Below are 72,089 nucleotides of genomic sequence, written 5' to 3' on the forward strand. Positions count from 1 at the left end.
GTGTGGTCCACCTGAGATTTATATACCTCTCATTTTTGTAATAAATCCCTAAAATGATCTTTAAAAATGGATGAACGTAGTGGATGAAATACATACATCACGGTGAGGCCCACTCGAACTTTGGATCAGCCTCTTATTCCGGCTGAACGTAATGGATCAAATAAACAGTACAGTGGGCCTTAGGCGTTCAATCCCCACTATATCCTGTGGTGAAGTCCACTCAAACTTTGGATCAACCTCTTATTCTGGCTCATGGTCTAAAATTATGCGGTAAAATAGATGGATGGAGTGGATAAACCCGAAGCATACATGGTGGACCCCACAAAGTCTACTTGGTGCGCTATGCGTATTTAGAGGCGGAAGCGGAAGTGGATTGCATAGTAACTCACTACGCTTAGGGTACTGAGTAAACTCTGTGAGATCCACCATGACTTATGTATTTAATCCACTCCGCCCATCCACTTTAACAGATAATTTTAGCTCTTGAGATCAAAATTGAAGCATATACAATGTTCAAATGGATCACACCACAGGAAAAAGTTGAACTGAATGTCTACTGTTGAAAACTTCTTGGCGGCCACAAAAGTTTTGGATCAAGCTTATATTTGTTTTTTTCCCTTCATCCATGTCTGTAAGATCTTATGAAAAGTTTGGATGACAAATAAGCATCACTGTGGGGCCTAGAAAAGTTTCAATGGTGGAAATCATTAGCACCACTGTTTCCCGTGGTATGATCCACTTGATTTTTGGATATGCTTCAATTTTTGGATCAACCCATTAAATTAGCTAGAAAAATGAATGGACGGTGTGGCTAGACTACATACATTCCAAGTGGGCCCAACTGAGTTTACTCAGTACGATAAGAGCGTACTGAGTTACTCAGTACGCAATCCGATTTCTACGCAAGTGCTCAGCTGCGCACGGTTCGCACCGAACTCTTGTGAACTTTTTGATGACGCATCATCATGCGTGATGTGAGTCCAAAATCTAAACGGTCCACATGATGCAGCATCCCATTAAATCCCCAAGGCCCAACTTTTACTTTGATCCAAAACTTTTGTGGGCCATGGAAAAAGAAAACCGTTTCCTCCCTTGATTTGCATCTCTCTTTCCTATGGTTCACTAGAGTATTAGATCAGGGTGAAAATTGGTCCATGTAAGTTTCATGGGATGCCACATCACATGGACCGTTCGAATTAGACACACATGACACGTGTACAAAGGTTCACACGTGCGCGGGTGAGCATTCCTAAAGATGAAATGCCCTGACTTCTCTCCCCTCCTCCGTCTCTCTCTCTCGTACCAACTCCAGTCTCTCCATATCCCCCTCTCTCTCTCTCTCTCTCTGGATCTCTCCCTCCTCTCTCTCTTCCTACTCTCTCTCTCTCTCTCTCTCTCTCTCTCTCTCTCTCTCTCTCGATCTCTCTTCCCGCTTTCCCTCTCTTTCTCTCTTTCCACCCACGCTCTTGTTGCTGAAGCCCTACCCACGCACGCCCTCTCTCTCTCTCTCTCTCTCTGAAGCTCGGTTGAGTTATTTCTCACTCTCTCTCTCTCTCTCTCAATCTCAATACCGATTTAGGGATTTGGGGATTTTGGGGTGGATTGTCCAAAATAGGAATTTGGGGATTTTAGGGTGGATTTGTCAATGCATATGGCTAGGAAGTGCTTATGAGCAACACTCAACACAATGCCCTGATGACTAGGATTGCTCGTGCAGTCGATTTTTTAAACAAGCTAACCATCTATGGAGACGACCAACTAGATGGACACTCCACTGGATTGAGTTATTGCAAATCAATTCATTTGCGCATCCAAATGCACCTGCAAACGTAAATTTAGATACCAAATCATGAATTAATTTTGATTTATTTCCTCTCTAGCCTTTCTTAATTTACTGATGAAGGCATTGCCTTTTTTTTGTGATTGGTTCATATTTAAAGATCCTTCTGGTGTTATTGTTGTTGCAACCTAGGCTGAAAATGTAAAGATTCTTCTTTTGTGGGTCACAGATATCTGATGTGGCTAATGAGGAAGTCTACATGCTGGATAAAAAGTGTAGGAAAGGGAGTCATGTTTGAGTTCGTGTTCTTGGCTTTAGGCATCTAGAAGGATTGGCAACGGATGTTTTCTGTATGTTTTATTTTTTATAATAATTAATTTTTCTATCACTTTCCATGTAGTATATGACATTTTGGTCTGATTTTCCATTAAGACGATCTACAGTAGGCTTAGATCCTTTAAATTCTTGATGGCACTGATGTTGGATTATTTATTTATTTATTATTATTATCAAGAATATAATTAAGACCTGTTTGGTTGACATGAAAATGATTTGATCTCATTTTATGTGATATCTAATATATATTTATGATTAACGAAAATATGATGAATTCATTTTCAACCATCCACCAAACATGCTCTTAAACATTATGGGCAAGTATTAAAAATTTATATCAACCTAATCTTTGTAGCATTGTTCAATTTCATTTTCCATTTGAAATATGTTATAAGTTTTACTTTTAATTTTGTTGCTTGTAGCTGAGCATCATTGTTCTACTAACAAGAACTCCAGAAATCCATTTAATTTCAGCCCAGTCTTTTTTCTCATTAGTCCTTGCAAATTTCCAAACCATTCACTACTTAAGTTCTAAGGCTCCTTATGCAGGAGAACTACAATTGATACATTCAATTTTTGTTTCTTTGTAATTTGGATTTCACATATTCACTGGGGGAAAGAAAAGATGAATAGCAAAGTTTAGCATCGCTTGTTCTTGTTTGTTGACCTGGAATCATATTCCTGACATATAAATTCCTCGCTGTATCCATTAAAACTGGTCTCTCATGTACCTTCCCCCTCTTAATTAATAGGGATTTTTTTTTCATGACATTAAAATGATCTTAAAATATTTTCTTCATTATGTTTTTTCTTTCAATTTTTTATTTGCTACATGTTCCAATCATGCTTCTTCAAACTATTTGCAGGATGAAATGCCATTTTGCAAGGAATTTTCCCACAAGTTTTTGGACTCTTCATAGTGAAGCTTGCAGGTGTGTCAACTTCCCATATTAGTTGTTTGTTTCTTTTATTATCTTTTATTGTTTTGAATATTGGAATCTCATTGGTTTGTTTACTATGTTAAAGTTAAAAAGAAAGTATTGAGTGCTTTGGGAAAGAAGACTTGTGATGCATGAAATGGAGCCTTTTGCAAACTCTCTCTCCCCTGCTTCCTTTCTCTTTTTAGCCTTATTAACATGCAAGGTTCCCAATTCCTGTTTTTTGCATGTATCGGCATTGGGAGATATCAGCGAGTGGAAAAATTATGCTGCAAGTTTTTTGGAGCATAGGTATGTGAAATGTTTGTTCCCTATCACCTAGATGTGTAGATTTTGAATTGAATGGGAGACATTGATGAAGCTTGGTCAAAGGACTACAGTCAGACAAAGACCTCATTTGAGACTGAGCAGATACACATCCATAGAATGCACAACATTGGTGGCGGTCTTAGCATAACAGCATGAATCTCTCTCTTGTGTTATATATGCTTCCCACCCTTTACTGTGAAATGAAAGTTCACATTGCAGGATGCAAAACTATTAGCGTAGAAATTGTCTTTTTTGTTCTTTCAGCTGGTATGTGGCTTTGTGATTAAGACAGTCAATAGTTACCTATCTAGCTTTGTAATTAGGACCCATGGATCAGATCTGATTTAACATGTCTAGTCTATCTTTTGGACCTATTAAGAAATTGGGCCGGGTTTGGGTCTCAAATTTTGGACGGGTCTAGCTGGGTTCAAGTTGGGTCCATGTGATGGACCTGGTTTCAAGTCGGGTCGAGTCCATGTGATGGACCCAGTTATGGTCGGGTTGTGTCTTGGATCAGGTCCATGTGCTGGGCACAGTTTAAATCAAGTTAGCACAGTTCAAATCAGGTGGCTTCTTTGTGTAGATCCTCTGCTTAAAAAATCAGGCTGTTTCACTTGTCAAGTAGCTCATAAAATGAAAGGTGTTATTGATATACAAGAAAAGCACTGGCTGTTGGTGTGGGAGAAAATGTTCAGTAGTATTTTTCTCTCACTATTGGGTTTTTGGTATGTGTGCATGCTTGAATCTGTACTATCACAAACATGTACCATTAATCGTCTTCAATTTGAAAACTATTACGACTTTGACTAAGGCAGTTTTCTCAGTAGACAATTAAAAGATACACCTTATTGGTAGAACCCAGAAACATATCAATGATTTTAGGCTCGAAGATGGATTTTGTATCCATTCAAAGTTCAAATAAGTTACAAAAATTTGTTCATGATCTTACCAAACTGATGAATATACCCATTATTTTATTAATGGTGAAAAATATAATATTCTATTGTCCCTAATTTTCTTATTCCTCTTCATTCTCCCACTTGTTATGTGGTACAAGTTGAATCTCATTGACCGCATGGCACAGCTACGAGTCCCAACTTTTTATCTATTGTGTGACCATATTCCTGATGCATCAAAATTGGGTTGACATGGGCGAATCGTTTGAATCTGTGGTTAGACTCTGCTGCCACTGTTGGATGTGCCTCCAAATCAGGTTTGGTTTGGCACTTTCCTGAATTCCTGAGGCTGGTCGCATTTGGCTTGTTGGAAATTGGAAGATGCTAGTTATGGTTCAATCTTTCAAAGAAGCCAGGTAGTGAGTCTAGTCTTATGTTCTTTGAAATGTCTATGATCTGCAAGAAGGAAGATTTGTCCCACATTGATTACATATGGTTTTTTTGGTCCTTTTTCTCTCTGCATGTTGTTTCTGCTTCTTTACCATTAAACTATACAGAGATGTAGCTATTTCTTTTTCTTCTTATTTTCAAGTTTATGTAGATCAATGCTTATAGAATAGAAGTGGTGATGGTTTGGTGATGTTTCATGCAGAAACTTGGTCAGCATTGCTATGGTGTTTCCAAATAGAGCATGAAATTATAGTTAATTGTATGTTTTTATTTGAATATTAGAGACTTTGCTGCATCATCCATCAGAAGGTCCGGTTACATCTCCAGCACAGGAGGTAGGAGTTTCTTTTGACACTATTGTGTTAACTAGCCCCTTTGGCTGATGGTAATTCTTTTACTGTATTATTCTCCAATGCTTCTATCTATATGAGTCTGCATACATCAGCAATCTCATTCTAGTGCATACATTCACCTCCCCCTTTGCATTATTTGATTTGCATCTGTTGGTATTTTGTATGGTTTTCTGCATTATTCCCAGAAGTTTTATCTGACATTGGAAGATCTATTATGGGTTTGTTACTTATGGCAGGCAACAAATGAAAATCTTCCACCAAATGTGGTCAAACAACTTGCCGAGGAATTGAAAATTCTTGATGAAATCCCACCAAAGGGCATTACGTATGTATAAATGATGATGATTTCTCCACTATATTTGCCGATATTGAGGGTCAGGTAGGTGACTTGTCATCAGAAATGCCTTTCAATCCAGTATTCTTCTTTACAAACTTGACTAGAGGGCATGTTTAACATCTCGTGCAGCTGGAACTCCATACGAAAATGGCATTTTCCGCATGAAGCTATTATTATCACATGACTTCCACACTCGCCACCCAAAGGTGCGATAATATACATTTTTCACATTTTCAATGATATTCTAGTGGCGAAGTACGTCATGCTCATTTTACTTCCATGTACCTCTCCTGTCTCTGTAGGTTACTTTCTGACAAATCTTTCATCCAAATATTGCAACTAATGGAGAGATCTATGTCAATACACTGAAGAAGGATTGGAATCCAAGCCTTGGACTGCGACATGTTCTGCTTGTAAGTCTGTAACATGTTTTACATGTCCGAATTTTCTTATGACTTAAAAGTTTTCATTCTTTCATTGAAGTAGCACATCATACATGTATAGTCTAGAAGGGATATATGCTAACCAAAAGGCACATGCCTAATATCAATTGGCTTGGCTTCCAAACATACAAACACCGTGCATTCAAATTTAGCAATAGATGTTCTTGCTACAAAGGCCATTCGAAAACATTAATCCATGGTTGAATATTTGTTATGTAGATCCCATTTGTTATTACTTGAGAGGTCATATGCAATTCACAAAGATTATTCTACTCTTCTATCAGGCGAAAGCTCTTGATTTGGAGAAAATTGTGCTTCAAACAGTAGCAGAAGTTGCATAGGACTGGAGGGTAAATGATATAAGCGAGCTCTTGGGTCGTCGTAATTTTAAAGCCAACATGCTTAGGTATATGAAATGTCTTCTACTATGCTATTTTTGGTTTTGCCTGTTTAGCTATATTAGGCTATGTGGCTGCATGGAAAGTTGTATTGCTATAAACATTTGTAGCATGGAAAATGGACATTAATGTGCATTTGTAGTCTGAAAACATTAAATAGACCGTTAATTATTTTATTGGTATTGTGTTGATTATTGTCTTGATGAATGTTAAATGGGTGATTCAGGCACGCACATGTTAAATCATTGATTGATTATGATATTATAAAACAATCATGTAAATTATTTTTTGAATGACTATCAGGTGTTGAGATTCAAAAAAAAATATACACAAATATGACATTTTTTAAAATTTCACAGATATTTTAGCGACAGACCAAATCGGTCGCTAATATCTAAACAACACTAGACGGCGGATTTGAGGTCCGTCGCTCTCCTCATATTAGCGACGGACCTTATCTGTCGCCAATATTTTAAATGACGGATAATTCCGGTGGTTTTTCCTAATTTCAGCGACGGATTTTTAATTTTTTATGATGGATCTTATCTGTCGGTAATTTGTGACGGACCTTATCCGTCACCGATTAAACGACGGATTTTATCCGTCGGAAAACAAAAGGACCCAGTAAACAGCAACGGACGAAATTCGTCTTTTTTGGGTTTTACGACGGATTTGGTCCGTCGCAAATCCGCGATTTTAGTGTAGTGACAGTTCCATGAACAAGCATGGGATGAGAATGATTGTGTTTAAAATGTGGCAGCACAATACCTGAATTAATAAATAGAGAAAACCCTTGTGTGCCTATAAGAGGGGTAGACTTGCACCTCACTTGGGCTTTACAAAACCACTAATCAAAAAGATATGTTATGAAAAATCTTAGTACTAACCAGCCATTTCACTCCTATGAAAAAACATTCAGCTACCCAAAAGACCAACCTTGAAACCTATAAGAAGCTCCCTTTATCCCCACTCAGTCAATCTCAACTAATCCTCTTCAAGATGGAGTTCCAATAGGGAAATCAATAATTACTCTCTTTTTTCAGAAAGGTGGTAGCACACCACCTGTAACTTGGTTGATAGAAAATAAAAGGATGCACAAATAGGATCATTCAAGTGGGTTCCACAAAAATTGACTTTTTTATATATATATATATATATATATATATATATATATATATATATATATATATATATATATATATATATATATATATAGATTGGGACCTATGAGAAATGTTACAAACGGTTCCATGAAGAAGCATCTGAAGAGAATGATTGCGTTTAACCAAACTTCTACTCGAGCATAAAGAACTTTCTTGTTTTCTAATGTGGTAGATAAAGAAAAACCTTGTGTGCCTATGAGAGGGTTAGACTTGCACCTTACTTGGGCTTTAGAAAACCACTGATCAAAAAGATATGTTATGGAAAATATTAGTACTAACCAGCCATTTCACTCTGACAAAAAAAACATCCAACTATCCAAAAGACCAACCTTGAAACCTGTAGGACGCTTCATTTATCCCCACTCAGTCAATCTCAACCAATCCTCTTCAAGATGGAGTTCCAATGAGGAAATCAATAATTACTCTCTGTTTTCAGAAAGATGGGAGCACACCAACTATAACTTGGCTGATATAAAATAAATGGACGTACAAAGAGGATCATTCGAGTGGGTTCCACAAAAACAAAGGGCCTCGCCTATTGTACAACTCTGAATTAGCATTCAAAAAAAAAAAAAAAATTTAATTTAAAATTTAAAAAAATAAAATAAAAATAAAACAGCCTCCAAGCATGGAAAACGGAACCACCCCTCATATTACTCATTAGTTAACAAATTAAGGAATTTCTTTTAATAACATTCTCATGACCTTGAAAATGTCAAATTTCTTAACAAAGTGGGGCCCACCATACAATAACCTAAGATGATCATTTGGTGTTCCATCTGTCGGTAAAGTTTTCAATTTGCAAAATGAGAGGGGGAAAAAAAAAGAAAAGAATACCAACAGTGGCATAATCTTTGGTATTTTGAAAATAATAGTCATATTCTTCCAGTGTTTTATTAAAAAAAATTCAATAGTAGCACAATATTCGACAATTTGCTACAGCTTTTCTTTGACATTTTCCCGAGAGATGAACATACACTTTTGAAGTACCTTCAAATTTTCATTTCCAAAGTTCTCTGAGAAGCAAGTCTACAGATTCACATCAAAGGTGGGCCCCACATAATGGATGGCCCACATCAAAGTGTGGCCCTACATGACGGAACATCCACATCAGGTTGGCCCTATTTGATGAGTGATCGACATCAAAGGTAGGACCCACATGATGGATGATGGTTATTGAAGGCAGGCCCACATGATGGTTGGTTGACATCAAAGGTGGGCCCACATGATGAACGACTCATATTGAAGTTGGGGCCCCACATAATGAATGGTCCGTATTAAGGTGGGCCCACATAAAGAACAAAGTGGGCTTCACATGATGGATAGCCCACATAAAAGTGTGGCCCTCATAATGGACAATCCATATCAAGTGGGCCCTACCTAATAGACAGCCCACATCCATGGTCTCGCATGATGGATGACTCATATCCAAAGTGGGCCACATCATGGATGATCCACATAGAAGGTCCACCCTATATGATAAATGATGGATATCAAAAGTGGGCCCCACATGATGGACAATCCACTTCGAAGGTAGGGTTAGGCCCCACACGATAAACACATCAAATGTGGACTTCACGTGATGGGTGATAAGTGGTGGACATTGAGGGGCCCCACATAAAGGATAATTAGCATTGATAGTAGGCCCCAGATGATGGATGGCTTGCATCAAGGTGAGCCCCTAAAGATGAATGGTCCACATCCAAAATAGGCCTTGTATATTAAACAACCTACTTTGAAAGGTTTGGCTCACAGAATGGATAGTCCACAACAAAGATGAGCTCCTTATGATGCACGATCCACATCTAATATCCAACATAATGAATGGCCCAAATGTACTAACATAAAGATTGTAGGTAGCCATCCAATCTTTTACCATTCGGGGGACAGTTCATTTATAGTGAGGTCCACCAAAACAACCATATGGATTGCTCTTATAATGAAGCTTTCCTAACTTTAAAAAAGACAAACTACTCTTAAGAAAATCTCTTATTTAAAAATGTTTTGCCTAACATGTTTGTTTTAAATTATAATTTTTTCAATTTTAAAAAAGTAATTTTACTAAATCTATTATTTAAAAATGTTTTGCCAAACATGTTTGTTTTAAATTATAATTTTTTCAATTTTAAAAAAGTAATTTTACCAAACAAGATTATTTAAAATGAGCTAGAATAAAAAGAGTTTATTAGAATAACTCTTATGGGAAAAGCTCTTATTAAATTTGAGTGGAGATGCAAAAGGAGCCCCTATCCATAGAGATGCCAAAACGCCCCCAGACTGACGTTGAAATTGCAAAAATAAATATGTTAGAACGGAAGGGCTTAAACATGTTCTCGACGGGAACAGATTGGCTACTCCCGGTGCTCTGTGAGCCCCACCATGATGTATGCGTTTCATCCATGCCATCCATATATTTTTAATAGATCATTTTATGATATGAGACCAAAAATTAGACATATGACAATCTCAAGTGGACCACATTACAGGAAACAGTGTTGATTGAAGGTTGACCATTAAAAACTTTTTGGGTGCCATAAAAGTTTGGGATCAAGTTGATCTTTGTTTTTTCTCATAATCTAGGTCTGTATGACCTAATCAACAGATTGGATGTCAAATAAAAAGTACAGTGGGCCTTAGGAGGATTTTAATGGTGGATATCCAATCACCATTGTTTTCCTCTGGTGTGGTCCAGCCGAGATCTATATCCTTCTCATTTTCGCAATCAAGCCTAAAATGATCTGTAAAAATGGATGAAACACATACATCATGGTGAGGCCTACAGAGCACCGACCACCAGCCACCATTGGCAGGGGAGTAGCCAATCCGTTTTTGTTCAAGGCAGGTTCATTAAATTTGGTGCAACCAAGCACACCCAAGTCATAAATTAATGAATTAGCCATTTCACTAGTTCTATACTCACACAGGGCCCTCAGTATAGTCCAAGTGGGGTCCATGGTACAGTGAACCTAACTGTTGATGTAATATGGCCCACTATAGATGGACCACACTAATATCAAAGGATGGGAAAATGGCTAACAAAAAGAAGGTTCAAGACAGAAAACATGGGTCCACATTCGTTGAAAAAATATCAAAGATTGGAGAGCTAGGATCCAATGGTTATAAAATGAGTAAATTCCTGTGTGGGGTCCAAGCGAACCAGACCTTGATGGCAACAACTGGATAGGAGGAATCTGCTTTGGATTGCACATGGACCAAAAATAACCATGATGTAAAAGGAAAAGCTTGGAAAGTGTCCCATTCCGTAGCATTCAAGGCAGAAACTAATAAATGAACGGTCGAGATCAACATCTAGCGTGGTAGAGGCACCCATATCAGTTCTAGGTGCATATATGGCGGTGGTACAACAGTACAATGTACTCCAGATATATTTCGCCGCATGCGGAGCAAAGGAAGTTCCTATAGCCGGAAGTTGAATGGTGCCCACAGAGAAGCCCGTAACAAATCCACTCCGTCCATCAGTTTTGAAAGACCTCAATAGGATTGTAATATAAAAATAAGATACATCAAACCCTCAAGTTTGCCACACTAGACAAACAGTTGGAACGGAAACATCCACCATTAAAACCTTCCTGCAGCCGACCATGATGTTTATATGCTATACAAACCGTTAATAGCGTTATTACTACTCATATAAACTGTAGGCACAAATGTCATCCTGATAGGGCCTCCCACAAAGTTTCCAATGGTAGGCATTCAATCCCCCTTTTTTTTTGTGGTGTGGCCCATATAATTTTTGGATCTTCCTTATTTTTAGAATCCTTAACAATTGTTGTCCTGCAAAACAGATGGACGGAGTGGATTTGTCATGGGAATCTCTGTGGACCCCACATAGCTTTCGACTACAGGAAATTCATGTGCCCCGGCATGCACAGGCAATCCGCGTCCCATTTGGCCAACAAACCTTATCCCCTAATCGGTGCTCTCCCAATCACAGCCATCCGATCAACGTGCTAGCTTTCACATGATTGGCTGATAGCATTCCCATGGCCCCGCACGTAACAGTGCACGTGCTACAACAGTTATGCACGTGCCAGAAAACACATGCAATCAATTTCCGCTGGCCCACTCAAAAGGTCAGCATTCCAGAAAAGGAAAAGATGATAAGATATGGACTTTCTTTTAATTTGTCCCGGAGAAAAACTTTGATACTCGGGAAGAGCGTGATGGTTGATACACACGCACTTAGAAGTTGATTACAACGCATATAAGTAATTCAAATTGAACCACCCAAATTATGGGTATCAGGTTAGATGTATCATCGACCAAAATTAAGAACTATTCGATTATCTGAATGTTGGATTAGTGTATATTTATTGGACGGTTGAAAGTGTAAAATAGCCAATGGTCTTATTTCAGTGGACACGTGTCGACTAAGAAAGGATAGGATTGTTCGACTAATATAATTTCGGGAATGTGAATTATAACATTGATTTTAACAAATTAGTTGGCTTAGTTTGAGTTTATGCATGACAGGTGACTGCGTATCAAGTATCATACTCTGCCAGAGTAACAAATAAATTCCCTTCGTCCTATTAATTGTTTTGTCCCCCAATTATTGGCATTTTACTTCTATATCATATCTTTCCATGCGTTGCTGTCACTTCCTTTAGGATTGCCATTTGCAGTCGCACAAGTGCATTTTGAAAGTGCACTCCACACGCGTGAACATGCTGCACACATGTAGAATATCGGATCCATTCATCAGCCAATAAAAGCAATGTAAATACCATACATGCGAAATCAGGCGATGAGAACATCAGATAGGCCCACACCTGTAAAAAAAAAAAATTAGCGGTTAGAAAATTTAGTGAACGGTTCAAATTATTTGTACATATGTGGCCCACCTCATTGTGATGCATAGAATCTATACAGCAAGGATTGCCGGCTGATCTGATCAGATTCAATCTTACACATGCGTGACTCCTTTCTACGTGTGAGGATATGTACTTGAAAGTGCAATTAGTATTTCTCCTTTTTGTTTATGTCAAAATCATGGGCCAGGCCAGATGATACTGTAGAGCCAGACGAGCCAGAAGAGAGTAGAGACAACTCTCAACCGTACACGTGGAATGGGAAGATATCAATAAGGACAATCCATCTGGCGAGGCTTCATGTGCAAGGACCACAAATACCGGTGAATCACACGGCCCTTATCCGCTTTGCACTTTTCTCAGCTGAATGTCTGCCGTTGATGGTTGTTGCTTCCTGCCATCGTTTGAAAGCCACCGTCCAGATGGCTTCGATCATCCGAATGGTGTAGATCTTGATCCAGTTGCTTTCCGGCGTCGGAGCAATTAGATGGACGGTCCTGATTCATGCATCTTAGTTCCACGCGTATGATGGATAAATGGCTTTATAAGAGCTGGTGATGGGACCTGACCTCTTCTTACACGGGTCTGGACCGCACTGAATACCCGCTTCTTAGATGGATTTGGGCTACACGTATCATATAATACGGGTCAGAAAATGAGGGGCGCGGATTGGGTACTACCCCCTCCAGGACGTGGCTAGAGACGGACGGTCCTGGCAGGGGCTCTGTGGGCCCACCTTGATGTATTCGCCCATCTATTTTAAAATATCATTTTAGGGCATGAGCTCAAAAAGGATGCAGATTGAAGGCGCAAGTGAACCAGACAATAAAAGTTTTGGATCAAGCTAATATATATATATATATATATATATATATATATATATATATATAGAGAGAGAGAGAGAGAGAGAGAGAGAGAGAGAGAGAGAGAGAGAGAGAGAGACCAATTTCCTGAAGAGCCTAAGAGATGCAGTGTTTGATTCTCCAATTTCGCACCAGTTTTGGATCAAGCTAATATATATATATATGTGTGTGTGTGTGTGTGTGTGTGTGTGTGTGTTTTCCTTTCATTCGTGTATGTGTGACCTTATAAACAGGTTTGATGGGAAATAAAAATCACGGTGGCCCTGCAAAGGTTTCAATGGCGGGTGTCGTTGTCAACACTGCTCCATGTGGTGTGATCGACTCAAGCCTTCAATTCTGCCTCCTTTTCCGGATCATACCCTAAAATGATCTGTCAAAATGGATAAACAGCACACTGCTCCATGTGGTGTGATCCGCTCAAGCTTTCAATTCTGCCTCCTTTTTCAGATCATACCCTAAAATGATCCGTCAAAATGGATAAACAGCTTAAATAAAAGACATACATCACGGAGAGCCTTATAGAGCTCCTACTACGACCATCCATGTCTAGCCGGTCCTCGTGGGGTTAGTACTAATCCGTGTCCGAAAATGAGACCACCAGCTCAAACACAGGTTAACCCTAATCCGAACTGATGGGACCCACTTATGAAAAGTTCATAAATAACAATCTCTTAATCCCCAAACTTATTAAAATGTTATTCTTTTAAACTGAAAATGAGGCCTGCTACATAAACAGATAAGAGTTGAGTGAACCCGGGCCTAATAGTATGTTTTTAATTTGGACCATGGGGCTCGTAGACGTGTTTCACGAATGAGTTGGGCTGTTGTGGTTAGCATGGTTAAAAGATCTGACCGAGTCCTAGTCTACTTGGATTTTATTCTTGACCCGTTTTGAAAAATTAATGGGATGGCCCCTCTTGAAACATCAAATGGGATGGCTGATTCACACCTGATGTAGATGCCTCCCACTATCAGTTTGTCAGTCTTAGGGCTTGTTTGGTAACCACCTCATCTCATTTTAATTAATTGTAACTATGTATGCATAGTTAATTAGAATTACGTATAATAAGGGGTGAGGCACATACAACGCCCATGAAGACAAGAAGGAAAAGAGAAATCAGAAAAGGCTGTGTGACCATGTGATGCACGTGGATATGAACAATCTTCTTTATCAGAGAGAGTTGCAAGGCCTCCATCGGATGAAATATGAGTCATTCATTGGCTTTTTGCAATGAAATCTGAGTCTATGATGAATATCTGCTACATTTTAAACTTACTAAAATACCCTTAACTTTAACTACAATGTCTTACAATGTCTTTACAATATTCAAGGTTCTAAGAGACTGACTACCAAGGAAAATTTGATCAAGACCGACTCACAAAATATATATATATATATATATATATATATATATATATATATATATATATATATATATATATATATATATATATATATCTCGACCTGTGAAGAAGTGAAGAGTCAAGAAAGATGTCCGGAATCTGATCACCTGGGCAGTGACTAACCCAGGCATTTTAACGTTGACTCCTGCTTAAACGAGCAAGCAAAAAGCCCTATGCTAAAGACTCGACAATCAGCACTTCTCGCTTCAACAGTTCCCGTCGGAGTCCCTGGAGTGATGACCCTTCTTTTCTTGGTCTACATTGGGACGGTTACATGGAGATCATCGCAAACGGTTACATGAGATCATCCCTCACTTGTGAATATGATCAGGGAGAGGCTCTTCCATGGGGTCGGGTCTAATGGCGAACCAGCAGCGTCGGTACTAGATCGACAGAGTTGGAGGGAAGGCAGAAAGTGATCTATTTGCATTGATCATCATCCGAGGACCATTCATTGCACTGTTATGTGTGTGCACACATGCGCAAAGCAACTGTTATACGGGTATCCCGGAGGTGAACAGAGCTGGTAACCCGCCCTCCCCCAGCGCAAAGCAACTGTTATACGGGTATCCCGGAGGTGAACAGAGCTAGTAACCCGCCCTCCCCCAGAGGGGGTACTTTGTCCTTTGTTTGACATGTCGATGTTATATATATATACTATACAAATTTAATACTGTGGGTGTGTGCATAAAAGTAAGAAATCATCATATGCTTCTCAACCATATCCCTTGAATCCATAAAGAAAATCTATAAAAACAAGAAACAAAATATAATAATATTGGATGAAGTGTTGCTTATAATGTACCTGATGACTTAAGTAAAAGAAACCATAAGCTCTAATTGGAGTCAAAATAGGAATCTTTTGAAATAGTAAAATTTTTTAAAATAATAAAAAGACTTCTAATGCTACCAAAACTTGTAAACAACTCTTAAATGACTAAAATAAATAGTTTACAACTAGACTTTTAAAATCTTAAAAATAATAAAAACCAAACTTACTAAAAATAGTAAATTTTAACTTGTGATTCTAATCCGACCCTTAAAATGATAGAATTTTCTAAAGTCATTTTGGAGCTAATGAACCTTAGGTGATTAGTTAGGGCAAGGAACTCGACGATAACTTTCCAACAATATATTATAAGTGTGAAATAGATAACAAATCACAAAGTTATAGGAATCAAAAGCTATATTGTGTGTTTAGGCCATTTTTCCCAACCAAAGCCCTTTCTATGTAAATTTGTGTGATTCTAGCCATTTATTGATTCGTCATCTACCCTTCCTACATTAGTCCCCTCCACTTGAAGAGAAATCTTCCTTAAATTAATCGGTAGTTTGTTATGGTTTTTTGGTGCACGAAATTCAAAGAAGTTTGGCATAAGGAACATACACAATATCTCAAGAAGATTAACGATATAAGCATATATAGTTTGATCTTCATATCCTTTCACTTGTCATATGCTTCTTTTGGCAACCGTTCGTTTCTTAGGTACACCACTACTAGATTGCCTTCCCGTAACATGTTGAAATATTTGAAATGCCTGCTCTTATTAAGTGATAATTAAAATGTTAGATCTTCTTAAATTATAATCTCCTTAAGTTCTCTATTTGATCACGTAATTTTTTCATACCGACTCTAAGCCTTACGCCAACTACTGGTAGGAAAGACTACCCCTCTACTTAGGAAGTGTGGGGTCAGTTTTCTCCACTCATAGGAGCAAGGGTAATCCTATTCCCATCTTTAAAGAATATATAGATGTTATCCATGCTTCTATGGGTAGAATCGACATCACGCTAACATGATTGTCCAAGTATCTTATAACAATGTTTCCATCACACAACTTCACATTTATAATGTTCACCAATCAAAACTGGAACTAAGGATTTGTCAATCATCTTTGTTTCACTTATCTTCTTGATTTAGATAATTGTGTATAAAGAAATGCAATTTTCATCTTCAACTGTAAATGTCTATCACTACCTTAGACATTGTGTTCTTAAAGTTGCTCTTTCTATGACCACTTTTTAGATATTTCGGGGAATCATGTATGTGGTCTTGAAGATATCATTTTGATGTATGTCTTCATCCCACTTTGGAGTGTATATTATTGAGAGAACGGTGGAATTATATAAAGATGAATTTAGGATAACAATCAGATAGCACCAAGCAAACACAAAGGAGAACACAACGATTTAACATGGAAAACCCTTTTGGAAAAAAAAAAACCTATGGCACAAAGTGACATAAATTCACTATGAAAGCAAAAATTACAAAGAGAGAAGGCTTATCCGATTCGAACAACCCCGAATCTCACCCTTGCTCTACCCCTTTGAAACCCTATAACTATTTAAAAACCCTTGGAATACATCTCAATCCCGTTTACACGCATATTTATAGCCTATGGGAGAATCCCAAACAAAATTGAAAACAAATTTCACAGATCTAGCAAATCCACAAAATTTTGCTCAAAACATTCGATGGCATCGAACTAACACCTAAACTGTCCAAAGACAAAACCCAATTTTTCATAAAATCTCAATTGCATATATCCAGTTTCGATGTCATCAAAGGTTTAATCGAACATCCATCGATGGCATTGAAAAAAGTGCCTAGATAAGTCAGCGACCAACTAGAGAAAATCTGAAAAATCTCGATAGTATCGAGCACTGTTCAATGCTATCGAAGGTGACATCGAACGGATTGTCGATAGCATCGACAGACCATGTATCTTACTAGATTTAAGACAAAGATTTAGCTTGTCTATCCTATAGCTTAGCCATCTACCTTTGAGAAAAATGGTGTGATTGTTGCCTAGGTTTACCACACCCATAACATTTAGTCAGTTAATATGGAGCATAGGGGTTTTTGAGATGCATTTCTAATATTAGTTGCTCCTCCCTTTTGCTTAGATTGTCCACTCCCCAAATCTTTGTCGGTGGCAATGAGAGGCTAGGAACGTCCCCTAGCAGGACTTTTTCCTTGAGCATGTATTGTAACACATAATGGTTTAATAGTGACAATTTCCCTCATTGCTTGTCTTTGATCATGGCTCTCTACTTGTCTCCTTTTCAGTCTCCAATTTGACAACCTCAGTAAGGGTCCAAATAGGCTGCATCATCACCCTAACTTGTATTGTCCCACGTAGTCTACCTATAAACCCTTACTACTTGTGATTTGTTTTTACTTGAGGATAAGCATAAGCAGTAGAATTCTTCCATATAATCCCTCATTATATATATGACGCTCTTGGTGATAAGTTTAGTCATTTTGAAACAATAACTTATTATAGTATGCTAGCAGGAATTACACTCACATTGGCTTCTTTATCCGAGGTGATATTCATATTGGTACCTTCAAGTACCACATCCATGATAGTTGGAGTTGCTCCCACCATGTTGTAGCTCTATTCTTGAACTTATATACTACTAACTTTACTTTATTCTCATCAACAATTTCCATACAATTGAAGAAACCATCTACCTCTGTGAATTAGTTGAAGAAGTCTTCAATATGAGGCTTGACATTAAAAGGAGGGATATCTACCCTTAAGTAGGTAGCCTTATTCTTGTTCAATGGCTCCTTGCCTTCTTTATTAGAGGATGATCTCATCCACTTCCTCACCGATACACTTGTCACCATTGTGCTGGGCTCTAAGATATGGAGCATGTGTTGTATCAACTGAACCAAGAACTAGTCAATAACAAGCCTTAGGAATGTCTGTTGCCTAGGCTTGAAAGTGCTCCAAAAACTCGGGCAACTAAACAATCATTGCATGCATATCTTACATAAACTGTTGGTTTCCCCATTAAAATGCTTCAAATTTTACATCAAATAATAATTAATTCCTCAAAACTTTAGTAGTAAGATTGTCATCATGTGTTCCACTATGGAACGTCATGAGCCAAGGAAAGGCCTCTCTCTAATACAAAATAACTTAGCAGATACCTGAATCAAGAAAAGAGATCACCATCTGTTTTTTAAGTGTACGCTCCGAAACCTCAAGGAAAAAAAAAAAAAAAAAAAAACTCTAAAAATGATAAATAAAATTTGATATATATATATATATATATATATATATATATAAATATAAATTGTTGCTTACGATGTATCTAATATCCTTATATAAGGAAAAGGATCCTTTGACCTTAATTTCACTAAAAAAAAGAATACTTTTCTAAAATATTAAAATTTATCAAAATTAGTAATAAGACGTGTAATCCCACTAAAACTGATAAATAATCCTTAGATAATTAAAATAAAAATTCTTCACTACAACCGGACTTTTAAGATCTTAAAAATAGCAAACACAAAACTTACAAAAAATAATAAATTTTAATTTAAAATTTTATTTTAGCCTAAAAAATGGTTGAATTTTGTTAACGTTAATGAATTTTGAGTGATTAGCCAATATTTAAAGTAGGTTGATAGCTTTTCAACAATACATTGGGCTCAATCGATAGTCATCCACTGAGTTGGCCATTATCTGTCTTCTAGGAATGTATCACTACAATTGAGTAAGAGAAGAACGAATTTTAAGGGTTACCAAACAGGCCCTCGAGTTTTTCTAGAATGCAGTGGCATCACAGCCACCATGTGGGACTGGAACAGTTTGATGGCAGCCATGTCAGAGATGTGTTCCATTCACGAGCAAGCGTACCATTTACACATACCTAGGATAACTCGTACGAGATAATTGGACGGTCATAAAGGAAAAACTCGAACGGACCAAATTCAAATGCACTTTACCTAATGAATGGTCCAGATCTGTCACGAGGATCTCATCTGGCGGTGCAAACATGACCCTGCACGGTAGCCTTGACGTGGGCTCGCTTTCTATCAAATTCCCCGACGGCTCTGCCTCGTTGCTCCCAATTCCAAACAGGTGAAAGTGGTTTGTGGACGTCGCATGCATGAAGGGCCATTTGGAATTTCCAATGCATTCAAAAATGTCGATCTAGACCGTCTAGTGGATCTTGCCCTTGGAAGGCCCATAGCTGTATATCACACTGAACTGACTATCCTAGCCGTAGGAAATGGGGCCTTCAATGGACTGCGAAAAAAAAAAGGTGAAAATCCGAGAAGATCATCATTTAATAGGAAGAATTGACGGCCAGGACCATCCATTCAGTGTATTTTGGACAATTAACTGTACGGGTGATAAGATGGACGGTCCTAAATGATAGATCACCCTGCCAAGTGTGCTTTGGAGAGATGGGTTTGCCATTTTCCTGTTCTACCCAAAACCACCGTATGGTCTCCCTCCATAAGACGGCAGACCATTGGGGCCATCAAAGCGGTTAGAAAGGCTCCTGAAGGGGGCGCGGTTTGCCTACTGTCGGGCCCCACTATGATGTATGCGTTTTATCCACACCGTACATTCATTTTTCCGGATCATTTTAGTTTATGAGTCAAAAAATGAGGTAGGTCAATATATCAGTTGGACCACACTATATGAAACAGTGGTGATTGAACGGCCACCATTAAAAACTTCCTTAGGGCCACAAAAGTTTTGGATCAAGCTGATATTTGTTTTTACCCTTCATCTAGGTCTTTGTCACCTTATCAACAGGTTAGGATGGAAAATAAATATTACAGTGGACCCTACAAAGTTTTCAATGGTGAGCGTTCAATCACCACTATTTTCCTATGGTGTGGTCCACATTAGAACTAAATATACCTCATTTTTTGGCACCTGACATAAAAATAATGACCCAAAATGGATGAACGGCGTGGATAAAACATATACATCATTGTGGGGCCCACATAGAACCGTCTAGTAGTACCGGTTGCCCTACTAAAACTGTGATCATTCTCATATTCGTGTAAGAGTTGTGCACCATGACCTAACTTTCAAGCCACTGCCTGAGCTCATTGGCCCAGCCTGAGCCCATCCCTACCCACGGTTCATCATCCAGGCAATTGGTCCGGTGGACCCCACCATGGACGGACCTCAGTGGTACATTCCTAACATTTCTGTTTACATGCAAGTGGATGGCAAAAGGAAGGGGAGGTCAGTGGCTAGGATCCTCAGATATGTAATATCTTCAAATTTGTATTAAAAATAAAAAATAAAAAAAAATAAAAAAAGAGGTCCATATAGACCAATGGTCTGGATCAATGAACCATTGGCCTAAAAATCCTAGAATATTGTGCACATCATTGGATCCACGATCCCATACCCCCCACCTTTCTTTGAGGGAACTATGATATCCCAATGTATCAAAACAAGTATAGTTTACTGATGCGGCATTATATACATATGGGGTCCATGTTCCGGCCATCTAGACCATTGATCTTATTTTCCGTGATTTGAATGCGGTCTACTGAAATTTTTCTGGTACTAGAGTTCCTCTCAATCTGATCGGTTGCCCATGAATTGAAATTCAATAAAATGCAAAGCAAGGGTTCAGATGTGGAAGATTTTTGGGTCTTGTATCTCACATGGGTCCCACAGAAACCAACTGTCTGGATGAACTAACTATGCGTTCTGATGCATTCAGGACTGTATTTCCACTTCTCTTGCACAAGATTTTGTAGGACGCGGATTGTATAGGACGTCTGGCAGGGGATCCGAGAGGCAACCGTCATGCATGTGTTTTATCCACACCGTTCATCCATCTTGAAAAATCATTTTATTACGTTAGACCGAAAAGGAGGCAGATCTAAGGCTTAAGTGGACCAAACCTTAGAAAGCAGTGGTGACAATGATGCCAACATTGAAACCTTCCTAGGGCCCACCATGATGTTTATTTTACATCCAACCTGTTCATGAGGAACATCGATATTAGATTGATACAGAACTTCTGTGGCCCCACAACGGTAGGAGTTCAATCCCCCCTTTTTCCTATGGTGTGGTCTATTTAAGCCTTTGATCAGCCTCCTTTTTAGTCTCATGCCCTAAAATGACTTGTCAAAATGGATAAACGGCATGGATAAAACATATATATCACAGTGGGGCTCCCGGATCCCCTGCCAGGACCGTTGGTCTCTAGAAAGGGTCTGATGTCCTGGTGGGACGTGGTTTCCCTGCCAACGGCTCTCGGAGTAAGTTCCTGAGCTGGGAAGCTATGTGGACTCTCCCTTACGTTAGAAATCCACCCAGTTTATTTATTTTTCTAGCTTATTTTAGGACACGAGACCAAAAATAAAGTGGATCCAAAACTCAAATGGGCCACCCGGGAGGAAAAAGTTGGGAAAGAAATGCCTATGGTTGAGACCTTCCTGATCCACTTTAATGTTTTTATGCCATCCAAACCATTTTAAAGATCATTCCCACTTGTATGAACTGAAAACACACACTAATATATATATATATATATATATATATATATATATATATATATATATATATATATATGATCCAAAACTTATATGGCCCCAAAATTGTTTCAACAGTAGACATTCAACTGTTTCCCATTGTGTGGCCTACTTGAGTTTTGGGTTTACCTTATTTTTGGGCTCATGCCCTATCATGATGTAGCAAAAAGTATAGACGGTGTGGATTTCTCAACGAATATCACGGTAGACCCCACCAAGCTTCCCCTCGCAGGAAGTTCTTGCGAAATCCTTCCGCAGGCAATCCGCGTCTAATACGGACACGTACCACTAACAAAAATAGAAATTGAAGATTTTTATAAAGAAAAGATGAACACCCACCACCCATTCTCCCAATAGAGATTTCTCTTCTTTTTCCCAACTTTCCTTGTGGAGATATCCCTCGTTTGTTTCTTCCTTTCTCCTACCTTTGGGTCTTCTTAAATCCCCATGCATTCTTCAAATTCACGTAGAGAATAGTCTTCCTGTGTAAGTCTGTATACAACAAGCCCCTCTCACCATGGCAAGCGTCCTACACTCCAACCTAGGTGTGTGGGAGAGAAAAATCCCACTCCGGCAATCAAAAACAGATTTCTCCGGCAAAGCAAACTACCCCTCGATCGCCCTCTTGCAATTAGACAAGCTAGCCAATGGAGGTAGCCACTTAAAGGGTCCCTCTCGAATGGTCCGGGCTCAAGCTGTGACTTCTGAGGTTCCAAAACGGTCGTCCACCGAAATTAAGGTATGTTTTCGTTTTAACAATGGAATTTCAGAAATTAGATTTTCAAAGACATTTTACAATTACAATCATTTAATTAAGTGTGATATTCTACACATGAGTCAACCAGATTTCACTGACTCAGTCAACACAGTAAGTTTTTTTTTATTTTTTATGAAAAAGACTCGAGAGGTTTTATTTAAGTTGAGTCAACTGAGTTATAGAGTCCAGTTGAGTTTTCTTGTTTTTAAAATAGGATTCTTTCAAGTGACAATGACACTGATGAACGGCCACAAGTGATGGAACCAGATTTCAGGTGTGCCCACCTTACATCTAAAAATCACTTGATTGAGACACGTGCTCAAAGTGAGTGTGGTCCCATTCATTCTGGACCGTTCGTTTTTTTTTTTTTTTTTTTTTTTTTGTTTGGTTATTTCATGGCGTGTGTTTATGGAGACGTAGAACCATTCAGAAGCGTACCTGTCGTTTTCAATTTTTGTCCACATTTTCTTCAGTCATGAGCCAAGGGAAGCCACACTTTTTCAGTTGGAACCCATTTTTTCGGATGCTGATTGGGTGGTGGCCTCAACACCACGTGGGTTTCGGGGTGTCGGGATTTTGTGGGGGCCATCTTGATGTTTTTGTTTTATCTACACCGTCCATCCGTTTTTTTCAGCTCATTTTAGGGTATTAGACCAAAATTGAAGCATATCCAAAGATCGAGTGAATCACACCATAGGAAGGATAATGACATCCACGGTTGAAAACTTCATGGGGCCCACAGACCTGGGTGAAGGGAGATATCAGCTTGATCCAAAACTTCAGTGCCCCCCAAGAAGTTTTCAACTGGAGGTGATCGATTCCGACTATTTCCTGAAGTGTGGTCCACTTGATCTTTGGATGTGCTTCAATTTTCGGTTCATGGCCTAAAATGATGTGAAAAAACATATGGACGGCATGGATAAAACATATACATCATGGTGGGACCACAATGTCCTGAGATGAGGTCACCACCCAATCGGCATCCATTCTTTCCTGCCAAAGTCTCACTTGGGTATAACATCCTAGCCATGCAGAAGGTGGGCCCACTTTAAAATCAACTTAGGCAAAATCAGAACAACCTAATCATTAGGTGGGGTACACCTGAGTCATACCTTGATCTCTCCATTGATTTCAACACTCAAGCCCGCATGATGAGTGGACTTTCCCGCTCTTTACCCCACGTGATCTTTATGATGTGGCCCACGTTTTTGGGAGGCTCGGTCGTTCTTTACAAGCAACAAATCAGTATAAACATGCACGTGAAAGTACTGCACCCGATCATCTTTCATCTAGTACAATGGTACTAATATTGCTGATGACCGTGGGTTTGTGTTTGGGCATTTAATCTTGCTGCATTGACCATTGCAGTATATTTGAACATAAAAGTGCATCTATATATATATATATATATATATATATATATATATATATATATATACCCCTTCTTACCCGAGCACTCCTGCGTACCTTTGCACACTTATAATGAGTATAAAATCTGTTTGGTCCACGTTGTACAGCACCTATTGAAATCTTTTGTGGGCCATGGACAAAGGAAATAATTTTTTCTCTTGGTTTATATTTCTCTTTTCTATTGTCTATCAAAGTTTTAGATCCTGCTGAAAATTGAGCTCATATAATTTTAAGGGTTCAACATCAGGTGGACCATTTAGATTTTTTTGGCCGAAAACATGTGCAAAAATCTACGAATGGGTTTTCATGTAAGAAAGTACAAAGGTAAGCATTACTATATATATATATATATATATATATATATAGGAAAAGGTACTATGCGCTCGACCTCAAGATTAGCTCCCCTTAGGTCGAGCTGTGTGGGCCCCACCGTGATGCGTGTCGACCATCAATACCGTGCATTTGATGGGTACCCTCTAAATTATGGGATATCCCAAAAATCAGCCGTATATGGAACTAAAGTGGGTCATACTATCTAAAATCATGTGAAACACCGTTAAAACATATAAAAGCACTTGGTGGGGCCCACATGAGTTTTGAATGCTGCTGAAACTTGGTCTGATCCCTCATGCAAGTGGGACACACATAATGGATGGGCTGGATTTACAAACCACATCTCTATGGGTCCAAAAAACTGATTATGAATGTTTTAATGGTGCACGGCCCCTCCCCACTTCTATATGTGGTGTGGCCCAAAAAAGTCACGGATTGACTTAATTTTTGAGACCTAGGCCCATGATGGAATGGTGCATCTGACTGATGGGTTAGATGTTCAAAACGCATCACGGTGGTGCCCACATAGCTCGACCTCACCGGAGTTTATCGTGAGGTCGAGCGCATAGTTCCTTTTCCATATATATATATATATATATATATATATATATATATATATATATATATATATATATATATATATATATATATATACATATATATGGAATATATATGTGGAGCGCATAGTTCCTTTTCCATATATATATATATATATATATATATATATATATATATAGACCCCTTATTACGTGAGCACTCCTAAAATCTGAATGGTCCACGTGGTGCAGCACCTTTTGAAATCTTTTGTGGGCCATGGCCAAAGGAAATAATTTTTTCTCTTGATTTATATTTCTCTTATCTATTGCCTATTAGAGTTTTAGATCATGCTGAAAATTGAGCTCCTAAAATTTTAAGGGATCCACATCAGGTGACCTATTCAGATTTTTTAGGCAGAAAACATGTGCAAAAATGTACTTATGGGTTTTCACGTAAAAAGGTACAAAGGTAAGCATATATATATATATATATATATATATATATATATATATATATATATATATATCTAATTGTGTAATTTTATATTATATTAATATCTATTTTGAATTTACCTGTCATCCTTAATTATTATTTTTTATCATAAATTTTCTCTAGAATTTAAATTTTACGTAATAATACCTCCAAAAAAATCAAAGTATGGATGAAGTGTCCTTCCACGGATGAAATTATCAAATTACCCTAATTTGCCTTTTTAAATGAATGTGATAGAATATGACATCTACTTTGTCCAACAAAGGAGTACTATCACAAAAATTAAACAAATAAAAATCTTCTTAATTCTAGTAGCCTAATCTTTTATTTAAATGATCACCATGGCGTGGTGCATATGTTTGGCGGGTTAAATGCCAGACACATACCATCTGGGCCCTACAAATCTCGACTTTATAACATTTTAAATTTAAAAATTTAAAAAAAAAGTTATATATGGCAATTTAATAATTTCATCTCTCTAGAAGCACTACTCAATGCATGTGGTTGATCATGAGGCATTATTAGTGAAATTCCAATTTTAAAATATTTTTAAAGTAAAAATCCTTTACTATTATAAATAAAGAATTCTATAAAATAAATGCATAATATTTCTCTTCCTTTTTATATTTTTACACGGTATCAGAGCCTTTTTAAGTAATTCATCTTTTCTTTTTAAAAAATCTATTGTCATTTCCGTTATATAAGACCTTGTATGATAATGTGGTGTACTGCATATGATTATATATATATATATATATATATATATATATATATATATACACACACACACAGTCCAACCCTCAAATATCATGCATCTAACACCGTATATCCTTACAGTTTGAGAAACATGAATGGGGCACCTCTTGGATGGGCTCAGTATAAAATTCTTGCAAATCCTGGCTGTTGAAATGTTTTTGTATTGGCCCGTCGATAAGTGGTCTACCATTGATCTGGGTGCTACCATTTATCGTGCATTGGATCAGGACCTTTCATTAGATTTATGAGGATGGTCAGATTGCCAGACCAATAACCATCTGATGGCCCACAGCAGTAAACACCCTGTGGGAAAATTTCTATTGTTAAGATCACGGTGCTTCCCAACAAATGAACGGTTTTGATCACAAGACAACAAATGATGGCCATCTGAATTTCAGTCATTCGTTTGGCAAGCGATTGTTGAACTGTGATACACCTCTTTTGGTAAAACATAAGCCGTTGATTTGGTGGGCACCATTGATTTGATGGCAATGGACAATTACAACCAAGCATCTAGGATCATCTGATAGGGAAGATTCCATGACATCTCCCATCAATCAGGAGGCCCACCACATGAACGATGTGGATTACTAATAACTTCACCTTATACATAAAGATAAATGATCACATACAACATTTGTGATGGGGACTTCCTGGATGGTGAATGTCCCGTAAATCTTTCAAAATTGAATTTTTCAACCATTGAATTTTATAAACGTTTTAGTAACCGTCCATTATAAAAAGCAAATGTGTAAATAATTTAATTTAGAGATCTTATTTGTCGCCTAACCACCAACCAAATGAAACACATGGAATAAACGGTTTGGATCATTTGAAGACGACTAAGATTCAAAGGCTAAAGTCTCAACGTATCACATTGCATTGTTTTAGAGCAAGCCTCGGTAGAAAATCCTATCCATGCAAAAGGTGGCCCACACCATGATAATCAACTATTACAAAAATCAGGCTAATCTACTAATTAGGTGGACCACACGAGTTGATTTTAACGTTATGGCCCACCCACTGATTGGATCTGAATATACCAAGTGCTCATCATGGCTGTAGCCCACCTTTTGCATGGATCCGATGTCCTACACGTCTCACACGTTTACGGGAAAGAGCATCTGTATCAAATCATTCATGTCTCCTTCATTCATTGCGACCCATGCTGCGCCTGGAAGTGGATTGCGTACTGCCCCGACTGGACGATAATCCATCCAAGCAGGGATATGTGGGACCCACCTTTATGTATTTGTTTTATCCACTCCGTCCATCCATTTCTTAATATTATTTTAGGTATTAAATAGAAAAAATAAATGCAGATCCAAGTCTCAAGTGGACCACACAGTGGGGATTGAATGTTTACAATTTAAAATTTATCGGGAATAGTAGAAGTATTGGATCTAAGCTGATATTTTTTTTTCCCTTCATACATGTCTATATGACCTTATGAACAGGTTGGATGGATAATAAACATCACAGTGGCCCCTAGGAAGGTTTTAACGGTGAGTGTCATTATCACCGCTTCTTCCTGTGGTGTGGTCCACTTGAGCATTAGATATGTCTCATTTTTATAATATTATTCTAAAATGATCTGAAAAAATGAATGGACAGCTTGGATAAAATACATACATCTCGGTGGACCCCACGTAGTCCCTTCCTGGACCGATTATTTTAAAGGCGGGGTAGGACGCAATCACTTCGACTGCCCCTGTGCCACGTGGTCGAGAAAAGTTAAAATATACTGAAGCACCAGTTGTTAAACTGTCCCCCCACGTAGTGCACGTTAGCCTGGCTTCCTTCTGGTAGAAGATAAGGATAGAATAGATATAGATCCTTTATCCCATCCTTCTATAAAAGAGAGAAGATAGCAAACCATATTCTCATCCAAACAAGGAAATCATAGCCCAAAATTTTGAAAAATAAAACCCTCTCTTTTTTTTATGATGCAGACCCCAACTCTCCTAACCGAGAAGGAGAAGATGCTTGCAAATTATGTACCTGTCTATGTCATGCTCCAAGTAAGTTAAATTCACATATGCATACTTGTTTTTAGGTGAGGGTGCGTTTGGATGTGCAATGGAATTAAATTACAATTGGTCAATTCAGTAATGGGTAATGACCCAAGTGGGGTGGCACCATTTTCATTCATAAATATAAGCCATGTCACCAAATGGGTGAGTGCCATTCAATCTAATTGAGCATCCAAACACACCTTAAATGTGATTACTACTAAAGGCCAAGTGTTTGTGTCATGCTCCCAGTAAGTTAAATTCACACATGCATACTTGTTTTTAGGTGAGGTGCGTTTGGATGTCCAATGGAATCAAATTGCAATTGGTCAATTCAGTAAATGGGCAATGACCCAAGTGGGGTGACACCATTTTCATAGATAATTATAAGACATGTTACTAAATGGATGAGTGTCATTCAATCCAATTGAGCATCCAAACACACCTTAAATGAGATTACTACCAAAGGCCAATTGTATGGAAACCATACCATGTGGACATGTCAACAATCCATATCACCGATCTGGACCATCCATTCTGCCCAATCCACTCTTCATTGGCTGCCTCCAAAAAAGCAGATGGATCGGAAGATCTGAACCTTCCATTCAGTAGCATGAAAATTTTGGTGGAGAAGGATGTTTTAGGACCATCAGATTGGTGCCATTTTTGCAAAACAGCAGAAGAAGAGTTGACTGGACTAATGGACGGGTGAGATGGTTGAAGTGGATGCCAACGAGCCCAGATGCAACTAAGTGCATGGAAACCCACTTGATTGTTTCTCAAATCTAATCCAATCTTACCCATTGAATATATGCACAATCTATATCAACAATCTGGACCATCCATTCAGCCTGATCCACTCTTCATTGGTTGCCCCAAAAACAAGAACACTAATTGGATGATCCAAACCTTTCCATCTAGTGGCTTGAAAAAAATGAATGGAAAAGGATGCCGGATGCCTTAGGGCCATCCGATCACTGCAATTTTCTCACAGTAGCAGAAGAAGAGTGGACTGGACCTAATGTACGGTCACGATAGGCGATGTCAATTCCAACAGTCCAAATTCAACCAGGTGTAATTGGCCCACTAAACTAACATTTTTTTATTTTTTTTTTTGGGATCAGTTGGGTGTTGTTACAGCTGAAAATGTGTTAGAAAACAAAGAAGGGCTGAGGAAACAGCTGAAGCAACTCAGAGCAGCTGACGTGGACGGCGTGATGGTGGATATATGGTGGGGCATCATAGAGAACAAGGGCCCCAAGAAATGTGATTGGAGAGCATATAGGAGCCTATTCGAGCTTGTGCAAGAATGTGGGCTGAAACTTCAGGCCATCATGTCATTCCATCAGTGTGGTGGGAATGTGGGGGATATTGTTAATATACCCATCCCACAATGGATCCGAGACATTGGAGAATCGGATCCGGATATCTACTACACCAATAGAAGGGGCACCCGAAATATTGAATACCTTAGCATTGGTGTTGATAATCAGCCCCTTTTTGGTGGCCGTACAGCTGTGGAGGTTTGATTTCTCAAGACCCATTTCTTCCTATTAGTCCATGATAGATAGGATTAGAAATGTGCCGGGTCCGGGTCCGGGTCAGCCTAAGGTTGAACCCGACCCATTTAGATGTAAATGGGTCGAGCTCAACTGACCCAACCCACTTAAAAATCATTAAGCCCGACCATGACCTGACCTGACCTAACCTATTTAGATGTAAATGGGTCAGGCTCCACCAACCAAGCTGGACTTATGTAGAATGGCCTTGGACTTGCATGGACTCGGCCTTTTGGTCGGCCTCATTAATCCTGGTTGTAGGCTTATATGAAAATTTACTTTTGAATTTTTCATATCTTTTACTTTAGGGTGTGTTTGGTTGCAACAAATATCATGAAATATCATATTAGTCTGAATTTCATGATATTTGATGCAACCAAACACGCCTATAGTGTTTTTTTTTTTTTTTCCTTCTTCTAATGTTATAATTTGGGTGTTGACTGTTGTAGCTTTATAGAGACTACATGAAGAGCTTTAAGGAGAATATGGCGGATTTCTTGGAAGCTGGGCTCATTACTGATATTGAGGTGGGCCTGGGCCCAGCTGGTGAGCTCAGATTTCCCTCTTATCCACAGTCTCAAGGATGGGTATTTCCAGGAATTGGAGAATTTCAGGTATCCATGAACCTCTAGTTCTTATCCCTATTGGACATTCCATGAAATCCAGACTGCTCATCATGAAGTCCTCAATGTCAATGTGACCATATCAAAAAAATCAGGTCGGTCGGGCAATTGTTACCGCTGAATTTGAGGAAAAAAGATGAACAGCTACAAAATGCCTATTGTCGAATATGATGCTCAAATTCAGCCGACTAGATTGTCTAACTGGCTAGAATTTTAGATAAGGTCACATCCATGTTGGGCCCTGCTTCATGTATATGTCAGATCATGGACAGATATGTTGCAAGTATGGTGAGGATACACCAGTAAAATCAACGTTCCTGAGCATCTGTTAGAAACTGACAATGAAATTGTGGCCTGATCTGGGACCAGCTCTTTCTGTAGCAGGTGAGTGATAAGATGGGCCCATTACCTTTCACTGTTCAATCAGGACACTGGCCCATCCGATGAATGTGAATTCACCAGATTTTTGGGCTAGGGTGTCCATAATGTGGCCCACCTGATTGAGGGCTCAGATCTTCCGCAGGCGCCTGCATTTTTTCTGGTTTACACAGATGACCTAAGTGTACAAAACAAATGTATGGCTAATACACTGTGGCCCACCTGAGGAGTGAAATGGCCTGAATTGTAGGTCAGATGATCTAGCCTGCATTGACCCCTGATGCAAAGCTCGGAGGAACGGTGCTCGCCAACCGGTTTTTAATATTGTCTGATTGCAAACTTGATTTTATTTTTCAGCCAGTTTGTACATGTGAAGGTGGGGCCCATTTTTGGTTTACCCAATCCATTGAGCTGATGAGCCCATATGGACTCCACCCCAAAAAGAAATTCCAAATTGGAAGATCCCAGCCATTAAATCTGGCTTCTTGTTACATTTCTTCTCAGCCATATATGTTTGTATGCCAACAAAACAAAGATTAAGAGTTCATCAATTGAGTACATCTTTTGGGTGCCCTCAGATCAATGGCTTGGATAATCCAACCATGGGCCCCACAAAATTGGTTTTAAGACTCAACTCAGGCGAGTCGGGCCAATTCAGACTCGACACTTGGGTCGCACTAGAAATTTCACGATTAAAAGAGAGTTACCATTTTTCACAAGGTAATTTGACAATCTCACACAAAAACAATGCAGTGCTACGACAAATATCTGAAAGACGAATTCAAAGAGGCCGCAATGCAGGCGGGCCATCCCGAGTGGGACGTGCCTGATGATGCAGGGGAGTACAACGACACGCCCGACTCAACTGAGTTCTTCAAAAAGGATGGGACGTATCTCACCGAGAAAGGAAAGTTCTTTCTGACATGGTACTCAAACAGGTTGATTATTCATGGCGATCAGATCCTTGATGAGGCTAATAAAATTTTCTTGGGCTATAAACTCAAGCTAGCAGCTAAGGTAAGTGGTCCAAATATCAGCTTTTCATTTCTTTCATACTGTTAATTAAAATCATTTATGTCATGAAGTCCTAAGAAACCGAACTTGACTCAGTGTCCAGTTGGATCAGATCAGAGTGTTTCATTAATGGTTTAAACCATAGCTCTAAAAGTCGGTGGCTCGATTCAAGACTCAGCCGAGTCAACTCAACTTAATGAGATTTCATGCTGAGTTATTAGGAAACTGGGTCCTAACTCAAAAAGACTCATCAAATCAACTCACTAAGTTGGTGGTTGATTCGACTCTTAGTGACTCAAGCCAAGTCACTCACCTCAAATCAGAAGTGAAAATGAATTCTGAAATTATGACGTCAGGCATCCAACCCCACTCTAACTTGACTGCTTTAAATATTTTAATTTAGTTTTTAAATAGCGAGTCAAGTGAAGTAAGGACTCAATGGAGTCCTCGAGTTGACCTAACCCAGATGGGCATCTAGCCAAGTCTCGTTTTTGGGTTTTTTTTTAAACTATGGTTAGTGTTGGGAGGAAAATCCCTTATTGACCACAAGCACAGCAATATCGAAATCAAAAGAAAACAGAAGAAAAAAAAAAAAACTGATGCAAACCACAACACAGATTTTCATGGTTCCCTTTCGGTACGTTCACGAATTCATGCCAATCCAATATGCTCAAAGACAAAATTGAAGAAGCAGCTCTAATACAATAATAGCTCTCTCTCTCTCTCTCTCTCTCTCTCTCTCTCTCTCTCTCTCTCTCTCTCTCTCTCTCTCTCACGCACACACAAACATGACAGAATATATATTACTCCAAAACAAACTAGGGTTTACATAAAAACTCCATTTGAAATTACGAAATTGCCCTTTGAACTGAGGGCACGCCCCCGGACCTCCAAGCAAGGGGGTGCTGCCCCCCTTTGACCCCAGCACGAGCTCGGAGTGGAGCTCAACCCGCAAAAGTGCTAGCTGGATGAACAGTACACCTCTAATGATCAAGCTCCATAGATCCTAACAGTTAGGGTGTGTTTGGTTGCAACAAATATCATAAAATTTCTTGATGATGCAATATCACAAAATTGTATAGTTCAAGACATTTTATCAGAAGGTTAGGACTCACGATCATTTGATCCAAGTGGTCATTTAAAGGATAAACAATTCACGTGAGCCCCACCCCAGTATCTACCTGACCTACCTTCTGTAAACAATCTTAATGGTTACAGGCTATTGATCATATGGTTAAAATTGTCTGATGGGTGCAATTTTTCTGCCAAATGGCCCATGAAATTTGGATTGGGTCTGATGGATGGTCCAAATAGATTGAGTGGACAGTCAACATATCAGTACCAAACTAGGAATTATAACATAACAGTGCTACTGGTGCGTTGGATCGATTCTGTATTTAGATTAATCATACATTATCTTATCCTTAAACAGGTATCAGGAATTCACTGGTGGTACAAAGCTCCAAACCACGCCGCCGAACTCACTTCAGGATACTACAACTTGGACGATCGAGATGGGTATAGAACCATAGCGAGGATGCTGTCGAGACATTACGCCATATTGAATTTTACATGCATTGAGATGAGAGACTCGGAGCAGAGTGCAGAAGCTAAAAGTGGGCCTGAGGAGCTCGTTCAGCAGGTAAAATCATGGTATACTCATGTCCTATATGATGCTTGACTAGATCAAATGAAATTAGTGTGGCTGAGAAATTGTACTTGTGGGCCCACCTTTTGGTGATCCAGGCTATTCATCTAGTAGGCCATATTGTGGATGATAGATAACCAACTAGTCAACTATGCAATTGGTGGTCTGCAAATCATTCAGCAAGACCAAAACAACCAACTTCTACACAGCTAAGATTCTCCAATGGGAGATATTTTTAGGGAATGAACAGAGTTCATAGTGGGTCCCTATGAGATACTCTGATCATTGAAATGTGGAGCCCACCTGGATCATAAATGGATGAATAGAAAGATCATTCTCATTCAATCAAGCATTGTATTTTATTTTTTTTCTTTCTTAATCATGGTTTTTTATGATTTCAAAGAGTGCTGAAGCCTTGGCCTTCCATGCTCATTGTAATGGTTTTCTTAAATGATTTCAGGTGTTGAGTGGGGGTTGGAGAGAGAGCATCGAAGTCGCGTGTGAAAATGCACTTTCAAGGTATGATAGGACGGCTTATAACCAGATCCTGAAGAACGCAAGGCCAAATGGAGTCAACAGAAATGGACCACCAAAGTTACGGATCGCATCATTGACATATCTCCGATTATCAGACGAACTCTTGACTGGAAAGAATTTTAGGATATTCAAAACATTCGTGAGGAAAATGCACGCCGATCAGGTAATAAATCACCTTTCAATTTCTTGTTCCTAATATGGTTATTCGCGAATCTCTGCATACACACCAATGTTGCAGATGGGTGTGGCACACACCGTACGTACTGTCACAAAAACATCAGACCAGTCTGGTCATCATGTGGGTCAATCCTATGCAGTGAAAATGAATGTTGATCAGTTTCTCTAACTGTCCACTTCTCCATACACTAATGACCCACTGATAGCCAGCCTGACCTCATTTTGGACCACCCCACATGCATGGTTGATGGTTTTTTAATGTTCAAACTAAATCTTTCGCACGTGTGCCACTCGCTCAAGTAGGATTTGAAAGTGGGGTCTGTTAATACCCTTTACTGAAGTTAAAATCATCCCTGCTTGGCCTTTTACTTCAGGATTACTGTCCAGACCCACAAAAGTACTACGATCCCTTGGTCCCTTTGGAGCGATCAAAACCAAAGATTCCAATTGAGGTAATTCTAGAAGCAACAAAACCAGAGAAGCCATTCCCATTCGATCCTGAAACAGATATGAGTGTCGGCGGCAACTTTGCTGATTGGCTCGACAATGTTATTGACAAAATCAGTTCGATATTTAAGTAAGAGTTCGAACAATACCAATATCTGCAAATGTAAGCTTGTAAGAGGTTTTGGGGGAAGATGGTTTCAATAAAATGGAAGGATTCAGTATATCATCCCATCCTCTAGCTTTGTAGCTAATCTCTGTGTAATAGTTCGGCTTTCGACATCTTCAATAAGAGTTGTTTTGCATTTTCTTCTCATTCCCAAAGAAATGAATAGCATCTCTACTTTCAGTTGTTTTTTTTTAAATGCATTTTGGTCTGCCTTTTGATATAGTTCCAATAAAGTATCCTGCGATCTCGATTGTTCAGCTTTTAGCCCTATTGTATATTGGTGGTAGCTAGAATATTTTAGATAGGATGGGCAATCATAGCCCCTAATTGACTCATTGCAGCATCACAAATTGGTAGGTTGAGAAATCTCCAACTGAAGGACCTGCTATCAATTGGAACCTGGACCCACATGGTTCTTATCACATGGCCCATCCATGTGACCCAACTGATGAATGGTCTGAATCCAGTATATGCCCATGAGTTTCAACATACGGTAACTGATAATTCAACTACTAAAGCCCAATTATAACTGGTTCAAAAGGGTCTGTTTGGGCAGTGAACTAAATCCCTAACTTTCTGGATTTTCAGTTTTTCACCTAAAAAGGATTTGAGTACAAAAAGAAAAAAAAAAAGGTGTTTGGCTTCTCCAAATTCCCAGTCCAAGGCAGAGAAGATGCTAAAGAGGTGACATTTTCCTATCCATTTCCTTGGTTTACAGCTTGAAATGAAACAGTTAGCAGCTATACTATCAGAGGATATCATACCCACTTAGATCAGAGATGCCCCATCGAAACAGGTCCTAACCATAATACAACTAAAATGAGAATGCAAGCTAGTGAAGACAACAACAACAAAAAAGTTGGAAAGTGTCATTTTAGCAATTAAGATTCAATGCTAAGCAGCATACATTTTCAACTGAGTTCTATAATCATTCTGAAAGCTAAAATTCCTTGAGACAAGGCCAAGATAAATGCAACCTCATAACAAGGTTTAAAAAGGCCCACTAGATGAGAGAACTATAGAGGATGGCACTAGTTCATTCCTTCAAGAAAGGAGAGTGGTCTTCAAGCAGATGTACTTTCCCAAGTGGTTTTGGGATTAAAAGCATATTTCATAGGGTGGAATTAAATGACATGCAGTGTACAAAACCACTTGAGTGTACCCCTGCATCCCGCAGGCCACTCCACTCGAGCCCGGTGTGAAAATGCCCCTGCATTAGTCACCCCCCGTGAGGAGTCTCGAACGCAAGACCTCCAGCTGTAATACTACTTTAATGCAGGACAAGTAACCACTTACTCTAAAAGCTCAAACTGATGGAGCATGGTGAATCAATCCCTTTATCTCATAGCCCAAGCCCCACATTCCATGGGTTAGGACCTCAGCCAAACCCCCTCGTGAACCCCACTTCACATGAGTTCCGCTTCACACAAGCCACCCGCTTCACATGGGTGGATCCTACCTCACACGAGCCCGGTGTGAAAATGCCTCCGCATTACATGTCCAAATAAGGTGGGGCCTAGCAAGGCAATGTTAATGAATTACTCAGCCATCGGCCCTATTCACAGAACTGAATACTTGAGTATGATGTCCACATCCCCAGCTCATCATAGTTCATAGCATGAGTTGCAACTGAAAAGTACAGCCATATTTGCCCAGCACAATTTCAAATCCTTAATAATTCCACCTTATGCAATATGAACACTTCACATTCCATGCAGAGAAAGTCAGGAAGTAGTTAAAAGAGTTAGTATGTGCATCAAAAGCACGAATGAATGGATGCATAAAGACCATCACATGACAGGCAAAGCTGATAAACCAGCTCATGGAAACTAAATGGTACCATTGAAACAATTAGGCCAGAAGCTGCTCTAGATTACAAATTCACTACCTCAGTGAGCAGCCCATGCTTCCCCAACTACAAATCTAGTCCAGTAAATTACTATACAAATTACATCCAGCTCAATGTTAGGAAACAATTTCGTTACCTTAGATATGTCAACACCACACTCAGTACATTGACACAGCAAAGAAACAAACAACATGCAGTACAAGAAGACCACTGCCACTGGGCTCAACCATAACTAAGGCGAGAATCTGTAGACCGGACATAAGTCTGGCGACGAGCAACACCAATCTCACAAGCATTGACTCTAGCTGCAAACCGGAGGGAACAAAGCGATTCATTCATTGAAGTTGGATCAGGGGAAATGTTCACAAACATCAGGGCCTTTGAGTCCCCCCCTAGACAAGGCTGTCAATCATCAAAATAAGAAGATAATGTTAAGATGTAAGCTCCAACAATAAATACACACACACACACACACACACACACACACACACACACAGAAATTATATAAGATGGGAATGAAAGGCGATAGACGAATACCAAGCTTTTAGCAAATATCAAAATAGTAAAATTAGGCGGGGTACTGAAAACACATCTAAAAGACATTTCAACATTCTATCTTTCAAATAACAAAACACTCAATAGGTACTAAATACTACGAATTATACAATAACTCAATGAGAGGCATTATGACGCTTGACACAGAAAAAGGGGGGGAAAAAAAAATTTTGGCATTTTTGGAAGCCACATAGCTGCGACCCGGATCCAGCAATGTGGGTGAGACCCTGACCATGGGACCCACCTCGATGTATGCATTGTAGATCTACACCATCTATCCGTTTTGCCAGATCATTTTATGGCATGGGCCCCCAAAATGAAGCAGATCCAAATCTCAGGTGGACCACACCACAAGAAACAGTGATGAATGACTATTAAAAACTCTTTGTGGGCCACAAATTTTGGATCAAGCTGATATTTGTGTTTTTCCTTCATCCAGGTCTAGACCTTATCAACAGGTTGGATGGGGAAAAAAAAACATAAAGGTGGACCCTAGGAAGTTTTTAATGGTGGACGTTCAATGACCATTGTTTCCAGTGGTGTGGTCCACCTGAGATTTTTATCTTCTTCATGCCCAAAAATGAGTTGGAAAAACAGATGGACAGCATAAATATATAGCACATACATCGAGGTGGGTCCCACAGTCATGATCCCACCCACGTCACCGGATCCAGGGTCGCAGCTAATTCACGGCCGGCATTTTTAGCTTCGCCAGCAATTTTGCAACTGAGCCCACAACTAAACTGGCGGTGACCGAGGTTGCCTTGCTATGGACAAACCATGCCCCAAAATCTCCTGTAAGGGGACTGTCTTAACTGTATGCTACTTAACCAATCGGGACACATTCATACAGGTTCAAGTGTCCTTCAAATTACTAGCATGGATCCACACAAAAAGGTGGGCCTGTCCATGTAGGTGTTGAACAAACTAAGAGTGGCATTTAGTTCAGTCCAATATAAATATCATCATATAATAAAGATCAACTACAACTTTCTTTAGCTCAACCATTCTACATTTCCCGCCAATGAAAGCATTACCTGGAGAAGATACGTTAGCTTAGAGTTCCTGAATGGCACGTGGTCCTCTTTCTTCGCAATAGAAAATATAACATCACTGAGGGCTGATAAACTCTTATTGATTGCCTGAAAATCATCACATGAGAGAAAATTCGGCATTATAATTTGCACAAATACATGTCAATGAACACCTATGAGGAGGTTTGAGTAGAAGCACCTGAGTTTCTCTTAGGCGATCCCCAGTCGAGCCGCTCTTGGAGAGGCGTTCGCTACCAGCAAGGTCTATTAGGTTTAATACACCTTGCACTTGTTGTTCTGTGCTCTGTTGAATGAAGAAATTAGATCAATATAAAAATAACGGTCAGGTATGTGTGCACAAGCACCTTAGAAAATGGGACAGGCAGAATGCTTTTCCACAAAAATAATAGTTGAAATGAACAAAGTATTTCATCTAGAGGTTCCAACAGGCCACAGCATGGTGTTGGTTCTGGCCCGGAATTTGAACTGGTTGGACCCAATCTGCTCAGCCCAAATACCCAATTAAAAATATTGACTTTGAATAGCCCCGGCCTGGCCCATCGACTGTCCTAATTTCACTAGGGCAGAATAGTATAGAAACAACAACCAGCTCATTTTGATTTCATTTTTAGTGCCACCTAAAATGCTAACTAAAATTCAGTTTGGGGGTTACTTTGAAATGCTACCAAACTGAGGATGCGAACCTCATTTTTTTCATTACCTCATTAACTCCACAGATCCGCAGAGTGAAGACAAAATGACTTCTAGATGAATGCTCGTTCATTTGTGTCTTTCCAACAGACCTAAGAAAAATAAACCTCTTTTAGCATTGAACTTTTTATCATAGGAGGCAGAGGAGATATAAATAAGAATCATACTTGAGCTTATAAGAGCAATTCCACAGATAAAGCATCCATATATGAACCATTTTTTTTGTATATTTGTTAATAAGATTATACCATATTGTTAACAAGATTATTATTTGTTCAGATGTTTGAAATGTAATTTATATTTATTCAATTTTTATCGTTACGGTGGAGGTTTTGGGATGTATCTATTCACTCTGTTGGTAACGAAACTAAGACATCACAGCTCAGTGGGAACAATCACAAACATTATCTGCTGCAAAAGAAACAAGATCCACTCTGAGGTGCACCACACCTATATGTTGGGTCACATCATTCGTTGTCTATTGATTATAATGGTCTACTCCATCTAGTGAGAATGAGCATAATTTTTCATGCTACATGTTCTTCATGATCAGATCAACCTTTTTCGCGACCTGGATGCTCTAGACGTGAAATATTGGCGAGCAAAATTTTTGCAACATGGCACGCTTAGCATGCCAGGGGCTAGATGTGTGCACATTCCTCCTTTGCTACATCAGATTCATCTAGAATGAAAAATCTTCAGTTAATTTTATTGGACTCAATGGTATAATGAGAAGTGGATTACATATGATTTCGCAGAATGAAAGGTTAGTATGTGATTCTGTAATGGGTGAGAATGTGAGACTGTTGAAATAGTAGCATGAATTAGCCAAGATTCTGCTGACTTATTTTTCAGTGCTGAGTTGGAGCAAGGCCTATAATGAAGAAGACTAGCTTCCAAGACAATAACATTGTTAAAGACCCTATTATAGAGGGCCACGGATTTTATTGTCTTCCGACACTTTACCTTGCATTGCAGAATCCTTCTACCCAGGGAGATGCTCCAAATCATATTCAAAATGTTCTACCCACTTCCAGGTATTCAACTTGCTGAGATCTTGAAAAGAGGAATCATCCTCATAAGCAGGTTGTTGTATAAAAGTTCTATGCAGTTTCCTCACGACACATTAGACTTTTGACTGTTGTTCTACAGGCCACCATGTTGACATGCCATGTGCCAAAAGGCAAGGTATTGATATGTAGAAGCCATATGATCAGTGGCCTATAAAAGGAACAATTAAAGCAGGTTGCTGCATAGAAGTTTCATGCAGTTCTCTCCTCATGGCACAATTGACAAATATGTTAGGTGATTGAGACTGTTTTTCCAATGGTCCACAGCATCAATCACCATACGCCAAAAGGAAACAGTGTTGAGTGGTGCAAATCATCAGATCAACCGCCTACAAGCAAACAATTAGAGCAGTGATTCACATTCAACTAGCAAAACTCACAACAACTGGATGGTCAAAGTTGCCAATCATTGCGATTCTGCGTCTACAGCCTATTCACATAGTGAACCCTTGCAATTCCCATAAATGTGTAGAAGGTGAGGATTGACAATATTATAGAGATCTACATATTATCATTCTTCTTTTGAAAACCCCTACTTGAGTTGTGCTCACTTTTTTGGCTCAATAAGACAGTAGAAGATGTGATAAAGGATAAGGCATACTACCCAACTCTCACTGACACTTGTAGCTAAAGCCCAACCAAGTTACCTGCAAGCAAGGTATTCCGTAAGGGTAATGGTGGCCGTAGCAGCCAGCAGCCCACCATTGTTACCTTTATAATATGAGCCCCTTTAGCGACTCGTTATGAACTCTTTTTATTTAAAAATAAAATAAATTTTAAAAAAACAAAAACAAAAACATGTATCTGCCCCATAACGGACTGTTACGGGGCAGTTACAGCCCTTACAGGGCATAACGGCAGTTACGGGTCATCTTTTCCATAACAGCCATTATGACCCCGTAACGTATAAAAGTTGCCACCGTTACCTTTCTAGAACGTTCTTTACAGCTCCGAAACGGCCATTACGCCACATCATACCTGTGAGACACTGACTTACATGGAAAGAGAATATGTATACATATGCTTCTACCAATAGAATGCACATTGGAGTAAAAACACGTGGATTGTCCTTTTCCATTCATTTTAGTTCTATTGAAAATGAACAGTTTATCAATTTTGCATAATCTTGTAGGTTGTACACTTTACTAGTTCAATACTTTCAAGTTGTGCACATGCTTCATCAGATTGCACGACCATCTGACTTTAATTAGTGTCATGTTCTTGCAAAACTACTTCATTTACCTCATTTTGTGAGGTTCTAGCATAAGATGACAAAGAAAGAAACATAAGAAAACAGGCTGACAAGATGAGCAACTCAAGTAAAAAATAATATAAAGAAAGATACTCAATTTGTCTTTTCATAGGATAGTATACAAGAAACGAGCACAATGGAACCATTTAGGAAACCACCATTTCATAGCTTTCACAGTTAAACATAAGAAAACATTTTGAAAAGATGTGCAAATCAAAAAAATGACTACAGAGGAAACTACTCGATTTATCTTTTCATAGTATAAAAGAAATTAGCACGATTGTACCATACAGCAAGCCACCATTTAATATCTTCCACCCTTATTTGGAAAGAGAACTATTGTAAATCTACAACAACAAGTCCTTTAAAAGACTAACCTGCTTTGTGCAGCTTGGTGTAGAAGAGACGAAACCTCCTTGATACTACATACGTCAACAACTGTAAGGTCAGAGACATGTGTATTTCCATTTGAATCATGCTTAATTGCATATTGCTTTCCAAGCATGCCATTGTCCATTCGTGAAGCATCTAGACCTCCTGAGCGACTAGGAGACAATAAATCACGGATGGTTTCATTGTAGATCTCCAACATCGATGCCTGTAAATGATAAAAGGATAAAAATGGTTTCAAAAAAAAAAAAAAAGTTCCTTCTTCATGTTGTGAAATCAATATATATATATATATATATATATATATATATATATATATATATATATATATATATATATATATATATATATATATAAAGACATTTATAAAAATAATAATAATAATAAAGGCCAACCTGCATCTTGAATGTCCACCCCTGAGATGATAGGTATTGGCTACTTTGAAATATTTGTTCCAATGAACGGGGTATCAGCCCTTTCTGTTCCAGAGCTTCCGGTCTACCCATCATGGTATATGTCTTGCCAGAACCCGTCTGACCATAGGCAAAAATACAGACCTACCAACCACAACGTTCTTGCTAAATGCTAAAAAACATAAAGATACAAATAAACTCTATTGCAATTAATAGCAAAACTGCATATAATCATTTTCAATCATATGAATAATGACACTACCTTAGCGGATAGTATACAAGACAGTATCCACTGAAGTATTGAATGAAAAAACACAGCACCAGTTAAGGATATTGAAACTATTGAAACCATGCATTGAATAACTTCAAGACAATACCAGGTGCCATCTTTAAAAGCAAAAATGATTAACAATGTGTGGGTGCATTGTTAAATCTTAAACAGACACTTTCAAGGCTTTAAAATTTGAACAGATTTTGTTTTTTTTACAAAAGTTGGTTGTTCCCATGAGAAGTTCTGCCATACTTGTTGAAACACGATCCACTGAGACCTCTACAAATGTAAACTGTTACCAATGACCTAAATTATGTGAGATTTTTCAAGTTCTTAATTCAAAGAACACAAGTCAAAAGGAAAATACTACTCAAGAAACCACAAAGACATTTATTCCATTCAACAATGAATGTAAGTGAAATGGAGAGGATCACCTTATAACCATCAAGGGCACTCTGAACCAGCTGTGAGATTTCCACAAAAACATCTTGTTGTGAAGCATCGTGGTTGAATACTTTATCGAAAGTGAATGGATACTTTTGCCCTGTTTCCAATGGTAAATAAGTTAGTATCAGATTTTATTTTATTTTTTTGAGAGATTTAGTATCAGATGCTTTAGAGATAATGTCAGTGTTTAAAAATGGAATCATAGCACACATCATAATAGCCACTACAATGGGAATGGCCACTCTTCATTATATTGATCTAACTGAAACATGTCGAATAACAACCGTTATTTTCAGAATGACAGCCATTATTTTATCAATAACAACCGAGTATAATGGAATAGTTTTCATTATTTACACTCGCTGTTTTTTAAATAGCATGGTACTAGATTATGCTTTACAACACCATTTTCAATAAAATCAACATTATTTTCCGTGGGCCAAATATCTCATAAAGTAAAAGAATGGACATGGGCTTAAGTGTACCGTTTACCATTTCAGAGCAACTATTACCATTGTATAACAATAAAACCAGTCACCTATTATGGTGTTGTAAGTTGTAACACCAATGTGTTAACCTTGATCCAAATCATCCAACCATGTAACATGAAATTGAACATTATATAAGCAGAAAAATAATATGATCCACAAACCGACGAACTGTATAGGTCCCCCAATCTTTTGTTTCTAGTAAGAATCACGACCTAATGATATACCTGCACCGTGGATCATGCTCGAAAAAATTCTTCAATGGAATAATCCTAACCTTTTATTATTTTTCCATATATAGATCTTTATATAAAGAAATACAACAACTATCTACATTCAGCTGATGAAAGAGCAACGACTAGATGGATCGATAAGATCTTCAATTCTGGAATATTTTGGCACGGTCTATAAATGGTGCAGGTCATCAAATCAATAGCTTAGATCATGAGTCCCATTTGTGCAAACTGAGAATGTGTGGATACTATGCATACTTACAGGTCAATGATTATATAATTCCCCATAAAAATAACTTGCACCAATAATTTGCAATAGTGGATAGCATAAAATAAGAACCAAAACCTTACCACTTTGCATCAATTCAATGCCCCGTCCAAGAAGCTCAGTTGATGTAGGATAAGAAACAACCTGTGCTTCTGTTCCACAACCATCATCATCAGGTAACAAAGGACGCACTCTGCAGAATACTCGAATGTTGCCTTTAAGTTCCTGCAGTTTATAAAAGATTCATGATCAAATAAACCTTTTTAATCAGCAACTAAAATTTCACTTAAGGTCAAATAAATTGGTTGTATTACCGACAGGAGTAGAAAAATGTACCAGTATGGTGTTAAGTAATTTCTTGCGAAGCCGCTCTGCTTCTAAAATTTGAAATTCTGCATCTGTTAGGCGATTCTTTAGGTCCTGTAACTCTTTCTTTTGTCTTTCGCATTCTGTTATCCTCTCTAAGGCAGTTGAATCAGCCATCTATATGAACAAAATAAACATCAAGATAAATCAAATGCAATGTCACCTTCAAAAGCAATCTGATAAAGCTACAAAGGTAACAAGGTGGAAAAGAAATGCAATTGTTACTTGCATTTCTCCCAATAAATGCCTATGTGGCACAATATTTGAGGTGCAATTCATTCATCAGATGGACCAACCATGTATATATCATAGCTCAAAATCAGGCATGTCCGCTTATTAGGTGAGCAATGCGTAAAAGATGGATGCTTGAAAAAGCAATGGCCAATAGTCAACATTCAACATACACATGCAGCACCCCTAGTGACCAAATAGACCTGATTTAAGGCATGGCATGTACAAAGTGGAGCCTACCTAAATCTTGAGCACGAACCAAATTGGCATGTAGTGAAGTAGCATGATCATGTCTATGAAGCATCTCCAAGAAACTCTACAATGTAACTAACCTGCACTTTATCATTTGCAGATGCAAGTCTGCACTCCAACGTTCTTATTTTTTCTTTCTGTGAAGAACAAGTTTCCTACAAGAAAATTTCAAAAAAGATTAATCACTTGACAAACAAGTGCAAGAATAAGAAAATAATATTTAAAGAGAGAGACAGAGAGAGAGAGAGAGAGAGAGAGAGAGAGAGAGAGAGAGAGTCAACAAACCTCAAGTAAATTTGTTTTTGCTGTTAGCATCTCCAGCTCAATATTGGATTTCCCAGTACATTCATTGTGTCTCACTATCTCAGCCTTTAAATCCTGCACCTGGGCTGATTGGAGATCACGATCCTCTCTCACTTGTTGCAGTTCACCTCTAAGGCATCCCACTTCATTCGTCAACATATCCTTCTGCCTTATAGCCTCTTGTTGAGATGCCTGAGAGATCAATTCATTCATATGAACATGCTTAAACAGCAAGCTTGAGTAAACATCCGGAACAAAAGGGAAGAAGCAAAAGTTTGCAAAGTCTCAATGGACAGAAAGAAGAGATCAAAAATTCATGCATAAACATATATGCATTAGGATTAAAAACAGTACCAAGTTATACACCAGAGAGAATGTTTAACCTAGTGTTTTAATTAAAATAATAGGAAAAGTATAGTCAATAGTAAAAATGCATATAAAAAATAGCAAAATTTTCAAAAAAAAAAAGAAAAAGAAAAAGAAGAAGAAAAAAAAAATATGCTTCATTTTTCAAGTAAAAGCATGTTAAAACAAATTATCAAAAGTCAACCCACTTATATTCAAGCCAAAACCACTAATCGAGTAGGCCACACTTAGAAAACAAAGGACAGTTACCCTCCTTTTGGCTTGGTGGCCCACATTATGATTTGATCAACCCTATTGGACAGGATAGGTTAGATACGAACCACACCATAGAAAACAATGGAACCCCATAGAGAACAAAATTAGGCCTATCAAGAAATCACACAGGCCACACAATAGAAAACAACCCAAAGCCATTCAAAAACCATTAGTATCACAGTATGGCATGATGGGCCACATGATGGACTGGACAGGTTGGATGCCATGCCACACACACCGCAATAGGCCCCACACACACACACAAAAAAAGGGCCATAGAACAAGCTTATCATATAACATTGCATGGGAACCTACCTCCCAACAAAAAAAAAAAAAAAAAAACCCTAAATCAATCAAAATGAAATATAACTCATTAACTGAGATTAAGAGTAAAAAATGTTCCTCTATTTAGCTTTAAATGTATAAAAAAACAAATCTTGAGCTCCATAGCTGTGTGGATATGAAATGGGGGAATCTATCTTCTCCTTTGTTTGGACTCCAATGTTCGTGAAAATTTAGCTAAAGAATCTTCTCATAAGGCCAATCAATCCCCTGGATTTTCATCTCGAACAGTTGAATGGATTGAGAAATCGAATATGAGAATTTTTTTTAGGGCTAGAGGTGTAATGCAAAGGAGGGTTAGGACTTTTGAAACCCTCTTTCATATGCTTTTATTCATCATTTAGGGTTATGCTCTAGCGTCAGATTTACTTCATTTAAAATGGTAATAACTCTTCATCTATTCACTTGACATGTCCATATAGATGTTTATGATTGTTTGATATGTGTGATTCCAGAGATACTCTCCATACACAATAGGACCCACAGTTTGGATGGTCTAGACAGTTGTACTTTAGCACCACATATGAGACGGATGAGTCAGCAATTTTCAACAGGTGATGAACTAACTAAACAAACTAAGAACAAAATATTTACGATTTTAGAGTAAGAACAAAAAAAAACTGTATTAGCATGACATAGACTGTAGCATATGCTACTTACAATACAACTCATGCTACATATAGTGTACTTTACACATGAAATAGCATATGCTTCTTAGAATTTGTGCTATCTAGATGGCTAAGATCAAGGAATACAAGCCGTAAAGGCTGTTAGGGCCCCCATCAGATTCTTCTTTTTTTTCTTTTGAAAAACCTATTTTAGCGTTGTAACGGACTATTACGGGGCTGTTATCGCCGTTACAAGACTGCTATTGGCCATTACGGGTTAATTTTTCCATAATGCATAACAGTTAACACTGTTAGTGTTACCTAACAGCTGTTACATAACTGTTTTGGAGTGACTTGGCTACAATAAACTATGTTACCTAATGGCTGTGACATAACTGTTTTGGAGTGACTTGGCTACAGTAAACTAAGTAGCGCTATGCTATGCACGCTATTCAAAATGCTATTTGACACTACATTGGTCCTGACTCAAACCCAAGCTCCATAAGAAATCTTGAAAAAACTACAAAACAATACATAATGTATATGTAATAGTATACTTACATCATGTTTTCAGGAATTCTATTAAGCAGACATAACTATCAATAGAATTGTCATAGTTGCATAAAACAAAGAAGTTTAACTTCTGCACACAGGGGCACAAGTTACATGTCATATACCTGCCTACACATAAATAAAGAATGTGGGATATGGTACTGTCCTATGATCCATATCATTCTCATAATGGACCTATTGTCTATTGACAAAACTACCCAAAAAGTATTAAAGATTTTATTCATGTCTAACCAACTTTGAGAGTTTAATTAACAATTTTTGTACGTCTAATCTAAATATATCATAAATATAAATAGTCTCATCTCATATAATATTTTGTACAGACAAAGTGTGCTGGTAACATGGTTATAAGTACTTTTTATACAACTCGGATTTTGGTCCACTGCAAAAGAAGCCAGCAGACTGATTCAGGACCAAAACCAACTGATACAGCCAAATCCAGTTGAGCCATATCCATTCCAGTCATCACCCTAAAATTGTTCCAAATTGCAACAAAGAGCTTTACTAAGCCTACAAGCATCGACAAGTCAGCCAACGCACACACCAAGACATGTGCCAGCATAGCAGATGGGTCCAATATCCGAATCTATCAGAAGGGCACCACTATGTCAACTCCCTATCCCAAGAATCAGGTTGGTCCACTTTTCAGGTGGAACACAGTTAAATGAACAAATGTATGGTTGTGAAAAAACTGGTTGAAGTTTTATAACCTGTCCACTTATTTCTAATATCATGATACACCAAAGGGGCCACCTTTATCTTACGGAAATAGCATCTACACACTGAGGTTCATTTGATGAATGGCTTGGATATTCACTTGTATGTGATAAGTGCCATGTGCATTAGCTGAGTTGGAGACGCATTTGGGCTTAGCAAAGCTCTGGAACCCAAGCCAAAAATCTACCCTAGATTTAGCCATGAATATGTCCACATGCATCTCCTAAACAGTCCATGACCTGGTCCCTACTTCTGAGCCCTTCAACCTGCAGCAGCCACTAAATCACAACCTGAGCTACAATCCATTAGCTAGCCCAACTATACCCCATCCCCCGCAATCTGCCCACCACCTATCCCATAGCTTAAGCCATAAACTGTCCAGATACAGCAATCACTCCACTCATCTAGAGACTGTTGAACTTTCATATTGACAGTTCTACGGTGCATGGTTCAAAAACTCAAAAAACTCAACTTGACTCGATGTCTAGCCAGGTCAGGTTAACTCGAAGACTCGACCGAGTCTGTAACCGGCCTGACTCAATATGTCTTTAACCGGCTTGACTCAATATTTTAATATTTAAATTTTATTATTTAATGCACTTAAATTTGTTGGAAACAATAACAGAATTAGTGACTTGGTGTTAACGGAATGAGAGATTTAGTGTCGACCAAGTACGGTGGTTGCATGCTATGGTTCTGACGAACGAGGTTGGCTGTTCGATTCTAGCATAAAATAATTTTTAGTTTTGCAACAAAAACCCAGCTGACTGGGCAAATGACTCAGTATGGTGTAACTAATCATAGAAACTATCGAATCTAATGAACTATTTCTCAGCCATGTATAACTACTTCACCACAAAGTGAACAAGGTATGTCATATATCATCTTACTAACAGAATGAGTCAATTTTTGGCCAGCAACACTGCATAATCAGCTCTCAATTCTCATGTAGCCAAGCATGATTAGAGGGAAAATATGGCCAAAGGGCAAGCAATGTTTTTAGCAAGCAACATCCATCATCAGTCGCCATCACCACCAATAACACCACATATATCCATGCATGTAAAAGTAGAGACAGTGATACTGAATATATGATGAGATTGTCAATCAGAAAGGGCAGAACAGATGGACATAACCCAGAATGTTCTACTTTGCAAATAAGATTACTAAGATTTTTCTACATCTAGCACCGTTTTTTTCCCAATTTAATCATATGCCATCACTCACACCAAAAACTTATTCTGGAATTTTAACACTATTCAATCGCATATAAAATTCATTCGGAAACAAGTTCTGATAGATCCCAATGGCATCAAACGATTTATTTAAAATACAAGATGTAATCGCATAAGCAAGTGAATAACATGTAAGAAATACTTACTCTGGAAGAATTCAATTGTTCTTGCAACAAACCATTATGACACCTCAAGTTGCTTAGATTTTCCATAATTGTGCTCTTTTCCTTCTGCAACTTGGAAATGTTCTCAGCAGCTGATGCCGCATCCGACTGAAGCTTGCTGTTGTATTGCTGCAAACTCGTGTTATATTCTTGCAACCGCTTGTTAATATCCTGAAGAGATGCTATCTACAAAATCCGACAATACCCAAATGGGAATTTCGATTGAAAATTATCCAAAATGAAATTGATTTAAAAAGGAATAAATTAATGAGTTAAAGAAAACAACCGTATTACCTGTTGATTGGAGGTTAATGCCTCTTGATGAGCTTTTTCAAGCTCTTCTGACAAAGAAGCTTGCAACTTTTCAGAAGCAACTCTTGCCTCAATCTCTTTCCTATGAGAATCAATCGCCACCTGCATTTTAAATTCATAAAAGGAAAGACACAAATATCAACAATAAATAATATAAAATGCTCACAGATAACAGCTGTTTTTTAAAAGTCTCACCAACTTCTCAGCTTTCTCTTTTGTAAGTTCATCCTGCAAAGAATCATATTTCCTCCTAAGCTCTGTAATCATCTCATTTAATTCTTCTTCCTTTTGTTTCATCTTTGCCTCTAAGAAACAGAAACCATTTTTATGTCATGGAATTTCACCAAAAAAAAAAAAAAAAAAAATTAAAATGAAATTTGAAATAAACAGACAAAAAAAAAAGGACTTATCTCACTGAATTTTGCAAAACTTAAAAATAAAATTAAAAAAAAAAAACCAACTCATTTATTGCATTGAATTTCACAGAAAAGTTGAAATAAACCCCACACACACACACACACACAAGCCATTTTTGTCACCAGATTTCAGAAAAAGAAAAGAACTGAACCCAAAACCATTCTCTCGGAAATATGAAAATTGATAAATACCTGTTTCAGCACATGCTCTCTCAGCCGATTCCAGTGTCTTCTGAAGCCTTTCCTGCTCGAGAATCGAGCTTTCTTCAACATCTTGGAACCATTTTAGGCAGACTCTAAGCTTCTTTATGTACTCTGTCATTTGCTCACATTTCCCCTAAAAAATAACAATAAACATAAAATAAAAAATAAAAAAATCAAATCAAAATCCTGTTAAAAAGACAGAAAACCCACCTTGTAATCGAACTTGTTCTTCCCTTTCATTTTCTCATTCAAGAGGGACTCAATCATTTCTTTTGTGAACTCAACACTGGCGCCGCTCCCGCAATCAGAAATCCCGGCAGCCGTTGGATCTGCCGTGTCTTGCCCAGCATTGATGGCCGAGAATGCCTGTCGGTGACGGGTGCTGTTGGCGGGCCCCACCATCTTGCCGATGCCGATCTTGCGACGCTTGTCAAGGGGCGGAATCTCTTCGATGTTCTCTTTCTTTTGAAAAATAAATAAATAAATCAATAAAAAGAAAAGAGGAGAGAGAGAGAGAGAATGAAGGTTTGAAATAAAATTCAAGAAAATCAGAAAATTGTAGAAATAAATGAAGAGGGAGAGAGAGAAAGAGGCAAATGCTTACAGTATTCGGTGTTTTGCTTTGATTTCTCAGATACATTTGAAGAGAGAGAGAGAGAGAGAGAGAGAGAGAGAGAGAGAGAGAGAGAGATTGAAGGAAGAAAACAGAGACGAGAGATGAAGATGGGGTTTTCTGTTTGGTTGATGTGGGCCTGTGATTGGGATTTGAATGAGGGAAGAAATCAAGGCCGTTGATTTGATGAGGAAGAAGAAGGGGAGATGTGGAATGGACGGGTGGGAGAGAAGGGATTCTGTGCTAGATTTGAAATTTTTTGAAATATCAGAAGGCGGGCAGGTCTTGTGTGAGGAATTTGGGAAAGTTGAATCCCGAAAATGCCCATGCCCCATGCTCAGGCTCTAGGAATGCTGTTTGTAGTCGCGCGCATCTTACAAGCCGAAAACACGCGCGACACACGTGTGATACTGTAAGCAGATAATGTTTATTTGTCATCCAGTCCGTTGATATGGTCAACCAGAACTGACTAAAGGGAAAATGCAAAGATTTGTTTGATGGTCACTCACCACTTTCTTCAGCTGGTGTGGCCGCCTGAGACTGATATCAGCTTCCATATTGACGTTTGTGTCTTATATCCACACCGTTCATCCGTTTTTTCAGCTCATTTTATATCATGATTCCAGAAATTAAGTATAGAAAAATCTCGAGTGGACCACACCACAAGAAAGAGTAGTGATTAGACGCTCACCATTAAAAACTTCCCAGGGTATTTGCTGGGATTGTCGGAAGCTGTGTGGGGCCCACAGAGATGCCCGTGACAAATCTAGTCGGTTCATTAATTTTTTAAGATCACAATGGGGCAGGAGTCTAAGAATCAGGCAGATCAAAAACCCATGTGAGCAATAAAACACGAAACTATGGGGATGGAACGTCCACGAGTGGAAACTTTGTGGGGCCAAAAGTTATAGTATCATGATATTATTTGTGCCTACAATTTATCTGAGTGATAGTATCCCTGTGAATGGTTTGGATGGCATATAAACATCGTGGTGAGCTCTAATAAGCTTTGGAAGGTGAACATTTTGGTTCCCACTCTCTCATTTGGTGTGGCCCACTTGAGTTTTGGATCTGCCTGATTTTTACATTAATATTGTATCGTAGTCTTTCAAGACTTATGGACAGTAAATTTTTCATGGAAATCTATGTGGGCCCCGCAACTTCCTGCCACTGGTCACTCACAATCTACATTGTTATTTGTCATCATCCTAGGAAGTGGATTGCGGAGTTACTCAATACACTTAGCGTGGAAACTCGGTGAGGACCACCATGATTTATGTATTTTATCCACTCTGTTCATTCATTTTTTCAAATAATTTTAGGGCTTTGTGGACGATGGAAATCGGTGCCCACGTTGATTTGTATGTTTTATTTTAATAGTGGGGTGACTAAGCTGATTTGTGGATGTTGGAGTCACCACTAGCCAATAAATCTCAGAATCTCACAATCGGCTAAAACTCGCGGAATATAAAAGGTTGGAGAAATCCGGAGACTCTCCTACCTTCGATTGACTCCTGATATGCGATTCAGGATTCTGGGTAAGGGGTCTCGGTTACAAAGAGGGAAGGTGTTAAGCATCCTCTCTGTCCGTACAAAGGTACGGTCTCTACTTGGTGTTGAAAAATAATCTTAAGGAATGATGGATGTTGTTGTCAAGATGGGACTGGGCACACACGTGAATTTCTGATGTAGCAAGATCCGAGATTTCGGCAAGCCATAGAGCATACGTCTAATGACGTGTCTAGAAGATGGATGAAATGATGTTTATGTAAAAAAAGGTAAAGAAAAGTGGACTAGATCACCAGGAATTTCTAATGTGATAGGATCCGGTGTACGGCAAGTCACAGAGCATACGTTCACTAGAGATCTAGAGAAGCAGAGGGATTATGAAGGGAATAGATGTCATGATGAATACTTGTATGTAAAATGAAAAGATCTCTGGCTTGATCTTGAGTAGGCTAAGACATGGGTTGCACCATGATCAATCCGGGCTATACTTGGGGTTAAGGAGGTTCGGAGGAGGCTAAGGGGTGGCTGAAAAATCCGAACTTTGAGACTTGGGAGCTTCTTCTCACTCTCTCTCTCTCTCTCACTTGGATTTTGGAAATGAGAAGTGGTTGTGTGAAATGTGAAGAGGAGACAGCTATTTATAGCCTTTTTTAACGGCATTGCTGTAATTGTTGAGCTTGAGAGGGGTAAAAGCTAACATGACAGCTTAGGATTGGTTGAGGAGAGAGGAATGCCATATGACGTGCTCTCATTAGCTCTTGGGGTTGGTAAAACAGTAAATAAGGTAGGCTGGGAGGGTAAATTCAGAGGAAAGTTGATTTTCGGGGAGAAGGACAGTTGTTGCTCAGAGGACACGCGCGTCTCGTGCGCGGTGGTAATCAGAGTACTGTCAGCGGTAATTCGACTAACGCCCAGGCTGGGTTTGGTCCAAAACTCATCCAGCTGGCTCCGCGCACATTTTTTGAGAGCAAGTGGTAATCGGATTACCGCTCGGGTACAGTTTCTCTCAAAATTTGGCCGATGGGTCCTTTTTTTGGATCCTGAAAATGGCTCAAAATTGGCTCGATCATAACCTGAAGTGGTTTAAAAAATGGATTGATTGTGGGTGAAGGTTTGGGTATGTTTTGGCTTGGATGATGTCTCATGATGGCTCAAGTTTAGTTAAGGTTCGGATCGAGTTTGGAAAATTGCTGCGGTTTTGGGTAGGGTATGGGGTTCAGGGGTAGGTTAGGGTTAGGGTTTAGGGAATGGGTTTTGTTCGGATCAGGGTTTGGTTGGGATTTGGATATGATCATGGTTGTCAGATTGTCTTAGCTTTCTCAAGATGCTAGCCTGGGTGGGGTGTCTACAGATGCCCCTCTTTGGCCGAGGTTGCGAGCAACTAAGCACCAAAGCGAGTGGACATCCCACCCTTTTGGTTAGAAAGGGTAGTGATTTGAATCTGTTTCCTGCCATTCTATCATTGTCAGTTGATTGTTTGGAATAGAGATGACTTGCACATATCATGAGGGTTGAGGAAAACATTGTGATTGTCCATGCGCGTTCGTGTGGCATTACGGGTCACCAATCACAACCCTTTCACGTCAGATTGTTAATAGCATTGGAGGGTAAATTTGAAAAGTAGTGCCTCTGCGTGTCGGTTGCGGCTTTACGAGGATTCCCGTACTATTTGATCTGTCATTTCATTTGTTACGAAATCACCCTAGGAGTATTGTTTCGTTTGATCATCAAAGTGGTTAGCTGTCATGCGCATTCGTGCGGCCTTACGGGGAACTCACTACACCGACTTGGACTCAATCAAATTTTCTAAACATCCCAGACTAGGTTTGTGCAAGTAGTCTTTTGTCATGCAATCTGTTGATTCTGATACTTTGGTTACAATGGATCGTCGTCACTTTAAGTTTGATTATTCTTTCCAGAGATAGATCCAATTATTTTTACGCGCATTCGTCTCGTACAGCTGTCCAGATATAGAGATCGGGTCAACTGTACTTGCATCATGTACGGATTCGACCGTCCTCTGGGGAAACCAGAAGAGATCGAATCTTATTTTGTTGTTTACACTGACTGCAACTAGAGAATATAGAAGATTCCTCAGTGTATTGCGTGTCGCGTGTATTTTTTGAAATTTTTGTTTGAAAGCTATTCCCTTTGGAACTAGACTCCTTGGGGATTTTATTTAAAAGTATTTTTGGATTTTAGAAAATATCTGTTCGATCTTGCAGGGGCCGTCATCGTCCAGCTTTTGTTGTGCAAGTTAAGTAAGCAGTTGCGTTGCCTCCATTGGTGGACTCATGGGACTTTTGACTGATCTGGTTTTTATTGGAACTGTATCAAAGATGTATTTTTGGAATTTTTTGAAAGGATCTGATCTATCGTTTCACACTCTAACGGTTGCGATCGAGATTGGATTCACTGGGGATGCATATTTTTTGTATATTTTTTTTAAGAGATGAGATTATACATGAAAAATGAAAATGAAAATGAAATGAAAATTTTTGTGCCATGTATGTCTATGTGTGCTTGTGTCTGAACTTGTGCCTAGATGGTGGAATCAAAATATTGAACTTAGCCCACGTTGGATCCGATATTCTGAGTTGTTTACAAGGGATCCCAGTTCCACGAGAGTAGCACATACTAGGATCATGCCTCTTGAATTTGGGTAGAGTCTGACAGAATTCTGATCCAGGACTTATCTTCCTTCTGCTTCTTCACTTTGCTTGTTGCCTTGGCTTCTTCTGTACCTGCACTTTTTTGTGTTTCTTTTCTAGCCATTTTTGCCCATAACGCCTTCTCAGGTTTTCACCACGATCGGCTTTCCCATCATTTTTGCCCGTGACGTCCTTTCAGATTTTCACCACGTCCCGGGTCTTTGCTCTTGCCTGTCCCTTAGCAGCTGTGTTTTTTTTTTTTTACTCTTGGCGCCTTTTTAGGTTTTCATCAAGTTCACTACATGCCCGCTATTTTTACTCGAGGCGCCCTTTCATGTTTTCACCTCGCCCGTTTTGCTTAGGCATGCTACTTTTCTTTTGATTTTTCTTTTTCTTTTAAAGTAACAGAGGTGGGAGGCCAGACTTCATTCATTGTTGGCCGATTGGTGAGCTACCTGACTTTGTCTTCAATCACGACCATAAAGCTATTGACATTGGGTTTAAACAATCCTGAGGGAAAATGGGCTGGTGACTTGTGTTCTCACTCATTGGGTTCGACTCTTTTTTTTAATCTTTTTTTTTTGGACTGCACGCTTTATTTGTCCATTTTTTTTACCTTTTTTTTAACCCTTTATTTTTTGGAACACTTATTGGAGGGAAGGAATGATGATGGAATGTATCTCAGGATGCTAACCTCTTGTTGTTTGACTTAGTTTTACGATTGTGGTTGTTGACATAGTCAGGTAGGGTTACCCATGATAGATATTCACACTGTCGGCGTTAATGGGCTCTGGAAGATCTTTGCCCATAATGATGGTGAGACGAAGGGCACCTCCCGGAAGAACCTCGCGAATGATCAACGGACCGTCTCAAGATGGCCTGGAGTTGCCCCCTGGATCTAATAGGCGCAATGATAAGACATGCATGATTGTCATGTGGCTAACCTTTCTTTCAAACTTGCTTGTCATTGGTCTTTGCGATTCTTGTGTGTTTTATGCCTGTAAGATGTAGTTGGTTGTATCGAGATTACCACCAATCATTTTCCTTGACTTCTTTTTTTCATTTATACTAATGATGTAGGATGTTGTCGATGCTCGCTTTTGTCTTCCACGAGAATGTACTCATGACCATTAGATGCCTTTGAGTTCATTCTTCCGATGATGTCAACAACCAACAATGAAGGGACAAGGGTGTTGTCAGGTTGTAAAGATTCAAAGCATTCATATGGATCCGTTATACAAGCTTTGGATATTTGAAGCACTTCCGGACATGTCGCAATAGCTTATCTCCATCATTCATCAGTAGGACTCAATCGTGGACTTCAGACATGATCTTGATAACTTTGCTTGATAGGCTTGACTTCAGGCTTCACAACAGATGATATATGATTAGTTCTTCATTTGATCTGAGTAAGGCTCCATAGGAGAACCCAAAGTTAGATAGCTTCAGGCCTCAGAAATTCTGTCTTCGTCTGCTTGTATTCAAGAGGTGATGATCTCTTGATGCGTACTTTTCTAGGGAGCTTAGGGGATTCCGAGTTCACAATTTCAAAATCATCCGTGATGACATTGACCTTTGCCTCGAACTTTTGGAGGGAATCCTCTAGCTCGAGAGTCGAATCATCATTTTCCCCATCCTGAGCTTCGTTCAAACCCATGAGTTTGAAGTCTAACTTTAGATCGAAATAATATGAGTCGACTTTAAACTCGGGTATTGTAATAGACACATTTGGCACATTATTGCTTATGAGTTTTGAAAGATTTTCTATTATTTTTGTGTTTTGAGAAATTTTTGTTGTTTTTGAATTTTGGCAAATATATGATTTTTTGGCGTTTTGACAACTATCTGAATTTTTTTAGTATTTCGAAAATATCTAATGTTTTTGGCTTTTGGGAATTTTCTGATTTTTTTTGTTGGATTTTTTTGAAAAAGATAGCAATGTGAACCAAGGATTGCCTAATTCTGTTCGAGGAGCCAAACATTTTTTTCTTTTATTATGTCGTCTTGAGGATTGCAAACCAGCTATTGCCCTGCACTCCCTCCCCTTAGGAGGCAGAGTCAGACGGATCAATAGGTGGGCCCTCATTGTCGTGCCCAAATGTCATGATGAGTTTCGAATTGGGCTCTGAGTTGGTGTTGGTTGTCACTTTCCTCATCTCATCCCCGACCCATTGTGACTCTTTGGATTCTTTTAGCTCATGAGGGATCCAGATTGTGGTCTAGTCAATCAGAGGCAATTCTTACCCCTTGCCCAAATCATTTCCAAACAGCCCAGTTGGGCTCATTTTGCTCATTTGATCCTCCACAGTAGATCTTGGCTTGCCCACTAGATAGATGATCCCCTCCTTGATGGATTTGATTGATGTGTGGCTGAAGGGATCATCATCTTCTTGCCAACTTTGCCCTCCTTCGATCCATTTGTGCTTTGGTATCTCACCCTTAGGAGGCTAATATTTCAATCTTGTCATGCCTGCATTTTCTTGATATTCGAGCTGATAATAAAAATGTTGGTGCCCGACCGAAGGGAAGACATAGTTTGATCTGATGGGACATGCAAGAGGCATGCAATTCAAAGTCTCGAACTCGAGACTATGGTATGGGATATCCTCATCAGAGCATTGTATGTCTATGATCAGGATATCTAGCTCTTGACGGTTGACTACTTCAATTGGAAAGATGTGTTCGGGATCATCCATAATGGTCAGTGCCTTGTCTCTGAAAATGTACTTGGCCTTTTGGTGAAGAATTGACAAGAGAGCCTTTACTCTATGGATCTAAGATCGATCAGGGAGGAGATGAAATGAAGCTGTGATGTCAAAGACTTGAAAGGTGATGGTTGATGCTTTGGGGCTAATCAAGATCTCGACGTTAATCTCTTCCTCGACCTTTCTCCTAGAGGCGGGAACCACTCGTCCTAGACTCTTTTCTTGAATAATTGAAGACTGAGTAGAGTTAAGTAAATCCTTTTGAGTACCAGAATGTCCTTCTTGAAAAGTTACCGCATGATTAAAGTTGGGCCCTGATTTTGCTAGGGCATGCAGTATGTTGATCGGGGAATGAGCTTTTTCTTGGATCATAAGGGTTGGAGTAGGAGTCGGATAGGTAGGTGGTGCCCCTTGTGAGAAAAAGATGTATGGACTGGATTGATCGGTGGTGGCTCCTGTAGACTTAGGGGCATGGAGATGAGACTAGATGGAGATGCCTCTTGCATATTGTAACGCCCCGGTTTCTAAAACCCAAGTACGAAACTCGTTTTAGGAACCTGAAAGTTTATAAATCAGAGAACTAGCGAAAGAATAAATTCAGAGTGCGATAGCAAAATGAAGCATAAATAATCATATAAGCTCAAATCTTTGACCCACCCAGCTGGGGGTCTTAGTTACAAAATTCATAAGTTCCTGAAATACTGCTCAACTGAAATTTAATAATGAGACTACTGGGTTTAGCCTGAAATATGCCGCTGCCTCCTGCTGCGGTTTGTCATCATAGTACCCTTCCTCATGCTCTGTGGTCGCACCATCAAGGCCAGCTCCAACATCCTCTACGTCCGCCTCTGCATACTCTATATAGTTGGATAATTGATAAATGAGTGACCAGCTCAGTGTGAATCCCCCTCAAGATTACGCATCGCTGCCTTAGCAGATATAGTTTAAAGAGAACAAGGCAATAATCCAAAATAGGTAAGATGCAATCTTATTAGATGCATGGATGTATGAATGCACATCGACCTGGAGATGCTCATCCAGTCGGACTTGGGCTCATCACCCATGCAATCATCGACTTAGGAATAAGCATCTAGTCGGAATAGTTGATCGATAATTGGTGGTCTGGGAGCTAGCGAAACGATACACCGATGATCCCAAGGGCACGTTCTATAACATCCAGAATTAGCCACCTATCATTGCAAATGTGCAATGAATGCATGATTAGCAAAATCATTATTATTCCAATTAAAATCAACCATTTTAACATCTCAATGGTCACTACGGGGGACTTGTCACCTAGCGTAAGCCGACAGTTCAGGCATAGTGTCCCATGACCACCATCCCCGGCTCATGAGGTCTTCCATATAGGGATGTGAAGTAAAACCCTTTGATCGTAACTAGATCAAAGGCTTTACTTCCCACAATACCTATTTAGATACATCCCAAGTATGATTCACATGCAATAGTGAAAATTTCCACATGAAATAATGTGAATTTAATATCAAGGCGACTTACAATAAGGTACAGGGAAATTTTATAATGATATATACTAAGTACTATCCACCAGGCAACAGGATAATAAAACAAGACAGGTCAATTATCGTTACATTGGTTCCATGCCTATAAATTCATCAACTAATCATGTGAGCTTAGCATGAAATCATGAATCATACGCAATCATTTATGGAGATAAGGCAATTTATATAAATTAGAAATTTATGACCACTATATAGGATTTCATTCTAGTGGTAACAATTTAATGAATTCTATGTTTGACTAACTTAGAGGTGGAAAGCTTAAGGGGAGAGTCATCACCTTGTAGGGTTGTATTACCGTTCTTGATTCGTGCCCCCGTGTACACCTAGTGGCCCAAATCACGCAAGTAACTTTCCTAAAATTATTCCCACTTATATACTTTGCATTAGAAGGCATCTAAACCTTTGAGTGAATGGGGTTTGTGAGGGCCTGTAAATTAAGGGAATTTGGGCTAGTTCCAACGTGACCAAGCCCACCAACCATGGCCCGGTCATTGAGGCTTGGGCTAGGCCCAATGATCAAGCCTAAATTGGGCCTGACCGGGGCCCACCATATCTGACCATGGACGGCCCAAAACGAGGCTGGGTTGGCCTACCTTGGCCCAAGTATTGGGTTTAATAACAAGCCCAAATGGGGCCGGTCCTTGCAAGGCCCATCGTGAGGCCCACCTGTTGTAGTGTACGACTCACCTGAGTATTTGGATAAGGTGAGGCCCACCTGTTGTAGTGTGCGGCCCACCTGAGTATTTGGATAAGGTGAGGCCCACCTGTTTCAAACAGGGTGCGGCCCACTGCTTCACGTCGTGAGGCCCACGATATTTGGTGCGGCCCACTGAGTTCATGCAGCCCACCCTGATATTTGGTGCGGCCCACTTGCTGCTTTGAAATAGGGCCTGTTTCAACCCTGCATACGACCCACTGTCTGGGTGTGTTTGAGGCCAGATTCCAGCAGGAATCAAAGCCCAATACGGGCCGTTTTCAGCTGGTTTCAAGCTGAATAACCAGTTGCTATTAGGTGGTATTTTCGGTCATTTTCAAGCTGAAACATCAGCTGTTTACGAGTCGAAATGTCAGCTGCATCTTCAGTGGTTTTTAAGCTGAAATAACAGCTGTTCTTTAAGCTGAATATTCAGCTGCTAATGACTGATTTTTCAGCTATTCTTAAGGTGACGTTTCCAGCCATTTCCCAGTAGAAATTCAGCTACTTTCAAGCTAAAGATCTCAATTATTTTTAAGTAGAAAGATCGGATGTTATCAAGCTGATTTTTCAGCTTCTAACAAGTCAGATTTCTAGCTGTTTTCAGGCTGTTTTCAACTGATTTCCAGCTGCAATTTATAGCTGCTTTCAAGTTGGTTTGGTTGCCCTCTTAGAGTTGGAAAATCAGTCATTCCTAGCTACATTCTCTCAGCTGTTTCAAGCTAAAAATCACCTGACATTAGGTTGTTTCCCAATCTGAAAAACCTGCTGGTATCAGGTTGTTTTTTTTTTTTTTTCCAGTTCGCAACATAGTCCATTGCTGGCCGTTTTTGTGGTTTTATTGGGAGAGATGCCTGCAACCCAAATCAAGGTTGTATTAGAGGTTGTTTTTAGTTCAGTTTGAAGGTCTAAGAGGAGAAAGGAAGAAGGGTTACCTGCCCTGTTTGCTTCCGCTGCAATGCACGCTCCCACGCCCCTTCCTTCCACTCTATCACTCTCTCCTTCTTTTTTTTTCCTTCCTATTTCCTCTCCTTCTGGTGGTGGAGCCGTAGGCCTACACTGACTCGACTCGGTCCGCTTTTTACGGACTGAGCTGGGGCAGTGTGCACTGAGCTCACCTTGGCCGAACGTAACCCCTGTTTTTCTTCTTCCTCCCTTCCTCACTTTCTCTCTTTTCTTTCTTCCTTGGTGTGGATTCTGAGGGCACCACCGCTCCAACGCCCCCTTTTATAGGCAAGGAGAGAGGGATTCAATGGTTGGTATTTGCTCTGCCTATCCCCAGGGAATGGCCGTCGGTGCCAGCCTTTCTATCCAAAAATGGAACGTCCCTACTCTCTTTCACCCTGTCCGGCCATTTTTGGCTTTGAGAGAGGACCCTCACTGGTTGGTAAGTGGGCGTCGGTAACCCTCTGGGTAAACTGACGTTGGCTTACCCATCACGCCAGCAGGTGGTCTTTCCTCTAAAAATCCCAACCGTACATGATAGAACGGACGGTCCTAAGTCATCATCTTTGTTCCTTTGCAGGGGTCCGTATCCCTATACGATTCTGTTGGGGTGGACCCCACCATCAAAGAGGACGGTTTGGATTGTCCGGAAAGTGACCGGGGTGGCCCACTTTGAGGTTTGAAACTCCACAGTTTCAAATTAGAAACGGGCGGGAGAGTTCTCCCTGTTTTCATGTTTTGGATCGGTCGAGGCAGTTTTGACCGATCCGATTGGTGTGGTGAACGTCGTGCACGGTTGCATATTGTACACATGCATTGAGTGTGGGGTCCTCTATGATGTTTGTGATAAATCTACTCCGACCATTTGTCTAGGGGTCCCTGTATAGGGGCCTCGGCCCAGTTTGGGGCATGTGTGAGGCCCAAGTGGGCCATACCATGCCTTTCGGGGCCTTATTCGGCCCACTCATCGCGATCTAATGGTCGGATTCATCTGGTGGTTGGTTTCAATGGTTGAACGTGGTTCTAGAGTACACTAATTATCCGATTGGCCATAAATAAGTCCTTAAGGGTTGCTAGTGGGTGCATTGTCCCACATGACTTGAAGATTTTACTCATAAGCTATCTTATCTTAAATTGTTTGTTGAGCTTTACCTTTCTGACTTCGACTTGGCTCCTACAGTTCCTAGTGGATGGCTTTAATGTCGACTGGAAGTCCCAACCTACATGCGTAAAATTTAAGTCGCCTCGTTAATTGATCTCGGTTTTTCATGAACATAGTTCTAAGAGGTAACACCCGTGTACCAGAGGTACGAGGTGTTACACATACTTAAGAGCGAAGAGATTGGACTGGCAGGATGTGTCCCTTGTAGACCTAGGGGCATGGAGACTAGACCGGCTGAAGACGCCCCTTGCATATTTAAGAGCGAAGAGATTGGACTGGCAGGGTGTGCCCGTTGTAAACTTGGGGGCATGGAGACTGGACCGGCTAGAGATGCCCCTTGCATATTTAAGAGCGGAGAGATTGGACTGGCAGGGTGTGCCCCTTGTAAACTTAGGGGTATTGTTGTTGGGCCGGTAGTGATTGAATGAATACATTGGACTGGATTGACCGGGGGTGGCTCTCCTTGACTGATATTGTTAGTAGGGAGTTCCTGATGAGTTGGGGCATACTTAATACGGTGGCAGAGAATTTTGAAGGATGTTGGCCTGAGCCGTAGTGTTAGCCTGCGGGGTGATCGCAATATTCTAACTTTTGATCAAATCCTGGACCGCGTGTTTCAAGGCAAAATAGCAGTCGGTTAGATGGCTAGGAGACTGATGATATGCGCAATACTCGTTTTCATTATAGCTTGCAGGTATGGGATTTGGCGGAAGTCGAGGTTGGAGTGGTGTCAGAAGTTGCTTTTGCACCAACATTGTCATGATCTGACTGTATGTTTGTGCCAAAGGAGTGAATTTCCTACCTAGCATTGCTTGCTTGTATGGGTTTTACGCATTTTCCCTAGATTGTTGTTGTTGTTGTTGCCATTGTCTCTCTTGACGGGCGAATTGAGCGCCTTGGGTAGAGGCGACAAGATTGTCTTCTTCAGTTAGATAGAGGTTATGAACACTTCTCTTACTATTCTCGTATCCAGTAGACCTTCCTTCCACTATCCGTTGTACTGGGGAGTCCTAATGAGGCCGCCAAGGGAAGATTGTCACATTACTTATTCCGGCTTCGACTTGTTCTCCGGCATGGATGAGTTGGGTAAAGTTGGCATATGGATATGAGACGAGGTATCCAGAGATACTCGGGTTTGCCGAGTGGATGATCATGTAAATTTGCTCCTCGTCATCAATAGGTGTTTTCATTTTGACGGCCATGGCTCGCCACCGTCCAACATAAGTTGATAATGACTCATCATTCCTCTGCCTTAAGGCAGTAAGATCTGCCCTTTTGGGCACTACGTTAAGATTGTACACAAAACGTTCAATGAAAGCTTGTGAAAGTTGTTACAAAGTTTTAATTCGATTGTAGTTTAATGATGTGTACCAATCTAACGCATCGCCTTTTAAGGATTTTTGAAATAAATGGATCAACGCTCCGTTATTACTTGCCAGAGTATTAAGCTCTCCACAAAATGCTCTTAAATGGTTCATAGGACACGCCGTACCATTATACCTTTTGAATTTTGGTACCTCAAAGTTTTGAGGTACCATTGTATCAGGGAAGGGAACTTGGTGGATGGGAGATCCACCCTCACTGCTTCCATAGCTTCCTCTGCATATCTTGCAATTAATCTCAAAGCTCTTCAATTTCGGTGAGACTGATCGAGAGGGGTTTTGCCCATTGGAATTGATTGGATTTCCTATTAGGAGGAAGATGTGCGGGAGGGTTGCTTCCGGTTGTACGTTAGACTAATTCTAGAGGAAGAGGGAGAACATGATTTACTGGAGAAATGAGGGAGAAAGCAAAAGGAGTTTGTAGGATTGAGTTATTTTGCACACTACGCTGTGTTGCCTGCATGTTTGGTATAACGCCTGGCACCAGGCGAAGCAATAGCTCTTGCATTGCTTTGAGACTTTGGGCCACCTCATTCATGGTTACAGTAGTTGGTGAGTCTGTTGGAGTTGTTGGCGCCAGTGTCAGTGTCGATGCTGATGTTTAAGGAGCTGGCAGAGCTGCCGACTCTTCTTCATGGGTAGCCATAGCTGCATGGGATTGAGTAGTCGTGGCTAGGATTGATGCCCAAACAAGTGTAAGCTAAAGATTGTTGTTTTTTAGTTAGTTTGTTTGTCTTATGATTGTTATGTATTTTTTTATTTTCTATGAATGCAATGATGAATGTCCCTTAAGACTGGAATACCACACACTTTCGAGTCGGGTCTCAACTAGTGGGCTCTAGCAAATCCCCAGTGGAGTCACCATTCCGTGGACAATGGAAATCGGCGCCCATTTTGATTTGTATGTTTTGTTTTGATGGTGGGGTGACTAGGCTAATTTGTGGATGTTGGAGTCGCCACTAGCCAATATATCTCAGAATCTCGCAGTCGGCTAGAACCCGCAAAATACGCAAGGTTGGAGAAATCTGGAGACTTTCCTACCTTAAATTGACTCCTGATATGCTATTCGGGATTTTGGGTAATGGGCCTTAGTTACAAAAAGAGAAGGTGTTAGGTACCCTCTCTGCCCATACAAAGGTACGGTCTCTACTTGGTGTGAAAAAATAATCTCAAGGGATGATGGATGCTGTGGTCGTGATGGGACTGGGCACATACACGGATTTTTGATGTAGCAAGATCAGAGATTTCGGCAAGCCATAGAGCATACGTTCAACGACGTGTCTAGAAGGTGGATGAAATGATGCTTATGTAAAAAGGTAAAGAAAAGTGGACTAGATCACTAGAAATTTCTGATGTGACAGGATCCAGTGTATGGTAAGTCACCGAGCATACGTTCACTAGAGATCTAGAGCAGCAAGGGGGTTGAGAAGGGAATAGATGTCATGATGAATGCTTGTATGTAAAATGAAAAGATCTCTAGCTTGATCTTGAGTAGGCTAAGACATGGGTTGCACCATGATCAATCCGAGTTAGACTTGGGGTTGAGGAGGTTGAGAGGAGGCTAAGGGGTGACTGAAAATTCTGAACTTTGAGGCTTGGGAGCTCCTTCTTACTCACTTACTCTCTCTCTCTCTCCCTTACTTGAATTTTGAAAATGAGAAGTGGTTGTGTGAAATGTGAAGAGGAGAGGGCTATTTATAGCCTTTTTTGATGGCATTGCTATAATTGCTGAGCTTGAGAGGAAAAAAAGCTGACATGACAGCTTGGAATTGGTTGAGGGGAGAGTAATGCCACATGACGTGCTCTCATTAGCTCTTGGGGTTGGTAAAATGGTAAATAAGGTAGGCTGATGAGGTAAATTTAGAGAAAAGTTGACTTTTGGGATGAGAGACAGCTGTTGGTCGGAGGACACACGCATCTCGTGTGCAGTGGTAATCGGAGTACCGCCGGCAGTAATTCGACTACCGCACGGGCTGGGTTTGGTCCGAAACTCATCTAGCTGGCTCCGCGCCATTTTTTGAGAGCAAGCGGTAATCAGATTACCGCTCGGGTACAGTTTCTCTCAAAATTTGGCCGATAGGTCCTTTTTTGGGTCTTGAGAACGGAACAAATTCCGTTTTGGATATTTGGCTTGAAAATGACTCAAAATTGGCTCGATCATGACCTGAAGTGGCTTAAAAATGGATTGATTGTGGGTGAAGGTTTGGGTATGCTTTGGCTTGAATGATGGCTCGTGATGGCTCAAGTTTAGTTAAGGTCCATATCGAGTTCGGGAAATTACTGCGGTTTTGGGTAGGGTGTGGGGTTCAGGGGTAGGTTAGGGTTAGGGTTTAGGGAATGGGTTTGGTTCGGATTAGGGTTTGGTTGGGATTAGGATATGATCATGGTTCTCGGATTGTCTTAGCTTTCTCAAGATGCTAGCCTGAGTGGGGTGTCTACAGGCTTGAATAAAAAAAATGAAACATATAAAATGTTCAGATGGATCACACCACAGGAAACAGTTAAATTAAACTTCTACCTTTGGGCCACAAAAGTTTTGGATCAAGCTTATATTTGTTTTTTCCTTTCATCCATGTTTGTATGATCTTATGAACAAGTGGGATGACAAATAAACATCACTATGGGGCCTATCATGGTTTCAACGGTGGAAATCATTATTCCCTCTGTTTCTTGTTGTATGATCCAATTAATCTTTGGATATGTTTCAAATTTGGGCTCAACCCCTTAAATTAGATGGAAAAATGGATGGACAGCATGGATAGACCACATACATTCAAGGTGGGCCCAATCGAGTTTACTCAGTACAATAAGAGCATACGAAGTAACTCAGTACGACGATCCGATTTCGCCATCGAACCTATTGATACACAGGCCTGGATGTAAGGGAAAATACAAATACAAGATTCAAAACTTTAGTAGCCCATGAGAAGTTTTTAATGGTCTGTTTCCTGTGATGTTGTCCAACTGAGATTTGAATCTGCATTGGCTCATGCACTAAATTGAACTGGCAAAACAGATGGACAGGGTGGATATAAGACACATCCATAACGGTGGGCCCCACAGTCAAGGATTTGGATCTACTTCATTTTTAGGGCCATGTACTAAAATGAGTTGGAAAAACTGATGGGCGGCTTACATATAAGCCATAAACATCAAGGTGGGCCTCATGGTCATGGAAAAACCCCTACTCCGCTCACTTAAATGTGGACCGTTGTGGACGTGTTGTGGTTAGAGCTATACACGAGTTGAATGGATTTGAGCTTGGGACAGATTGACTCAACTTGGCCACTAGCTGACCTCAGCTAGAACTCGGCTTGGCTCGATCCTCAGACCTGATGAGCCAGCTCGGCTCAGTTCAGTAAGCAACTCGGGCTAGTTCAAGCCTGTGTAGCATTTTCTTAAGCACATGACATGCACCTTCAGTTTCTCATGGTATATAAAACAACAACAATGGTTTACAGGTATTTCATCAAACACTCAGTAGGGAGCATAAAAATCAAGATGTAAGGATATTTGTTTCATATCCATACTTTTCTCGCCACTAGCCAACACTTCGTTGAGTCATTTTATCAAACACATGGTGAGCAACATCAATATCAAAACAACCGAGTCACTGAATTGGTTCGATCTAAGTTCGATTCAAGTTGAGGTTTGATCCGAGTCAATTTGAGCTCAGACAAGCCCAAACTCGGCTCGAATTTTTTTCAAGCTCCAAAAATCAGCTCGACTTAGTTTGAACTTAGTTTTGAACCGAGTCCAATCGAGCTTTTTCAAGTTGATTCAAGCAAGCCAACCAAGCTAACTCAGTTAGTAAATAGCTCTAATTATGGGCAGATGGTGAGTGAGGCATGTTGGTGCTGGTTTTCAGCGGTTGAATGCAGGCATACCACAATTGAATTTGCAGCTCAATTCAAACCAAACAAACTGTGACCCTAAGCACTGGGATAGGTAGACATACAGTGTATGATCGAGATCTGGTGAGATTGGCCACCTATTAAGCCACTCGTTCAATGTGTAAACAGGATCAGGCGATATTCAAATTATAAGATTTATCCTCTGATGATGGGTTACACATTTGCCTTCCATACCAAAGGACTTTTCAATATAGATAAAATAGAAATGAGAAAATGGATTCTTACAGTTGGTTAAAATGGATAGCTGCAAAACACCTCTCCTAATGAAGAACTGAATCTAGCATGTGAACTTGGACTCAAATTACAGCTACAATTATCAGCTACTTGATTAATGTTATGGATTACAATATAGAATGAAACGGCATGCAGAAAGTAAAAGATTATACTAAGAAATGTAATTAACTTGCCAGAAAAAGTAAAGTGATTTACACTACGGAATGTAAAAGGACTGGTAATTGAAAGGATAATTGAACGATAATGTTTGTGTTTGATTGGGTTGGTATGAGACTCCTTCCTACTGCATTCCTCTTTTATTTATAGTTTTACCCTAGCCATCTAGATCCTTCCCACATTCTAACAGTTGTTATAACCGCTCAATACTCTGTGGCTTAATTTGCTCCTACTCTTGTCACTTGTCCTATAACCACCTCTACACGATCATTTCTTTATCGGTTGCTTACAACATTATAACGTCATCTAATGCATTCTAGTTGTACCTTCTGCACAATCCTCTCAATATATTTCTACAGATCTTTAAATACACCACGCGGATTCATCCATATCACATGTAACTTGCTCTGACTGGTTTCTATGGAAAACATCAACAATAGGGATGAACATTGCCCCCCACGTCACTTCACCTTTGGAAAAAGGTGAAAGCGACGTATGACCCCTCATTAATGCAATAGAAACTACCTGCATGTGGCAACATCCCGATAACCATCTTTGACCAATTCATCCCAATGCATCAGCAGCAACTACCCTTTTCAATACGAGAGTCGAACCCCATTACAACACGTGTTCTTGCATCATTTCCAATAAAATCATAATGATGCCCTAACAGCATAGTCTTCAAATTCCCTATTGAAGATTATTACTGTATGGGTCTAGCATTATCTCCTGCAACAAATGCTGATGAGGTCAGCATGATGGATTCCTTGTTTCCCATTTGCCTGGGTGAAACCCTGCTAATCCAATTTGGATCCATCCTCGAACCTACTAATGCTCTGAAGAATCCCCGGTCATAGTTGAAGCCACTGCCAGAATGGGATGCTTGGTTCGCTCATGTCTCATCTTAATATGAGGCAACATGGAGGCATTCAGGCATTTATGAATGCATTAAACTATCCATCCACGATTATCTATTAGATCTCTCACTTCTTCCCGCAGCTTCAACATTCTAGAGCCCTTCTACCAATACGTTTTTCTTCAGTGCGGCCCTATGCGTATGATTATCTTGAACATCACAACCCTGACCTCGCTTCGTCCCTTCGGTAAGGTTGTCTTCCCCGGTTTCACTCAAAAGGAACCCAAACGTTTCACGAATAAAGCCAGCAAGGCTTATTCTCACTTTATTCAGACATACCACAAACATAGTGGACCAGTCAATTACAAAGAGTATACTGTTTTCCTATTGCTTTGGATTTCTCAAAATTTACTCTATGGAAATGCTTTACAAATTATGAATGAGTACGTCCACCTAGCCGAGACACTTGCTCAAGGTCGAAAACTTGTTCTGACACCTTTTGTACTCAAGCACTTACTTATACAGAGGCGTCTATGAAATTACCACTAAAAGTCTATATCTTGAAAGAGGACCACCGTGGCTTCTTCATATGTGGATATATGAATACTTCTCCTATTCACTTATACATAATTTCATCAATTTCGAAGCAATTTACTCTTTCTATGGTGAATATATCATCAATTCCCCCAAGAATTTCAATTATTTTCTATATATATGAGAACTTTATTCTTTTCTTTGGATAGAGGCAAGCAGAATTGGTCGTTTATTCCATTTTATGGTGGAGAATATGACCTTGCTTTGTTCACTGGCCGATACAAACAAGAGGACGATAAAGAGGTATCTCAGAACCATCTTACTTAGGAAAGCTACCTCGTTTGTAGGGATCTTTCTTACGGTGGTACGATCGATATTGGTAAAAATCTAAGGCAGCGATTGAATAGTACTGCACAAACTTACTTGCTCATCAATTTGGCTTAGTTCTGTGCATTCCTTACCCATTTACTCAAACAACTTGTAATCAACCTCCTTTTAGTCAGCCGATCAAATCGATCTTTATCACTCTCTCCATTCCACCTTTTAATTAACTAGCCTAACTCAAGAACTCTCCTATTATCCAAATCAGGCTCAAGTAATGGACACTTTTACTGTCTAGTGGGATAGATATTACAAAAAACTAATCAATAAAACTCCTCAAGATATCATAACTCAGCCCTCTTCTACCATTGAACTTCGAGGAAAGAAAAGAACAACACCTCAATCGACCGTAACTCCTAGTAAAAAAACAAATATGCCAAAGACGAAATCAATTGTTGCATCTTCCCCACAAACTTCACCAACCGAGATAGCAGCTACTCAACCAAAGTGCCAAAAATCTATAACGCTCTGATTTTCGTAACCCAAGTTTAGTACTTATTTTTTGAAAACCTAAGTGTTAGCCTTTAAAGATAGTCCAAGTTTCACATTTAATTTTTATTTTTCTTTCTTCAAAAGTGAGCATTGCAGCAAAAGAGAAATAAATTAATCATAAACAAAAGTTTGAATACACATTCAAAGATATACGAGCGGCTTCCCATAGGGCTTATACAAACCAATAGAGCTATACACGAGTCGAGTTAGCTCGGTCAACTCACTCGATTCAAATTGAAAAAGCTCAACTCACCTCGGCTCGAATTTGGATTTGGATCGAGTCGAGTTGGTTTTTAGAGCTCAAAAAAATTTTGAGCCCAGTTCAAGCTCGACTCGACTCAGATCGAACCTCAACTCGAACCCACTCGGATCGAATCAGATTGGTGACTCGGTTATTTCGATAAGGATGTTGCTTGCCAAGTGTTTGATGAAATGACTCAATGAAGAGTTGGCAAGAAAAGAATGGATACTCTGGGAGTTTGATTTTGATGCTACTTGCTGGGTATTTGATTTTGATGATACTTGCTGGGCGTTGAATGTTGTTTGATTTTGATGTTGCACACCAGGTGTTAGATTTTGTTTGATTTTGATGTTGCACGCCAGGTGTTTGATGAAATACATGTAAGGTGTCGTTACAGTCTTGCATTATATGAGAAATTTAAGATGCATTTCAGGTGTTTGATAAAATGCTGCACAAGCTCGAACTCGGCTCGAACTAGCCCGTGCTACTGACCGAACCGATCCGAGCTGGCCAGACAGGCTTGAGGACGAAGCCGAGTCGAGTTCGAGTTGGGGTTAGCTACTAGCCGAGCCAAACTGAGTTGTGCCAAGCTCAACTCGGATCGACTCGTGAACATCTCTACGAACCAATGTCTCAATGCTAACAAATACAGGAAAGAAACAATTTAATGTATGAAAGAGAATAAAATGCAGTTAGACTTGATCTATAAGATCACACAGCTTCTCTTGGGTAGATACAACCATACATCCCTGATATTTGTACCTTGCTCCTCATCAATCTGAATATGATTATCATTTAAAGCATATGCACCACCTGTACGGTTATATATTCAAAGAATGAGTGGTCAACTCAATGTGAATTTTCCTTAAGATTACACACTAACACATTAGTTAAGTATAATTTAAACAAGAAAATGTACAAAACAATACATGATACAATCTTATTTAAGTGCATGGATGCGTGAATGCACATCAACTAGGGATGCTCATCTGGTTGGCTTTTGGGCAAAACCCACGAGTGAGGCAAAACCCACATGCAAGTGGCTAGTCACCAGCGAAAATGCATCAAGTGTGTGCATAGTGACTAGCTCACACAAATTGGGTCAATTCTCAATGGTCTGAAAGCTAGCGAAACATATCACGAGAAAGAATACATGCTACAACATGCAGAATTAGCTACTCGTCATTGCCTATATACCATGAATGCATGATTAGCACAACCATTATTATTCAAATTGCCAACAACCATATTAAGAAAGCTCAAAGGTCACTATAGGGGCCTCGTCACCCAGCATAGGCCGATAGCTCAAGCACAATGTGTCATACCACCACCTCGGCTCATGAGACTCCAATACTAGGATGTTTAATAGTAACCTCTTCATTTATTGGCCAATCATAATTCAACAGTAGTACAACTTATCATTTTAAAGTTATACGAAAATAATCCATTAAAGCCACATAGGAAAAATATTCAATTAAAGCCACATAGGACAAATATTTAATCAAAGCCACATATGGCAAATAGTCTATCAAAAGATGAAATAAAAATGGATTATCCCCAAAAGCCACATAGGCACAAATAATCCACAAGATGATAAGTCTACAATAAAATTTCATTTAATCCATTAGATAAAAATGGCTATTAGTTCAAGGGTCCATTGTAATCATAATCAATCAAGTTTACATCTCAATTCTGGATATACATATATAAGTGGAATTGTTCACTAACTGGTGTGGCAATTCAAGCTTCATAAACAATCTACAAGTATGAGAAGATATTCATGTACAACATGTAAATGTTTGTACTAAATAAATGTTGAGCATATGATTCAAGGATCCATTCCAATAACTAACACTAATAATCATGAAATAAAGATATTCATTATTAGTTAAAATTGAAAGGGAAACTATCTCTTAAACTAATATGAAAGTGGAAAGCCCAAGGGGAAATGTAATCACTTTATAAATTGAATTGCTTACTTGTATTGCTAGGGGGTGCGTATGTTCTTAGACTCAAATCCTACTATGAATTGTAAAATTGTACGATTAGATCAAAGTTCTATACACCATTTACAGTTAAGATCTTAACCTTAGG

At 39.5% G+C, this 72,089-nt stretch overlaps 2 protein-coding genes and 1 pseudogene across 3 annotated transcripts; 2 read left to right on the forward strand and 1 right to left on the reverse strand.

Moving 5' to 3' along the window:
- The first annotated feature begins 3,563 nt into the window (after positions 1–3,563).
- Positions 3,564–6,183, forward strand: LOC131220219 (ubiquitin-conjugating enzyme E2 22-like; annotated as a pseudogene).
- Positions 6,184–22,236: 16,053 nt separating this feature from the next.
- Positions 22,237–34,810, forward strand: LOC131221613 (beta-amylase). Of its 2 annotated transcripts, XM_058216901.1 has the most exons (8): positions 22,237–22,556; positions 28,055–28,123; positions 29,239–29,637; positions 30,123–30,287; positions 31,428–31,691; positions 33,121–33,330; positions 33,797–34,036; positions 34,425–34,810. In XM_058216901.1, exons 1-8 carry the CDS (start codon positions 22,335–22,337, stop codon positions 34,629–34,631), a joined length of 1,776 nt encoding a protein of 591 aa, XP_058072884.1. In that variant the 5' UTR covers positions 22,237–22,334; the 3' UTR covers positions 34,632–34,810. The 2 variants fall into 2 exon arrangements, with proteins under 2 accessions (XP_058072884.1, XP_058072885.1); XM_058216902.1 differs by lacking the exons at positions 22,237–22,556; positions 28,055–28,123 and adding an exon at positions 28,237–28,365.
- Positions 34,811–36,486: 1,676 nt separating this feature from the next.
- On the reverse strand, positions 36,487–50,885 carry LOC131221614 (kinesin-like protein KIN-14D). The gene is made up of 17 exons (XM_058216903.1): positions 50,593–50,885; positions 50,199–50,450; positions 49,977–50,121; positions 49,564–49,673; positions 49,351–49,470; positions 49,039–49,242; positions 44,779–44,988; positions 44,574–44,648; positions 43,981–44,127; positions 43,728–43,869; positions 42,643–42,752; positions 41,920–42,081; positions 41,512–41,732; positions 38,823–38,904; positions 38,301–38,405; positions 38,105–38,209; positions 36,487–36,914 (listed from the first exon to the last, which is right to left on the reverse strand). Exons 1-17 carry the CDS (start codon positions 50,626–50,628, stop codon positions 36,735–36,737), a joined length of 2,406 nt encoding a protein of 801 aa, XP_058072886.1. The 5' UTR covers positions 50,629–50,885; the 3' UTR covers positions 36,487–36,734.
- Between the last annotated feature and the right edge of the window lie 21,204 nt (positions 50,886–72,089).

This window comes from Magnolia sinica, chromosome 12, assembly GCF_029962835.1.
Source record: "Magnolia sinica isolate HGM2019 chromosome 12, MsV1, whole genome shotgun sequence".
Taxonomy (NCBI): domain Eukaryota; kingdom Viridiplantae; phylum Streptophyta; class Magnoliopsida; order Magnoliales; family Magnoliaceae; genus Magnolia; species Magnolia sinica.

Bases quoted from the DNA above. Each gene is read 5' to 3' on its own strand.
- LOC131221613 (XM_058216901.1), top strand. From the start codon at position 22,335: ATGGCAAGCGTCCTACACTCCAACCTAGGTGTGTGGGAGAGAAAAATC. The intron at 22,557-28,054 runs GTATGTTTTCGT...TTTATGATGCAG, and splicing joins GGTCGTCCACCGAAATTAAG to ACCCCAACTCTCCTAACCGA. The intron at 29,638-30,122 runs GTTTGATTTCTC...TGACTGTTGTAG, and splicing joins GTGGCCGTACAGCTGTGGAG to CTTTATAGAGACTACATGAA.
- LOC131221614 (XM_058216903.1), bottom strand. From the start codon at position 50,628: ATGTATCTGAGAAATCAAAGCAAAACACCGAATACT. The intron at 49,243-49,350 runs GTAATACGGTTG...CGGATTTTGTAG, and splicing joins CATTAACCTCCAATCAACAG to ATAGCATCTCTTCAGGATAT. The intron at 38,905-41,511 runs GTTAGTCTTTTA...TATTTTTCTTAG, and splicing joins CACCAAGCTGCACAAAGCAG to GTCTGTTGGAAAGACACAAA.